Source organism: Bombyx mandarina, chromosome 13, assembly GCF_030267445.1.
Source record: "Bombyx mandarina strain Sakado chromosome 13, ASM3026744v2".
NCBI classification, from domain to species: Eukaryota; Metazoa; Arthropoda; class Insecta; order Lepidoptera; family Bombycidae; genus Bombyx; species Bombyx mandarina.
The window spans coordinates 15,901,232-15,973,320 of record NC_143220.1 but is presented as its reverse complement, the minus strand read 5'-3'; the positions used below and the strand labels follow the sequence as shown (position 1 = coordinate 15,973,320).

Below are 72,089 nucleotides of genomic sequence, written 5' to 3'. Positions count from 1 at the left end.
ATGCATTACGAAAATGTTAAATTACATGTGAAAATGTTGGTAAAGCTAATGTCACGAAATTAATTTCATGCAACTAATTTCGTAATATAAATTCGCCCTTAAAACCAGATGATCGTCTACCTACCAAAGTAATAAAAAAATAAAAAGGTTATTTTAAAAGCATTATTCTCGATCAATTTTTAAAATAATAGTAGGATTATTCGTAATATAGTTTTTATCTCAACGTTTTCGCTAGTCGCTTAAGGAGTTCCAGCTACTTAGATTTCCAGAAAGTTCATAGCTCCTTCCCACTCAGTTTCAATTTCGGCAAATTCATAACGCTAAAGCTATGAAGTAAAAATGCAAAAAAGCGTATATATTCTGTACGCGATTTATATATAAAATACTATGTGTCATAACTGAATTCGATGGTAATTTAAAAAGATAAATATTAAATAAAAACTTTTATATTAACGTCTTTAAACCAAATATTGCCGTTTCAGCATTTCAAGTTTAACAATACAAATGATAATCATAAATAGAGCCGAACAATAACATAGTGGCCACATAAAGTACAATAGAGGTATATGTGTAGAACGTGTTATTGAGTGGTGTATCGGCGCACAATGGATTCGGTATGGATTGAATTATGGAAGACGCAAAACTGGGCCGGCGTTGGGACTAGAGGGAAATGGAAAATGTGTGTCGCCAAGTTACCCTAACAGCTCCTGGACAAAGTACGGCCGCCGATAATGGATTGATCAGATACACTGTTTGTGAACACGGAATAGCCATCGTTCTTAATGGTATACTATGTTGAGATGAGGTTTAATTGTATTAAAAACTTGGACAGTTTACGCTTAATTTATTACTCTCGATAGTTGGCTGTGTCCACTTGTTAGCTAGATTTTAAGGGGTGTGACGTATTATGAACACTTTTTTTAATTTTTTTCCTACCTATTCTAGTAACCTCGAGGGGTTATTCTAGATTCACCGAACTAGTTGGTAAACTCACGGGGCTCACACCGGGAGCGTTGCCAACACTGGCCCTAGCAAGAGTAGTGCTTCGCAGATTCTACCAACGGATCGGAAATGCGACCCGGCAAGAAACTAAAGAACCGGCGAGAAACTCAGTGGGCTATATCTATGAGTTAATTTACTCGTCGAGCCCTTCGTTATTGTGAGCACTTGAGTTATGCAGTGCACTTAAAATATGTATCAACCGTTTCTACAATTGTGACTTTAACCTGATGTTTCAATACGGGTGGTGGTATTCTCGTTGTGATGTTCGTGGGATCCTACTGATTTAACATGAACTGGGCGTTGAGCTTAGTCCTACCACTTACCCATCAGCTATGTAAAAACCATGAACAAAATTTTAAGTTGGGTTAAGTATGGAGTAGAGTTCATCCAAACTACCCGGAGCCACTGCGTTCATCCACAGTGCGCTTCCAGAGATCTTTTTTGCCACGTACTATTCAGCTTTGGAATGAGCTCCCCTCCACGGTGTTTCCCGAGCGCTATAACATGTCCTTCTTCAAACGAGGCTTGTGGAGGGTACTTAACGGTAGGCAGCGGCTTGTCTCTGCCCCTGGCATTGCTAAAATCCATGGGCGACAGTAACCACTCACCATCAGGTGGGCCGCATGCTTGTCTGCCTAAAAGGGCAATAAAAAAAGGTATATTATCTCTTCAAAGTTTGTATTTAAAATAAAATTAAGTTAATAATATTATCTATGTACAATGGTCTGCGATTCAAAGTAAATATTTAGCGCTACATTTCAGCAGATGTTTGGATTAGTTTTAAAAGAACAGCGTGACGGCGGTACAATAAAATTTATGAACTACTAGAGAGCACGACAGACGTCCGCTAGTGTTAGCAACGTCGTCAGGTTAAGCCGCGGTAGCTCACCTACTCGCTCGGTTACGCTGGCATAGCCCCTTAGGTTAATAGCATAGACAGGAAAAAAGCAATCGTCCTGTACACATATCGTAAATCGAAAATTTAAAAATAAAACTTTTTGGAACGAAGTTCCTTGTGGGACGATGCGGAGGGGTACCCTAACCGGGAAAAAACGTCTGTAACGTAAGAATTTTATTAGTAATGCACACAGTGTACGACCGGTCTTTGTAATAACGTACAAAAAATAACATGTTTTTATTATATATTTTTAATAAATCATTGTGAATAAAATAAAGTTGATAACGTTGTAAAGTAGTTTTATTTTATCAATAAAAAGTCATGATAAAAAATGTATACCCGAATAATTATTTTCCTTATACCTCGAATAGAACTTAAAATTAATATTTTATAATAAGGAACTTCGTTCCTATCCGGTGTCCCACGACACCACACTTTTTTTTTTAATTGACCGAATTGTGGATCTAAACCGTTCACGAATACACTAGAATACACACAAAAATGTTAATCAAAATCGGTCCAGTCGTTTAGGAGCCGTTCATTCGCGTACACATGAACAGAAGAATTATAATATAAATAAAGACGAAACTCCATTACTGATGCAATACCATTTACGAATAAAAAAATGAAAAGGTCAAGAAAATACGTAAAAGACAAAAAAAAAACTAATTAAATTAATTATTGAAACGTGGGGATAAATAATTATCGATATTATTTATATCAACGTCTGTACAATAAAAGACCTCAGCGAGGCTACGGTCGCTAGTTCATTATCCAAATGGACTACAGCTATTTGATCCACTTATGTGATTGCCTGCAAGCATTATCTCTACACCGCTGAATGGGAGCCATAAGTCTACCTCGTAACTCTCCCGTTTCTTCTAACAATATTCCTAGTTACTTCACATATAAATATGTATGCACATAAATATTGAACAATACACCAAATTCGCTATCAGCTGATTAGTATACTTTGTTTCGAATATCCGATCAGCCGCATCATTGGTAAACTGTGATGTTAAAAAAAATAACTAACTATAACTATAGAGTAGCGATTATTTCATATGAACGAGTATTACTTATAAGCGGTGAAAATACCTCAATGTTGATTGAATAAAATTCAAATAAAAGGATAGTCTTTTAATTTTATTTTCAATACATTCAAAAACCACAATACCCTTTTTTTTTACATTGTCCGCATTTATCAGGAAGTAACGTGTATCAAAAGTGTTTTAAGTATAAATAATAGTTTAAAAGAACTAACAAAATACGCTTTTGTAGAAAATCTAACTAAATTAGGGATTTGTTTTTTAATAAATTTGAATTAAAAATAGTGTAAGAAAAAATAATTTTATTGTAATAAATAAAGCAAGCTTTTTTTTTTCAATTTTTTTTTGTTGAATTGTCATCTGTCCTTAATAAGTATACCAAATTTCGGGTTAATCAGACATTTTTAAGGGGGTCAAAATCATGTTCAAAGATTCCGTTACAAACACACATACGTCTGAAGCTAATAAAAGCGTATTAAAAATGCACTCAGTGTTACTTACTCCTAAACAAAATTTAATTTCGAAATACAAAGTAGGTATCTTCATAATGGTATTTTCTTTTTCAATAGCAAAACAGATAAATACGACACATTTGTATTCATTGCCTCGACTGAATCAAAAGAGTTGGGCGTGCTCGTAAGAATCAGTACATACAACATAATGAACAGATCCAATCACTTAGCAGGCGTCCGATTCGGACTCCTCTATAGCGATGTTAAGATTCTTGACAGCTCTCTAAATCTTTGTACAAGCACACAAATAATACTCACAAAGGCTTGGTTTCGTTGATAGATAACATTTCAGTTTGCGTTTTAGTCTGTCGAATATGTAATTAAAGAATAATCACATAGAAGTGGTAGTTTACTAGTTCGGTGATTTATCACTTGATTTTCGATTTTTTCGTTAAAAAAATGAGACTCGTCTAATTTATGAATTATTAGGAACTGAGCATGTACGAATATGTGTAAAGATTAAACTAAGAGTATAGACGCAAAAATGCTGACGTAGTGAAATTAAAACATTACTCAGTGGGTACGAGTAGATCGGTTTATCTAACGGATTCTAACGACTAAACGTTACTATGACAAATCACAAAACTAATCTAGTAATAGCACTGATTTGGACAATTCAAAAGCAAGTATCACACACACTGTCTAAAAAGACATCGATAAGATGAATCCGTTAATATTTTTTATTAGGTATTTTTAATGAAGCAACATAAAAATTTCTTAGGTTTTTTGGGACCTGCAGACATCATTCATATCAATCACAGTTTTTATAGAACTTAAATTCATAACATCGAATATAATAAAAGCGAGATTGAGCTTCACAGATATTTTTATCCGACTCCTCCTAAAATTATTCATCGGAAATGAGATTTCGGATTAGACTGTCTAAAGACGCCAAAATCCAAATACGACGTGGAACTACAAACAATTACGAGTGGCAAAACAAACACAAAATATATCATTAATATTTCACTCAATCTTTACGTGTAATTAACAAAGCCATAGTAATATATTCAACAAGATAGTCTAAGAGCGCGGATTTTAAAGAGGATTAAATAAAAATATGCAAAATTATTATTCTATAATCTTTGTAAAAATAGCTCACATGTCATCTATATCTATACTAATATTATAAAGAGGAAAGATTTGTTTGTTTGTTTGTTTCGAATAGGCTCCGAAACTACTGGACCGATTTGAAAAATTCTTTTTCCATTAGAAGCCGACATTGTCCCTGATGAACATAGGCTACTTTTTTTTTTTGCTTTCATGTGTGTTTTATGTTTCCGAAGCGAAGCGAGGGCGGGTCGCTAGTTGTATATAAATAGATGATCCCAGGCGGGTACAAATTTTTCTAATGAAATACGTACTTAACAAATGTTCACGATTGACTTCCACGGTGAAGGAATAACATATGTAATTACTGGTGGTAGGACCTCTTGTGAGTCCGCACGGGTAGGTACCACCGCCCTGCCTATTTCTGCCGTGAAGCAGTAATGCGTTTCGGCTTGAAGGGTGGGGCAGTCGTTGTAACTATACTGAGACCTTAGAACTCATATCTCAAGGTGGGTTGCGGCATTTATGTTGTAGATGTCTATGGGTTCCGGTAACCGCTTAACACCAGGTGGGCTATGAGCTCGTCCACCAGTCTATGCAATAAATTAAAAAAAAACTATGCTAGAGTTAACAATAAGAAATATACAAGCTTCCATTCTATCGATTCAAGGCCTATTTATGACGGCTCTGTAGATAAAGTCAGGATCTTAAATATCGCGTATTCATTCAACATCAAGTATTTTTATGAAAATAGAAAAAAACCCTCTTGCGTGATATTTCACATCAGGAAAAACAAAATTGAAGATTATATAGAAGTGTTTGTGGGTCATGGCCTATGACTTAGAATTTCAATATTTGAAATGAATTACATAATTATGTACCTTGTAATTTCATTTTCTTTAAATAACTAAAATACTTGAACTTGAAATTAGGTGAAATATTGACAATCTTTAGAAAAAGGAATGAATATGAAACAATTAAAATTTTATATTGCACATTATTAAATGATCCAAACACTAAAATATTTCTTAGTGTGATCATTATCCTCCAAAGTGGTGAGTTATATAAAGTGGATCGTGATATTCTCTGCTATGAAATTTATAATATAATAAAAAAATCACAGATTTTTAATTTCTATAAAACTAGTTTACATTTTCGTTACAGATCTTTTCTAATCTTGAGTTACAATTCAATTACATTATTTAGAAGTTATCGAAATTTATACCTGATTGGATCAGTTATCCATTAATATGTGTGATACAGTTACAGAGATTGTGGTTGCTAGTGTCAATCAAAGACTCATGAATAAATAAATGGTTATAATTGGTATTGTACTAAGCAGGTAGACATTTATATCGAGGGGTGAAAGGCTATTTGGTTTAAGCGACATCTAGGGTGATATTGAGTTATATACATATACGGAATCAGCGAATTTTTCTCCGTCGAATGATGCCGGATTTATTAAAATCAGAGCACTTTTTTGGCGTTTGAAACAATACTATTTTTGGGTTGTTTCCAAAGTGGCAGTGTATTATCCAACGTTGATTTTGAATATTTTTTTTAGTAATGTACTTAAACCATACAATGATATTAAGAGACGAGACATAAACCAGTTACCTTTTCTCAGAAAATAATCCAATAAGAGTTAAAGCGTGTTTCCTGTTTCAATTTTTTATTAAGCAGTAACTTAAATCATTTTGACTTCTACCAATTACATGGTGTGATGTCTCTTAAACTATTTGTCCGTCACCCAAATACGACATGGAGTGTCGCTTAAGCTCTTCAGCTGCATCTATTTTCCATGCAGGGTGCTACTTAAATCAAGTAGTTCTTTTTGTTTCAGATATTTTGCTTAGCCGTTAAAACATTTTGGTCCTATTATTTTATTAAATGCATGTCGCTTAATACAGACAATAAAATGAAGTAATGCAATATGAAACATTTTTTCGGTATAAATAAAAATACGGGGTCGGTCTTTCCATCATTAAATTTTAATATGATACATTTCATTCATGTCGCATGATACCATATTTATTTAATCTCCCGGGAGTTAAAAATCGTGATCTTACAACCGGGACTGCCGCGCGCAGGCGCTTCAGTCGAACTCCAGAGTGCATCGAGGAGTGATGTGAAGAAATATGAAACCGAATCCTTGCTTAGAAAAAAAACTGTCCCTACAAGTGTCAAGAATAACCTCAGAAAAAGGAGTGCCATATTTAAACATTTTTGGGAATTATCTCCGGAAAGAAAAAAGCAGTGGATAATATCTATGTCCTCTAAGCAATCCATAAAAAGGAAGAGATCCAAAGACTCTAATTACAGGAATAACACATTCTGTTATTTCATAAATGATGGAGAGGTCGGCGACAAGTTTGTTTAAAGTTCGTCATGAATACTCTTGATGTCACTCAAAGATACATTTATTATACATTAACAACACAGGAACTTGGTATGGCGAAAGAAGATGGAAGAGGAAAATGCATTCCCCCCAACAAAACATCTAACGCAATCAAAGAATCAGTAAAATCTTTTATCAAAAGGTTACCTGCAATACCATCGCACTACTGCCGAAAGGATAGCACAAAACTATATCTGCCTGTTGATTTAAAAATATAAAAAAATTATACCGCTGTTATAAAGAAGACCTCATTTAGTAAAGGAGTCGATGTTGTAAGTGAAAAGTTTTCGTCAAATATTCACTACTGATTTTAACATTGGGTTTCATGTGCCTAAGAAGGATAAATGCATAAAATGCCTACGTTTTGAAGGACAGAAGCCAGAGGATTGTGCCGTATTTCAAGATCATTTAGAGGAAAAGAAGGCATCAAAGAAGCGGTTAGAATGTCATCGACAGTTAGGTAAAGAAAATCCTTCCATTCTATGCACATTCTTTGACCTCCAGAAAGTTCTCAATACGCCTCATGGCAATAACATGTTACTATTTTATTCTAAAAGTATGCTGTTTAATTTATGTTTTTATGAAAGCATCACAAGGAATGGTTTTTGTTTTATCTGGGGAGAATCTGAAGCAAAGAGGGGGCAAATGAAATTGCTACTATTATACAGAAATACATAGAGAATGTGGATTCTCGAGGTACCATTACATCTTTGATCTTGTATTCAGATTCTGCCCTGGACAAAACAAAAATAAAATAGTCCTTGCAACAATACATAATGCTTTGTTGCAATCGAACAATTTACAAGCAATTCAAATGAATTACCTTCTCCCTGGCCACACGAAAATGTCGGTAGACAGCATACACTCTACAATCGAACAATCCGTAGGAAATATTACTGTATGGGCCCCTTCGCAATGGGCTACAATAAGCCAGCTAGCAAGAAAAAACCAGCACCTTATAATGTTGAAAATCTGACACATAAGGATTTCTTAAATTTTGATGATATGTCTGTAAAATATTTTAAGAGTAACCTTGTAGGTAAAATAGTAAAACCCGTACAGCAACATTTAAAAAATCTCATCCAAATCAAATGAAAGTAAAATTTTCAATGAAAGATAATGCATCCGAAGAGATTATACAAATTATTGCGAAACCTAGAGCTATCAATCGTAGATATAATTCAAGTTTGGCCGATTACCAAGCCAAATACATGACCTAAAGAAATTGGGTGACACTGGGGTTATACCCAAGATATTTCATAAAGAATACATAAATCTACACTGCAATTCCAAAGATGTTCTACTGGATACTGATGTAGAAGATACAGTCGAAGAAATGATTATTAAATACGTTCTTTTTTATTGCATTATGATTATTATCAAGCATGGCTGTATTTTATAATTACTACAAGTTTTGTTTATTGATTTGATATTTTTTATTTGTTTTATTAGTTTAAGTTATAATTAAACAATATCGGTTGTGATTAATTATACTCTTAGTAAGTTTTATGACAGCCGATCTCAAGTAATACTGAATAAATAATACCTAATTATAGTTGATTTTCCTACATTCAGACTGAATTTACTTGATTAATATCACATCAGTAAAAGTAATAATACTTTATAATGTACAAAATACTAATACGTATTAATACTTTAACTGATGTGATAATAATCAAGTAAAATCAGTCTGAATGTAGGAAAACCATGTATAATGAATTAATTATAGTTGATTTTCCTACACTCAGATTGATTTTACTTGATTATTATACGAAATATGAATACTTTAACTGATGTTGTTAATTAATATGTTGTAATAATCAAGTAAAATCAGTCTGACTGTAGGAAAATCATCTATAATTTAATAATTAATAAATAATTATAGTTGATTTTCCTACATTCAGACTGATTTTACTTGATTATTATACAAAATATTAATAGTTTAACTGATGTTGTTGATTAAGACTAAAAAATAAATAAATATAATTGATATTCCCACATTGAGACTGATCTACTTAATTATTTTTCTAAATAAATACTTTAACTGTTGTTGTGTTTTGTGTATTTCTTTATTTATTCAATATAAGCACCTGAGATTTTCAGTGATTGCGATATATTTAGGTTGTTTTAACAGCCACTGATAGTATTAGACGTAAAAAAATGTAACATCAAACGGTAAATTTTCAATATTATATGTCACATAAGTAAATTCGCCTGTCAGTCATTTTAATCTAAATTGGTAGTTGAGATAAATAGCTTGCTACTATTAATTTTGGGCTAAGTCACTTCATGCTTTTTGGCTTACTCTGAAAATATATTGCAACGTCGCTTATTTTTTTCCCTGTAGCCAGTTGTGGTTATGAAGTCACTTAAATCTTTATTCCATACTCTGAAAAATAAGGGCTTAAGGCAATTTGTATTAAGCGACGTTTATCTTTGTAATTAAAGGTCCGTTTTATTCGGTATTAGCATCAACAACTTGATGTTTTTAATTGAATTTCAATTAAGTTTACTCCATTCAAATTGCTGAAGAAGTTTTTTTTGTTATGAATTTTTTTCCAAAATTTTAAACTTTAAATGGCTCTCGTGTAAAGTTGCAAAAATGTCGCTTAAAGCAAATAGCCTTTCACCCCTCGATATTATTATCTTAAATTTACGACGAGCTAATAATTATCCGACTTTTCGACCTTTGGGATAATTTCTGTTATTCCTCAGCCGCCTACTCCTGATCTACAAACACCAGCCGAATGAATCCTGACTTCGAGACAAGAACTTATGGACTTCTTAGTCCAGGTGACTATTGCCCAAGGTCTTCATTATTGTCCAAACTAGGCCGTCAGACTCTCATACCAAGCATGCGATGCAAACTTTCTATTGCATAGACGTCAAAACCAGCTCGTAGACATCTGGTGGTAGTTACGGAGCCCGTAGACATTGCAACGTGAATATTACCGACCATCTTGATACATAAAGTTTTCTCATAACGCAATTACACAACAATTGTTTTGCTGATACAAATATACCAGGCGTATATTTATATAAATATATACAAATATACCTTTAAACCACGACGACTTCCTAAAGTTAGCCAGGTTCATTTTACGTAGGTACTTCTCTGTGTCCCCCATGTCGAAATGTCCTGTATCCTTGTTAGACGGTTAAATTTGAGGGGACTGGGTTCTGTAGGTGAGTGGCTATTTAAAAACACTCTGCTTCAAGGTTAATATAATTATATTGCAAATACTTTGTTACCCTATTACACCATTACAATATTTGACTTTTATAAAACTCTAAGATGTTGCACTGTCCATGTCTAGATGAGAAGTCCTTGTCTTCACTGAAGAGAAGACAATCATCTGTTTTAAGCATTTAAATAAGCATTCCAATATTCGAAACTGTAACCTTACATGTGTCAAGTGTTGCCTGCCATTACTTTCATATTCAGACTCCAACAGTCCTGTTCCGACCAAATATGTTAGCTGACTTCTATAAAGCCTCTATATGTTTTAATCTCACTCAGAAACTCTTTGGTACATCTTAATCGCTTGTAATAACTGTTCCATTCCGTTAAGAGAAAATGAATATTTAACAAAGTAATTAAAGTTAATAAATTCTCAACAACAACATAAAATCGACTGGTTACAGTTACTAAATGACCCGTTCTCGGTTTTCTAAATTGCATACAAAATGTTCGGAACAGACTTGCGGGTTCCTGACGGCTATTACTTACAACGCAATATCAAATTGCTTTCAATTTATTTCGCAATTGCCGTCTTTGAGTTTCGCTTTGTAGGGGCCTCTGACGTCGGTCCGAGGCAACAATAAAATGTATTCGTCTCCGGAATGTTTAATATGGGGAAAAGTTTAATAACGCGTCCGGGCGGGCGGGCGCGGCCCAGCGTCCGAGTATTGGGCAGCGGGCGGTCGCGCGGGGTGGTCAGCGCGCCTTACTGGCCTACGACGATAAATCAAATTTCTTACCTCCTCCGTCGCTTACAAAAATCCTTATTACATTCGCAAATACTCCTTACGTTTACAGACAAGTATTGTATAATATGTCATAATCATTTGGATAAAGTATTCCACTGATTTCAATGAAATTACTCCATAAACTGTATTTTTTTCACAGCAAAAGCTTCTAACAAATCAATATTTTGTTACAAATTTAGTAACTATTTGTGTAAAGAGGTATTTGTAGACTTTCCAATGGGAATGTTGTTTTTTTACAACGGCGATAACCCATTTTTGAAGGCGACACGAAATGTATGATCCTAAAGTTCAGAACTGAGTTTCTGACCGGATCTTCTCAGTGGGTCACGATTCCGATGCAATGGTAAACACCACGAAGCACTGCTCTTGTTGGGGCATAATTTAACAAGTTCTGCAAGCTGAGCCCTATGAGCTGGCCCAATCACGGCATAGCCAGAATAATCCTTCGAGACTACGAGTATTGGCGCATAGGTCGGAAAAAAATATGATGTCAAATTCCGATAACAATTAAATACCAGATGGAGCGTGGACTCATTTCTTTTATTACTGATGAGTTTTAAGTCTTTGTTTCATAGTGTACAATCGTTACCCCAGTTCAAACTGGAATGCATTATTTTGTTCGCAGCAGAAATAGTCAGGACGATGTTACCTACCCGTGCGGGCTCACAAGACGCCCTACCACCGGTAAATCACAAATACCGTCATCTATCCAACTAACACAATAAAAGACACTAGCCGACCCTTGCCGCGATATTACAGTCTCATCTGAATATTATATTCGTTTCAATTCATTTAATATCAATTTTGGTATTCATTTTGGTGTAACTTTCTGTGTATTGTCATTTTTTTTGCGTTTATTTAAACTCCCATATCCGTAGTACATCGACTTACCCGGCAGGTATAGCCAGCGAGGCGGCCCTGGAGGCCGACGGTTCCAACACAATAGCTCTCTGACGTTAATTAAATGTTAACAAACGCCCTCGTCGCCTAATTGGAACTGTTGCCTATTATCCTTACCTTTCGACGAGAAGAATAACTTCCAAGCTTTAGAATTGTACTTCAGACTTTTACAGAGAATTCTTCAAGTTGAGTGGGATACAGAGCTTTTGTTTTTAAAGTAACTTACTCCGGCGCTCATTAATTTTTTTACATACTTTTTTTTTTTTTTTTTTTTACCTATGCTGATAGCCTTGAGAGGCTATTTCAGCTTCACCCTAACGTTTGTAGGTGAGCTCGCGGGGCTCAACCGGAGAGTTGCTAACACTGACCCTAGCAAGAGCAGTGCTTCGCAGAATCTACCACCGGATCGGAAACGCGACCCACTGAGAAGATCCGGCGAGAAACTCAGTGGGCTGTGTCTATGGGTTAGTTCGCTCGTCGAGCCCTTCGTCGCAAGCGACGGGTTCGACGAGGACGGTGACCGGTGCTTGTGGTGCCTAAAAGCACCGTTAATGGATCAGGAGGATCCGTAATGACGTGCTTTGGGCGACGTCGACGGTTTACCATTCGGTCTACTGGGTCGGGTATGTAATTTCCAGCGGCTACGATGAGAGGGTTCTCATGTCGTGCCGCCTTCTCAAAATGGCGCAGCGATGCCGACTGTAGATACTTAGTAAATGAGTCGAGCTCCAGGTCATCGTGGAGATCCACATTCCTAAGGAACCATGGCGCTCCAACGGCTATCCTGCAGAATCGTGATTGATTTTTACATACTGTTCTGAAGCTTGATATATAGAAATAATGTAATATAAATCGATAGGTAGATGAACCAAAACGTGAGAATGTTTATTATAATTTTAATTTAGGAAGTAAATAACTGGTGAAGTGCTTAACCTTTTTTTTTATAATAGCTTAAATAATGATTAACTGAAAAATGAATTAAGAATAATACATATGTTTCACTGTTTCACGTTTATTCCATTATAATGAGAATAAGAGACATAATTTCCTTGTGATGTCGATATGGGGAATCGTACCTTAACTAACCCTCGCACCTTACCTATCGCCTAAAAGTAATTGGTAGCTCGTTCTTTGGCCAGCGAATAATACATTCCAATAAAATCTACAGAGCTATTTCCGATTAGAACTTTATCAGCGTTAAAATTAAAAGTATAATGATCACACATAGACATAGTATAACAATTTTATTCGTGGTCGATTAGTCGTAAAGAATTTTGATACTTCTGTCATCATTTCAGATGTTTCTCGAAGAGTGCTTATAATTTCGTTAACGACACCATAATATTCGCCACTGTAGTAGAGTTCATCTCTTTTACTCTAACCATTCTGTTCATCGCAGTACCGTTCCAGAAAACACTTTAACTTCGTTTTATCAAGCTCTAGTATTCCAATATCAGAACTCGTTAATTCTCCTAAGCTGTATTTTTTTTAGTGACGTCCTTCTTTAAAATAAGTTTTAAAAGAATGCCAGATCGTGGCGGTGGCCACCATCCTCGTGAAATTAACCTTCATTTTTCGAGGTTGCCCTGTATTTTTTGGTAAAAATGGGCTGTAATTATAATTTCGTCATTGCGGGTAATTTTCTTTAACGCTTAATAGACTACGAGCTATACATAGGTTATAATAACACAATCTGTAATAAAAAAATGTCAGATAAGACATCATACCTATTAATGTAATTTTTTTTTAGTAAAGTACATTTTTATTGAGAACTAGCGACCCGCCCTCGCTTCGCTTCGGAAACATTAAAAACACACATGAAACAAAAAAAAAAAAAAAAAAAAGTAGCCTATGTTCATCAGGGACAATGTCGGCTTCTAATGGAAAAAGAATTTTTCAAATCGGTCCAGTAGTTTCGGAGCCTATTCGAAACAAACAAACAAACAAATCTTTCCTCTTTATAATATTATATATATTAGTATAGATTTCACACAATCACACACAGTAGGCAGCGGCTTGGCTCTGCCCCTGGCATTGCTGACGTCCATGAGCGACGGTGACCACTTACCGTCATGTGGGCCGTATGCTCGTCTGCCTAGAATGCAAAAAAAAAACATGAATTTCACAGAATCGCCTATTTTTCGAAAATAATCAAATTAAAAAGGTTTAAGATTTAAATTCAGTCTTTCATGTCAAAAAGTAAGCGGAAGAAACATGACTCATGAGGCGTTCCATTTAAGGCTCGAAGTGCAAGCGAGAGCGCGCAACGAGCGATAAAGAGGCACAATCGGCCTCCGCGTTCGGCAGCGTTCGACATCAGTCTCTCTCCTACTTGAGTGAGCGATGCATCCGCGTGGACAGCTGCTATACAATAATACATTTTAATAATAATACATGTTTTCGTTAAGTATGAAATTCAATGAAAAGTGAATGTGGTGTCAATTGTTTAGAGCAACAATAATTGCAATAATTGAAAAATGAAACCATTCCATCAGTATTTTCTTTTATGACGTTGTCACGTTCACCTAGCGTCAGTAAACCATAGACCTATATAGTAGGGACACGACATATTGTTCTATACGTACAATTGCTTGTATAAATAGCACCCATTTGAAGGCACATACATAAACATATATCTATCTCGTTCTTACTCAGCACTTTAACTCGCAGGAAACAATATAACAGTATTTCAGTGCGTACATAAAATGAAACATGAATATACGTAAATGTCTCCGTCTCCGTCTAATGAGGCCGAAAATCCGCCATGTTTAGCGCGCCAAATGTCATTGTCAAGTCAGTTCGGCCGTCTGTTTTGGGTTGTACATTATTTGTTGACTTTGATATCGATTTAATATGATTGCTTATATAAAATTTCTTATTTTATCATGCTTAAAACATACAAAAATAATAATTAAAACATATTTTATAGGATCTCAAGAAAGTCATCGAAACTATTTAAATAAAATAGTTTTAAAACACTATTGTCAACTCGTTAAATATTTAATAATTAAGTGATTTTAGAGAGGAAGTCAAAAGGAATGACGTTTGTAATTTTATTAAGGAATAAATGTTCTGTAGGTGTTTTTTTTATCAGGCGGTCCCTTGATAAGTTTAAAATTTGAATCACTCTCAAGTGAGAGTGATTCAAATGGTGCGGCGTACCTTCCTTGAGGTGCGCGGTAGTGTGTTACGGACTTTAGTCAGCAAAACAATTAAAATAGATTGTAATAGTCTAAGAAAAACACGTACTCAAAATACGATAACATTCAGCATGCTAGAAATGAGCAGATGGCACTGTACTACGCCATATCTTTATGTTTTGCGGCAAACGACAACTTTATAAAATCAGTGTAGCAAATTTTAAAAATTGTCATATCGTTTACTTGGCAAATTTGAAGCACGAACTCGTCTTAGATTTCACATAATATCTAAATCACATCATCTTTGCACAGAACAATATACTTACTTCCTATTAAAGTATAAATTCTACAAATAGATTCACTCAACAATATTTAAAATAAAATGAGCCAAGAACGTTTATCGATAAAACCTACTAACATTAAAATCTTCTGGGCAGCACTAAAACCGCCATGTTTTGTGGCCAGATGACGTCACAGCATAGACCTATATAGTAGGGACACGACATATTGTTCTATACGTACAATTGCTTATATAAATAGCACCCATTTTGAAGGCACATACATAAACATATATCTATCTCGTTCTTACTCAGCACGTTAACTCACAGGAAACATATAACAGTATTTCAGTGCGTACATAAAATGAACATGAATACACGTAAATGTCTCCGTCTCCGTCTAATGAGGCCGAAAATCCGCCATGTTTAGCGCGCAAATGTCACACGTCAGTTCGGCCGTCTGTTTTGAGTTGTACATTATTTATTGACTTATATCGATTTAATATGATTGCTTATATAAAATTTCTTATTTTATCATGCTTAAAATATACAAAAATAATAATTAAAACATATTTTATAGGATCTCAAGAAAGTCGTCGGAACTATTTAAATAAAATAGTTTTATAACACTATTGTCAACTCATTAAATATTTAATAATTAAGTGATTTTAGAGAGGAAGTCACAAGGAATGACGTTTGTAATTTTATTAACGAATAAATGTTCTGTAGGTGTTTTTTTTTATCACGCAGTCCCTTGATAAGCTTAAAATTTGAATCACTCTCAAGTGAAAGTGATTCAAATGGTGCTTCCTTGGGGTGCGTTACGGACTTTAGAGTCAGCAAAACAATTAAAATAGATTGTAATAGTCTAAGAAAAACACGTACTCAAAATACGATAACATTTAGCATGCTAGAAATGGGCAGATGGCTTTGAACTACGCCATATCTTTATGTTTTGCGACAAACGACAACTTTATAAAATCAGTGTACCAGCAAACTTTTAAAAATCATATCGTTTACTTGTAAAATTCGAAGGACACCCATTCTAAATCAATATCATATTTGCACATAACAATATACCTACTTACTTCCCATTAAAGTATAAATTCTACAAATAAATAATCAACAATATTTAAAATAAAATGAGCCAAGAACGTTTATCGAATAAAACCTGATAACATTGAAATCTTTTGTATAAAACGCCATGTTTGTGGCCAGATGACGTCACAGTGGCACGAATTTTTGGTTGACGTTTCATTTCATAGGTTTCCTACTTCAGTGCGTCACAGTGGCACGAATTTTTTGTTGACGTTTCATTCCATAGGTTCCTACTTCAGTGCAGAAACCGACTTTACAGCAACCGATTTTTTTTTTCTCACAAAGTCAATGCTAAAAGCATATAGAAGATTATTAACGGGAAAGGAGCAAAGCTGTCTGAATTGTTTTATTTTATCTACCTATTTAATGTTTCTTCAGGTTTAATGTAATACAGTGGCTTTATTATATTTTGTATCTGTGAAAGTGCACAAATGTGGGAAAATGAAACAAAGCCGCTAGACGTAGCTTCTCGGTATCCTTAAAAAAATCCGCTGAAAAAGTCTTAGTAAATAACCACCATTTTACTGAGATTATATTTCAACCTATATCATCTCATCTCAATTAATTTTTAACTATTTTTTTTATTTAATTTGTTATTTATTATTATTTTAATTAATTTCATTTAATTTCACGCCAATTGATTGATGTTTCAAATTAACAATATTAATTAAACAATAAATTAATCAACTTCATTTCATTTCACATCCTATTAATATTGTTCAATAAAATTATAAAAAATTCAAGTATATGGTATGATACTTTTGCCTTTCCAGTTGGCAAAATAGAAATAATAAACTACTAAAAGCATAGATAATATCCTGTACGTAAAATGGGCGATTACGGACAAATTCCAACTTTATGAGCAATTTTAAGGTAGTTGTTGATGTATATAATGCTATATCAGGATCAAAATGATTGAGTCTTGGGGGCATCTTTGTGTCTAATTTAAAATTATGCAACTAGCATTATTAAGCAAAAAGGTGTAATCCCTATTTACCCGAAAATTGCGGTTAATTGGGACGAAATGAGAAATTTCTAGGGTTGGCACTACTTTTATTTTTATATATAGTTTTAATTAATTTATTTATTTAGTTGCACCAACAAAGTGATCATCAATAAAAAAATTGAAAAACTGACAAAAGTACATGGCAGACATCACCTCAATTATATAATAATGCTGATATTTCTATTTTAAGAGATTAGGTGTGTCGGTTATTCCATGGATTAATCAGATGAATACCCCACTCTGAACAAATATTAAATATTTTATTATGTATTTTAGATTACCTTGAGATTTCATTGATCTTGTTACATGTCTCTGCAAAATCGACTTACTTATATTAAATTGCTTATCTATTTCAAATAAAGACTTATTCCCAATTTCGCTTCGAATAAACCAGATTTTTACCAACAAATTTAAAAAATATTGTTATAACTACATAGACAACCCTACAAACCTGTACCTATTTATACTTAGGTCGTTTCCATTTCACGTATTCTCATCCCAATTGACCCCTTTTTCGTTGTTATTTGTACCTAAGACGTCCCCAATATCCCCAAAAACAACAGATTTTTACATGTATTTTTATTTAATCAAATACATTAAAACCAATAACAACTGAGACTTACCTTTAATATATATGCTGGTTCAAACACTAAATAACGTTTATAAATCATAGTCGTCTTCTATTATTATCAAATAAATAAAAGAGAGCAAAGTTTCTAGCACTAAAATAATGACCACCACAGGAAGTTAATTTGAAACGCGATTTTTTATAAGTTAGCAGCTATTATCATGCATATTCAGAGTTGTTTTGTGAACTTTCAACATTCTACTATTAAACTACAAAAAATGGAAGATTTTGCAACGAATATAAAACTTATATTGAGCGTCGAAAGATTTTCCCGGTTTTTTCCCGATTCGCCTGTTCAATCCCTAATCGCCTCATTTTACCGGTATTTAAATGTCAAAAGCTTTCCTCCATATTTATGTTTATTGTCTAATGTCTATACTCTAAATCTTCTCAATTTAAATCCTAAATGATAGTCTGATAGTATGTTTGATTTGTAAATGAAATTTGTTTTGATTGTGTTTTAAAGTAATATGTAAGATTTTTGCGTCAAATTCAGCTTATCTAAAACAAATAAAAACAATGGCTCAATTCAGACCAGCCGGATTTTCCGATGAGGATTCAGATAGTGATGATTACGGATTTTATGAGAAGCCGGTAATTTACATTATTGCTTTACATTTTGATTTCTTATTCATAAAATAATTGTATTTATATAAATCCCAACAGTAATAATAATCCATATGGAGCACCTTCCTTTGATCCAATAACACTAATGCTCAAGTTCATAGAGTGTATAAAATAATTAGATCTCGATTTGCTTACATACTTTTCATTTCTTATTTTAAACTAAACAGAACAAATTAATAATAATAATTGAGAAACACTTGTACTAATTGTCGAGAGATTACATATGTATATAAATTTATTCTTTCAAATATAATGAAAGAATACACATTTTTTTAATTCATTTACATTGTACGTTTTTGGTAAATGAAGGTTTATATGTAAACTTTTTTTAAATCGCCCTTATAGGTAAACGAGCTTAAGGCTTACTTGATGGTGAGTGGTTACCATTGCTCATGGACACATTTTGTTTTTATCATACAATTGTTTATCAACAAATCTTTACTTATGTCAAAATTACACATTTATTACATTACTTACTACACAATTGATACAAGATTTAAATTTAAAAAAAAAACCAGCCTTCCTCGAATACATCTAAAATAGATAGCTATCAATTTTTAAGTTTCTTCTATTTCATATTGTTCTTTCACATTGTTAATGTCCATGAACAGCAGTGGTCAATGACAAACAGGCATGTTTTATCCTCTTCAATTATTACATTTGTAACCCGGATATGGTGAGATCATTGTAAGTTCCACTTTTACTGCATTGAGTGCACCTTTCCCTTAATACTGTGTGTTGGCATGATCGTCTTAGCCATACAACCCTATTTCTCACTTTTACTCACTAAATCAATGACTTAATTTGTAGCTGAAACAGCTGTGGCAATGCTGTTACTTACTTTTGCAGTGGTTTATAGTTTACAAATAGAAATTTGCATCTGTTTGGGCTAGTATTACTGAATCTAACATCTCCAAACCACTTTTTTCTGTTTTTATGTACTAGCTAAAGTGTCAACAAAATACACAAATATCCAGGTTCACTTGTTATTTTTTTCTTTGTATTTAGAGAATTGACAAACAATGACTATCATGTCATATCATGGTATGACTATCAGTCAACCCGTCAACTGAAATTGAAAAGCACCATATATTATGTATAAGAATGTGATATTGCCAAATTACAATAGGCACTGTGATTGTTAATATGTATTTAAATTATATTTACAGGTTAGAAACTATGACTATTCTAGTCAAATTAGCAGTAAGAAGAAGGTAGAAGTGGCTTTACAGGAAGCTATCATAAATGGAAACATGAAAGATGTAGAGGATCTTATAAATAATGGTATGAAGATAATCTAGGCTAATTCGGCCCGGAAAAAAAAAAAAAGGCTAATGTATGCATGAAGTGTAATGAAGATGTTAGATAAATACAAATATATCAATTTTCCTAACACCAACCATGTAATATTCCAAGGTGGTCAAATTTTAATAAGACAAGTAATTTTGACTGATCTGAGGGCCACAGAACTGAATTTAAAATCAATATCCCACAGCCAAATAACGTAATTTCAATTATTTTCATGAAGTATCAATATTGAGGCAAAATAATTCATTGTGTAAAGAAAGACCACATTTTAACTATAAACTATATGTGTTTTTAGAATTGAAGAACAATGTTAACATAAAATTGGATAGTGGATGGACCCACTAATGCATGCATGTTTCCATGCTCAAGATAAAATTGTTCAATATTTATTGGAGAAAGATGCAGACCCTAATTTACACTCAGGTATATTGAATTTAATTATTGTGTATGAAATGCTATCTAGCTCTCTCTTTCTAACAAGGCAATTTTATATTTAACTTATAGCAAATTAAGCTTTGATTTAAAATTACAGATTCAGTTACACCTATAATGGCTGCATGCTCAAATAGTAGTGCAGATAATGACACAATATACAGTATTGTATGTAACCTCATAGACAGGAATTGCATACTGAATATTGGAGATAGATATGGACAAACCCCACTAATGAGGGCTATAAGCAGCGGTCGTGTGGCAGTGGCTCAAAATTACTAGATATGCAAGTTAATATAGAAATGAGGGATCAACATGGGTGGACAGTATGTAAAATGTACTATATTACTGTTACGCGCTGGGGTTCGGGCTAAATAAAATTTCACCAAGTACAACTGTATTCAACACTTAAACACTTCACAAACAATTTAAAACACCCAACAACACTTTAAAACTCTCAATTCGCTTGTTCCGCTTCGCTTCAGGTGATCCGTTCGCTGTTTCACTTCGAGTAGTTCCGATTACTGACTGACTGCGTGTCATCTCTACAAAGCTTTTACGCCGCCGATTCCTCATCCCTAAAATTATCGAGAATATTCCACACATCTCTAGTAGTAGTTCCCGCTATCTGACAATAGATGGCGTTGTACTTCTCGAGCGTTCTAGGTCCTTCGATATTCGTTCGACTATTCGGCGATAGATGGCGTTACTCTTACCGGCGTAACATTACTATTTTTTTTAATTGTTTAATTTCTGCTATTTTTCTGTGGTATGGTGTTATAGTGAATTAGTTGAAACTACCACAATACCATTGCTTGCTTATACTAACATTGATTCTAATTAAATTCACTAAACCAATTAATAAGGTTGAGTATCTGGTGATAGTAGATTTGAATCTTTTTGATTGCCTTAATAAGTACGAGACATACAGCTCACTTCATAGTGAGCGGCCTCAAATACTCATTGAGATCAGCACCACCTAGACAGTAACTGAACTTCCACTCAGAAATAATTTCAAATCTCATTCAAAGAATCACTTGTCATAATGCTCCGGAAATATCATAGTAGGGCTAATCCCAGAGCTGGTGCTTGAATTTTTTATCTGAAAAGCAACTGGATGAGTGTAGTTTCCTAGTTTGTATTAATGAACTGCTCCGATGACAGGTGATATGATTCATTACAACAATGAGTTATTTTTTGTAAAGTAATTATTGACGTGCCCACTTAATAGAACTTAAAACTACACATACCAACTGTTAAAGCATTGCACAGCTCTCAAAATACTTCTCTGTTAAATGGAGCATATATCTTACATATTTTTAATACCAAAAATCATATTATATTCCAGGCTGTTTTCTGGGCTGTCCACCACAATCAACCAGAAATACTAGAAATGTTAATTGAAAAAGGAGCTCGACTAACTGAAGTTGACAAATCGAACCGAACGCTATTAGAAATTGCCAATTGTCATGATCATCAAGTGATAATTGAAATATTAAAGAAATCACTCAACCTAGACGATGATCATAAACTGATGAAAACTCATACTTAAACCATCAATTAACATCTTGGCAAGATTATTATCCGGGAATTGAGAAAAATGAACGGTAAGTATGTTAAATAACATAGATTAAGACATTGTTCTTAAATAAATATAAAATTATGCCTTGAGATTCTGCACATTCGTTCGTATCGCTTCTAACTTTAGAGGCCTATTTCCCTGTAACCTACCATCATTCGTTTTTGCATGTCCCACTAACCTACAGTTCCCCAAAGCGGTCTAAACATTTCTATTTACTCCCTATAATACTGGACACGATTTTTATTTACATCTCGATTGCTTTATTAAACTACTCGATAATATAGCAATAATGCCACCTATTATAGATATCGTTATCGCTAGTATCGATATATGACGATTGTTAGATGCTCTATGAGCAGCTCAATTGTAATAGTAAGTTTTTTTTCAATTAGTTTATGCTTTAAGAATGATGAGGCTGAATGGTTACATACTATACAATCATCAATACATCAAATGTTCCGTTTATTAACATTTTCTGTTATTAATACGAAAACGACAAATAGTCTATCTACTAATAACAAAGGAATGGTAAATTTAGCAACGGTAGTAATTGCTCTTTAATAAAACCTTGCTCATTCTACTACAGTGTATCAATACCTTGGATCGAAGGGTAGGGTAGCCACTAAGCAACACTCAAACATCACAACAGTCCTTAATGCGAGTTTTAACTCTCGATCGCGTAAAAGTTAACTCCACACTAAGCACCTGATCCGAATTCGTATATAACTAGTCAGGTCATAAGTATTGTCACACAGTAAAACTTTGCTTTTAGAATGCTGCCACAAAAAAGTTTATTGAATCGAATCTCGAATTGTTCATGAAAAAAAATGTATACTTTTAGAATTATACTCATTTTTAAATATGGAGTGGACGCTTAAGAAGACCGTGTTGCAGTTATTGCGTTGCATCGTTGCGGTTACGCGCCAATTAAATTTTAACATACTGAAAAATTTGAATATAACCAAAGATTCGTTTATCGTACCATCAAACGATACAATGAAGACTCTAGTGTAGATGACAGGTCAAGAAGTGGTCGCCCTCGTCTGTTAGGACTCCAGCAGTGATAAAAGCTGTGAAGGCGCGAATTCAAAGAAATCCCAAACGTAAGCAGAAACTGTTGGCCCTTCAGATGGGGTTGAGCAGAACCATGTGAAAAGGGTGTTAAATGAAGACTTAGGGCTTCGGGCATATCGAAGAAAACAGGACATCGTTTGAATGCTCGTCTAATGGACCTGAGACTGAAGAGATGCCGCGCTTTGTTGAAGCGGTACGCGGGAAAAAATATCGGGAAATTCTTTTTTCGGATGAAAAATTTTTACCGTAGAAGAGAGCTACAACAAACAAAATGATAATTTTGACAACGCACGCACACAGTAGTGAAGAGCGAGCAACCGTATTCCGCGTGTCCAATGAGGTCATTTTCCATCCTCGCTCATGGTATGGTTGGGAGTTCTTATTGGGCTTAACAGAGGTACATTTTTGTGAGAAAGGTGTAAAAACGAATGCAGTTGTGTATCAAAATACAGTCCTGACGAACCTTGTGGAACCTGTTTCTCATACCGTGTTCAATAAGAGGCACTGGGTATTCCAACAAGATTCGGCGCCAACTCATAGAGCGAAGAGCACATAAGACTGGCTGGGGCGGCGTGAAATCGACTTCAAGCGGCACGAAGACTGGCCCTCCTCCAGTCCAGATTTGAATCCGTTAGATTACAAGATATGGCAACACTTGGAGGAAAAGGCGTGCTCAAAGCCTCATCCCAATTTGGAGTCACTCAAGACATCCTTGATTAAGGCAGCCGCCGATATTGACATGGACCTCGTTCGTGCTGCGATAGACGACTGGCCGCGCAGATTGAAGGCCTGTATTCAAAATCACGGAGGTCATTTTGAATAAACTTTAGTGTCATAAGAATCTATGTTTTGTTAAGTTCATTTTGGTATATGAATGGTTACATAATGAATAAACTTGTTTCAATTATTTTACATTAAACATGTGACAGAATTTATGACCTGACTAGGTATATAGACGACTAGCGAACCGCCCTCGTTTCGCTCCGGAAACTGTAATTTATTATTGATTTCTCCACTATTTAATGGATGCTATACATATAAACCTTCCCCTTCAATCACTATCTATTAAAAAAACCGCATCAAAATCTGTTGCGTCGTTTTAAAGATTTAAGCATACATAGGGATATAGGGACAGAGAAAGCGACTTTGTTTTATATTATGTAATGAGCTAAAAAATAAATGCTAGTCAAAATTTAGTAGTTTATTTTTAACAGCTGTTCCTGTTTTTAAACTAAAAAACAAATTACAGACCGAACTATAAAAACGAAATTCCGAATCTGCTTTACGGAATGAGCTGTGAACGTTTGACGCCCCTGATCGTAACGTCCGGCGTCGATTTGAGGACGTTCCTACTGCTGGACGCCGAGGAAATGGTTAAATTAGGTATAGAGATGCCATACGAAAGGCACAGACTGAAATACGGATTACGGAATTTTCATTGAGAGGATGGAAATTGAACGCGGTTGCCGGTTTGTATGCTCGGAAAATGGATAACTATTGGTACGTAAAAATGTAATGTGTTTTTAAGCATTTACTGTCTTCATTTTTTTAACAGTAAAATAATCATTAGTGATTTTTTTAATCAAATATAATTCAAATTCAAGAGATAAATTCGTAGCTATCAATGGTTAATGAACTTCCATGATTATATCATCGTTAAATTGAACAGCCAAATCTATATATCGTCTTCTCGCATTACAACTGTATAATCTCAAAACTTACTAATTTTACAGGAGAGTGTTTTATAGGTTTACATGGTGTTGTTGTTACATGGTTACGTGGGGTTTTATAGGTGTGATATTTTTAATATTAATCATCTTTGCAACATTATTTTTTATTTTTTACCAGTTACATTATGTGTATGTCTTTTAAAGTAAGATAAATTATGTATTATTTGTAAATATGTAGTAGTCCAAACATAGGTAAAAATACTGGTAATACCAAATCATTCCGTATATTAACTCAATTTCGAATATTTTGGAAATTGTACACTTTTAATGCGAAAGACGAAATATATTTTCGCTTCATTATTGGAAGTAGGGCGCATTTACACAAGTTGCCCTCACAGATTGTCACCACTTCACCCTATCTTGCGCTCTTCCCGATGCGTCGCCAAGTGTGTATAGAGCGACCTTCTCCTGTCTGGAGAAGACCTAGTTATGTTAAATAGTAACTCGGAAATGTCTCTTAATCAATGACTGTCTAACAAAGTTTTACATCAGCATAATGTTTCTTTAGCGTTTTAGACTGTTTAACTTCATTGGGGAGTCATTTACACCAGATTTATATATTAGAGGCCACGCTACAGTATATTCTACGCGAGTACGCTAAAGTCGAAAATCAAATAAAACACAACCTCCGGACTCGCTTTTACTTAAAAAATTGAAAACATCAACAAAGAAAATGCTGACTAACATAAACAGCATACGAAGAGAAATTAAAAGCATGAAAATTACTTTACAGAAGGTAGGTACAAAAAATCTATAAATTGCACAAATGACTTTTGGCGGGAACGCGAGGAATGAAGTTGTGTGATTTGTTTTATTTTGTCTATTTGGTGTTTCTTCTGGTTTAAATGTGTAATAACGGTGGTTTATTAACTGTTTAATATCTGTGAAAGTGCACAAATGTGGGAAAATTAAACAAAGCCACCGGACGTAACTTCTAGGAATCCTCCAAAAAATCTCACTAAATGACCACCATTTTACTGAGATTATATTTCATCCCATATCATCGCATCTCATTTCATTTCATTTCAGTCCATATTATAATTTTTCATAAAAATAAGAGTATAAATTAAAATAAGATATGACTTAAAGGTCTTAGTTACTAGGTCATAAAATCTTTATAAAAAAATAATTGCACAAATAGGTCAGCGGTGCTCATGTTCCACTTAGTGAGAGATGTTAACTGAAACCCGTAGATATGTCAATATGCACCTATAGATGTCAAGTCAAAGTGTTATATTGTACAGAAACAGAAATAGCATCATGCTATCGAGTGCTAAAAGGCTATTTTTGTTTAAGCTACATTACTAGTGGTAGGACCTCTTGTGAGTTCGCGCGGGTGAGTACCACCAACCTGTCTATTTCTGCCGTGAAGCAGAAATGCGTTTCGGTTTGAAGGGTGGGGCAGCCGTTGTAACTATACTCGAGACCTTAGAACCTATATCTCAAGGTGGGTGGCGCATTTACGTTGTGGATGTCTATGGGCTCCAGTAACCACTTAACACCAGGTGGTCTGTGAGCTCGACCACCCACCTAAGCAATAAAAAAAAAACATTTTTGGAAATTCACAGTAGAGCGATTTAAAGTTTAAAATTTTGACGAAAAATTCATAACAAAAAAAACTTCTTCAGCTATTTGAATTGAGTAAACTTAATTTAAGTTCAGTTAAGAACATCGGAATTTTGATGCTAATTAATACCAACTAAAACACACCGACTAATTACAAAGATAAATGTCGCTTAAACCAAATGGCCTTTCACCCTTCGATATGTATTCGTGTGGTCTTACAATACACCCTACCGCACTCCTATCACCAGTGATGACTGGAGACTATCGCATTGTTCTGGAAAATACACAGAGAACTCTCAATTTATTAGCCTCATTTACGACATTATGGGTGATGATATTCTAGGCCATAAATTATATATGTTACCGGAAATGTATGAAATCAAGGAATTGTATACAAATCCTAGGAAATGTGTACAATTCCGATGCTATTTAGGAAATGTATAAAATATTGTTTGAAAAACTATTTAATGCATAGATATCCTAGGAAATGTATAAATTTCCTCGGAATTGTATATAATTCCAATATCGTATTAGGAAATGTATAAAGTAAATGCTTTCTGTAATAAAATACGTTGTTAGTAATATTTTTTTATTATAACACTTATTGAGACAATCGAGTAACAGTCATACCGTAAAATAATAATAATATATTCATATTATCTTACTAATTAAAACTTCTAAAATCAACTATCTATTAACTTTTAACGTATCACAAAATCAACTTATATTTATTCTTATAAAATCAAATTTTATTTGGCAAGTAATCAGTCTGATAGTTATAATTAATATATAATTATAAATGTCAAAGTATAAAAGTAAATCTTTATATTATAATACTTTGTCAGTCCATATAGCTATTTATTTTCGCAGGGTAAGCTCCAATGGCATTTGGAAGTACATAATACTTTATTTTTAAAACACAGACATGTAGCACAGTTTTTCTTGCAAAGGCACTTCTTAAAACCCTGACCGGTTCCAGTGGATTCCAAGTTGGCAACTGACCGTAGTGCAAGACTCGTCCCGCTGTCCCCGCGTACCCACCAATATCTTAAATGTTTTACATTTCCGATTGCTATTTAGGAAATGTATAGATTTCCTAGGAAATGTGTAATGTGTAAGTATAATATAATTTATTTCACACATTTCCGTGCGATTTTAGGAATTACATACATTTCCTAGGAATTGTATACAATGACGGATTACATACATTTCCGTTAACATATATACAATGTTAAGTCATTGTACTTTCCTAAATGTTTATCATTATACTTCCACTAGTTTCAGGAATATAATGAGCAAACTAAGAGCATACACGAATCTACCCTACCTCTTTTACTTCGGATTATATCAATGCAATTTATCTGAGATGTAGTTACTATTGGTTTATGGTTACACTATTTGCTGTTTTCAGATTGATAGTAATAATCCTCGCCCCGCCGATCTGCTACCAAAGAAGTCAACTCAAGAAATTGCTATCCAATATATCACACAAGCGGTATCGCTTTGCTCTCTAGCCTTTATACTATATCAAGGACGAACCTTGTTGTGCAATTTGTTAAAAAAATAAACGTATTTTTGTTGATTTGTGATACTCTTATTAAAATTGATTCTTTTAAAGTATTGAATTACTCGGTCTAGTCAAAACTGTGCGCCTAGTGTGAGTTTCTTAACGTTCTCGATAGCGTAAAAGTTAACTGAAATATGTATGCAGTTGGAACAGCGCCCCTAGCGGCAAACGTAGGCAAACGTCCCAATTCCATACATTTTTGAGTTAACTTTTACGCTATCGAGAACGTTAAAGAACTCGCACTAAGAACACTGACACCGATATCGACCTACAGTTATTATAATATACCGTAAAATGGGGCGATTAGGGATTGAGAGGCGAATCGGGAAAAAACCGGGAAAATCTTTCGACGCTCAATATTAGTTATATATTCGTTGCAAAATCTTCCATTTTTTGTAGTTTAATAGTAGAATGTTGAAAGTTTACAAAATAACTCTGAATATGCATGATAATAGCTGCTATCTTATAAAAAATTACGTTTCAAATTAACTTCCTGTGGTGGTAATTATTTTAGTGCTAGAAACTTTGCTCTCTTTTATTTATTTGATAATAATAGAAGACGACTGTGATTTATAAACGTTATTTAGTGTTTGAACCATCATATATATTAAAGGTATAGTAACCGGCAAACTTCTTGAGCAAATGACCTTGACTGCGCAGAACCGAATTTTAGATCACTTTGGTGGTGAGGGTGAGGCGCGACGGCAGGGGAAATCGTATTGAGCGCGTTATTGGTAGATCAATCGAACCTTGCGTCCCGCACCGCGCCCTCGTGCCGCTTGCTCCCAAAAGTACGCTTGCGTACAGTGAAAAGTCTGTCGTTATTAATCGTTAAGTTATTTGTTATAATTGCTTGTTGACTTTGTTGCCATTGCTATTTGTTGAGTGTTTGTTGATTTTTTATAAAAAATACACTATGCCGCGACAAACTGGTGTAGTATTCAAAGAAAGGGTAGAAAAATTGTGTACGACGTATATTGCTTCTTTATAAAACAGGGGAAGAATTATATGGGAAAAAGTAAAACAGACTTCGGAAGCAACAAAAACATCCGTGAGTACTGTTAGGTGCATTATTAACGAAGCTAAAGGCTCTGGCTTGCTCGCCGTGTTTCGGACTCCGGGTAAGAAAAGATCAGGGAAGAAGAAAGTTACCGGAATGGATAGTTTCGTTCAATCTGTAATAAAAAGATGTAATCATAATAACTACATAACAAGCAGCGAAACTCCGTACCGTAGAAATGCTTCGAAAAATTTAAAGAAGATATAAACTTTAATGGCTCGGTATGAAGTTTACGACGAATTATGAAAGAGCTAGGCTTCAGATGAAAAAAAACAGTAAATAATCGGAAGCTGATAATTGAAAAAAGTTACATTCGATTACTACGAATCCAATATCTTCAAAAAAATAATTAATTATAGACAAAAAAGTAGACCGAACCGACCGAGTTGTAAACTACACCGATGATCCCTATGTCGACTCATCACGATGATAGCAACTCGGGTGATAAAAACAGTGATGATGATGGTCAAGATTATGATAACGAAAAAAAAAATTACAAATACCAGCTTCGCTTCAACTGAACCAAGACCTGGCAACAGCTCTAGTTTTGACTTAATAGAAGGAATATCTATTTTACCCCAAGATTAAATTATTACAATTATTAACCTATATTTTTTGTTGATGTTCTCATAAATATATAAATAAATACATATGTTGATTTTAATAATTTAATTGCATTATGACGCAGAGTAAATAATGTTTTTGCACGTGAGTGTACCATGCGCAAACTTACCCCCACTACGTCAACAAATGCTCAAGAAGTTTGCCGGCTATTATAAGTCTCAGTTGTTATTGGTTTTAATGTATTTGATAAAATAAAAATACATGTAAAAATCTGTTGTTTTTGGGATATTGGGGACGTCTTAGGTACAAATAACAACGAAAAAAGGGTCAATTGGGATGAGAATACGTGAAATGGAAACGACCTAAGTATAAATAGGTACAGGTTTGTAGGGTTGTCTATGTAGTTATAACAATATTTTTTAAATTTGTTGGTAAATCTGGTTTATTCATGATGTTTTTGGCTAGATTCAAAATTATCAATGTGTTATTTATTGTTTGGTAAATATTTATATTATCAGTTACGTATTGTTTTCTATTTTTAGATATGCCTAGCGTGTTTGTATCAAAGAGTGCAAAGCCTTATGATCCCTTAATATTAAAAACAGCAATAGAAGCCTATAAAATTGGGAATAAGTCTTTAGTTGAAATAGCTAAGCAATTTAATATAAGTAAGTCGATTTTGCACAGACATGTAACAAGAACAATGAAATCTCAAGGTGGACAAAAATGTCTAAGTAATACATAATAAAATATTTAATATTTGTTCAGAGTGGGGGAGAGGTGACATCTCCCATGTACTTTTTTCAGCTTTTCATTATTTTTTATGCAAACTAAATAAATAAATTAAAACCCTACAACCCTAGCAAATTTCTCATTTCGTCCCATTTAACCGCAATTTTCGGGTAAATAGGGATTACACCTATTTTGCTTTTTTTGCTTAAACTGGAATGCTAGTTGCGTAGTTTTAAATTGGACAACAAAGATGTCCCCAAGACTCAATCATTTTGATCCTGATATAGCATTATATACATCAACAACTACCTTAAAATTGGTCATAAAGTTGGAATTTGTCCCTAATCGCCTCATTTTACCGGTACGTCCTGTAGTAAGTACTTCGACAGTGTTCTTATCTATTTACCTCGAACTAGTTTCTTATCCTTCAGCCTCTACATATCTGAAGCATTGGGTGCTAAGGTATTTTGCAAAACTGGTACGGTCCATTGTCATTCGATCATTTTTGCTGCAAAGCAATTCTACGTTGTAGTTTCAAAAGGGACACACTTTCTCAGACTTGTGTCATTTTAGTCGTGATAACATCTTTACAAGACTTTTTTATTGATTACTTGGGTGGACGTGCTCACAGCCCACCTGATGTTAAGTGGTTACTGGAGCCCATAGACATCTACAACATAAATATGCCACCCACCTTGAGATATAAGTTCTAAGGTCTCAAGTAGTTTACAACGGCTGCCCCACCCGTCAAACCGAAACGCATTACTGCTTCACGGCAAAAATAGGCAGGGTGGTGGTAATTTCCCGCGCGTACTCACAAGTGGTCTTACCACAAGTACCTAATTACGTAAATTATAATTTTGCGGGTTTGATTTTTATTACATGATGTTATTATTCCTTCACCGTGAAAGTCAATCGTGAACATTTGTTGACTACGTATTTAATTAGAAAAATTGGTACCCGCCTGAGATTCGAATCTTTTATTATGCTTTAGACCACGACGACATCAAGACTATCTTTACATTACATTTTATATTCATTTCTTAAGTTAAAAAAGCACCGTTTTAGAAAATTTATAGGTATAATATTATTTTGAGAATCTGCAAACTAAAATCTTAATAATAAAATAACCACCTTATTTTTAAATACGCACACCAGCATGCGAGGCTATACTTTAAAATCGTGTAAATAGGAGAAACAAACTGTTAAATCTCGGATTTAATTGCAGCGTCACTTGCCAGATCCCATAATATATTTTGTCTCGAAAACTCATCAACATCGGTCCATTAGGACCATAGACCTATATAGTAGGGACACGACATATTGTTCTATACGTACAATTGCATATATAAATAGCACCCATTTTGAAGGCACATACATAAACATATATCTATCTCTTTCTTACTCAGCACTTTAACTCGCAGGAAAACAATATAACAGTATTTCAGTGCCTACATAAAATGAAACATGAATATACGTAAATATCTCCGTCTCCGTCTAATGAGGCCGAAAATCCGCCATGTTTAGCGCGCCAAATGTCATTGTCACGTCAGTTCGGCCGTCTGTTTTGGGCATAGACCTATATAGTAGGGACACGACATATTGTTCTATACGTACAATTGCATATATAAATAGCACCCATTTTGAAGGCACATACATAAACATATATCTATCTCTTTCTTACTCAGCACTTTAACTCGCAGGAAAACAATATAACAGTATTTCAGTGCCTACATAAAATGAAACATGAATATACGTAAATATCTCCGTCTCCGTCTAATGAGGCCGAAAATCCGCCATGTTTAGCGCGCCAAATGTCATTGTCACGTCAGTTCGGCCGTCTGTTTTGGGTTGTACATTATTTATTGACTTTGATATCGATTTAATATGATTGATTATATAAAATTTCATAATTTATCATGCTTAAAACATACAAAAATAATAATTAAAACGTATTTTATAGGATCTCAAGAAAGTCGATGCCCTAAAACTATTATCTATATGTATTTAAATTCATTATGGAGCCCTCATCCGAAAAATCCATTTTTCGGTCGGAATCTATTGATCATGACACTAATCATAAATACCACTTTAAAATATGTCATCAAAACATTTTGTTTAGATATTTCGGGAAAAAGCTACCGACAAAATCTCTTCGGAACTATTTAAATAAAATAGTTTTATTCCGCAGTGAGTAAAACACTATTGTAAATTTGTTAAATATTTAATAATTAAGTGATTTTAGAGAGGAAGTCACAAGGAATGACGTTTGTAATTAATGAATAAATGTTCTGTAGGTGTTTTTTTTTTTCACGCGGTCCCTTGATAAGTTTAAAATTTGAATCACTCTCAAGCGAAAGTGATTCAAATGGTGCGGCGCACCTTCCTTGGGGTGCGCTGCGGTAGTATGTTACGGACTTTAGAGTCAGCAAAACAATTAAAATAGATTGTAATAGTCTAAGAAAAACACGTACTCAAAATACGATAACATTTAGCATGCTAGAAATGGGCTGATGGCTTTGAACTACGCCATATCTTTATGTTTTGCGACAAACGACAACTTTATAAAATCAGTGTAGCAACTTTTAAAAATCATCATATCGTTTACTTGGCAAATTCGAAGGACTAACTTGTCTTAGATTTCACCCATCTAAATCATATCATATTTGCACATAACAATATACCTACTTACTTCCCATTAAAGTATAAATTCTACAAATAAATAATACTCAACAATATTTAAAATAAAATGAGCCAAGAACGTTTATCGATAAAACCTGATAACATTGAAATCTTTTGTACAGCACTAAAGCCGCCATGTTTTGTGGCCAGATGACGTCACAGTGGCACGAAATTTTGGTTGACGTTTCATTTCCATAGGTTTCCTACTTCATTGATTAGGACCCGGTGGTCGTTAAATTTTATACTAAAATTGTTCGTCCAAAAATAGCTAAATCGCTATTCTCATTTAAAACTTGAGTAATCTGACTACTAAAAAACAAAATTTCAATTTTATTTATGAAAACAAAATATAATCGTTATCAAATTCATTAATAACACGCGAATGTGCAAAATTTATATTTTTAAAAAGATAAGTAAGTCCCTGTGTTATTTTCGCTAGTTCTTCTCAGAACTTTCTGGTAGTTTCGTTTTAACAAAATTATCATACGAACTATTTATCGATTCTTTTGAATTTTCTTCATAATTACACGTTATAATAGACGGCCCGTCAACCTCAAAATATAAGTTGTTTAGTGACTACATTATAATTGCTGTTCATAAACATGTCAACATTAAACTAACGTTCCCACGTTGATCTTGCAGCCAATTTATTAGTATGACTAGCCAAAATGACTGATGCATAGAGTCGACCCAATTCCGTGGCCAATATGTACGGCACTTTTAATCATTACATTTCATACGAACTCGGACAGTAATTCATAAAGTTGACATGCATCACTATGCATTACGTAAGCGCTGTTATTTAAAATTACGATCGCCACTTGCGAATTTTCAATCAGGTCAACCTTCTCATTTATTCTCGAAGAACAACTTTTGCCAATGAACTGAATTAATTCACGTTAATTTACATCGTACTATGCTAACAGTTGATGATACTTTTATTAATACAGTTTGTCTGTTGTTATTCACCATTAAACCGAATTTCACAGTGACTGTACATTTGTTTATCCTTCTTGCGAATAAGCGAATGTTTAATCATTTGTTTTTCTTGTTCTTGTTTTTCACTGGATTACGTTTCTATTTTTGGTTCCGTTTCGCGTGAGTCATTTTCAGTTTTGTATGCTGCGTCTTGAACCTCGTAACCCGAAGTATTTAAATAACAACCTACGTAAGTAATTCGAAAGTATGACTCCATGTATGTATAGGCATGTCCTTGTTAAAGAGATTGCACATTCATAAAACGTAAACTATAGGTACATTACCAATCTAAAAATTTAGAATAAATCAGTTATTAAATTAGTAACTATGTATGAAGATAATAATTTAAAACGGGTGTAATGATTTTTATTTAATTGCGTAAGGGTAGGTACAATGAACGTAATATGGTTGACGAGCTCACGGTCCACGTGTTGTGAAGTGGTAACCGGAGCCTATAGTCATCACAACGTGAACGTTGCCATTAATTTTGAGACATCAGTTTGCTTAGTGCGAGCTTTTTAACGTTCACGATAACGTAAAAGTTAATTCAAATTTGTATGAAGTTGGAACTTTTGCCTAGGTTTTCCGCTCGAGGCGCTGTTCCAACTGAATAAAAATTGGTGTTAACTTTTACGCTATCGAGAACGTTAAAAAACTCGCACTAAACACAGGTCGAAACTTCGATTGTTATTTATCGTGAAATTATTTTGAGTTTCGGTATAAAATACACGATGGCTTTGACTTAAATTTTAGGCGAGTAAACACTAGATACATAACTATAAATACTTACCTACCATATATAATAAGATCATAATACATAGGTATCATTGATAAAAATAAATGAGAAATACATAGATAGGTATTAATACAGAGAAACGAGAGATCACCTTAAAATGTATGTATTGATTTTATTTACAGTACACATGAGTCATGAATCTATTTTAAATATAGAAACTTGAATAATTTACGTCATGTAAGATTTGTTAATGTTGGCTATAAATAATTTTTTTCTTCTTAATATACACTGTTAAACAGAAATATATTTTTAAAACCTGCGTCTACACAACGATTTTTACTGTTTTTCGAACGTAGGTAGTGACCGAATAGAGAGGGTGGAAGTAGGCAATTAAAATACTGAAGGGGTTACGGTTGCGCTTGTGGCAATTACGACTTGCACGAGGCCATCATAATTAATTTCTGGTAAACTTCACGCTTGTAACTGCTAGCAGTCACAATTCGGGTCACAAAACCATGAAAAAGGTAGGTATGTCGGCGCTGCTAACACTATCGTGTTATTATTGCTATCACATATTTGAAATTTCCAAAAGAGGACGCATAACTGTTCCCGATTCCCGATCGTGCGGACAGTTTTTTTTTTTTCTTGTTAGCAACGTCGTCAGGCTTGAGCCCCGTAAACTCACCTACTAGTTAAGGTTACGCTGAAATAGCCTCTCATGGCTATCAGCGTAGATAGGGAAAAAAAACCCGATATTTATTTAACTAATTTACTGATTCCAAAAAAACATTATTACGTGCCTTTCCCCTTCAGCAAAATTTATAATTAAAAGACTTAAGTATATTCTGAGTCGGAAGCGCCGTGCGTGATGACAAGTTACTTCCTTTCAAGAACGATTGATCTAAATTTTTTTCACAATCACAGCCCAACTGTTGATTATTGAGACCGGATCGAAATCTCAGTTATTTTGTAGTAAAAGTTTTCCCAAATTTCAAATAGAAAACAGATATTGTTTTACGACAAAAATAGACACGATCTTCCCTAGCACATCAGCGCTCTGCTAGCATTATTTGAATCATAAAAAGAAGTGTTAATATAAGAAGAAATGGTACACGACCTGAGGACTTCAAAAATCTTTAGATACGAATATTAAACATACAACGGGTGTCTAACGACACTTCTTATAATTTAACACGCCCTTTTTTCATAGTTCAATTAAAGTTTCAAGAATTGCCTTGACATCTCATTCTGCCAGTTAAAAATAATCAGGAATAATTTATCCAATAACTAGTTAAACGTATTAAAAACTTACACACATTTTATTGTTAAAAAACCTTGCTCTCACCTTGGGAATGACAACTAATGCGAATAATTGATATCGCGTGTGTAATTAGATTAATTAATAATTTTATGATTACTTATTATTTAAAACACACAAAATGCAAGTTATACAAATTCCTTTATTGCAACAATTTGAAATTAAACACATTTATGTGTGCATTCTAAACGGAATTATGAAAATGTTACGTAATTGATAATTAAATGTAATTAAATTACGCCCACGAGAAAACTGGATGTGCCAATCTAATATAATATGCATGCAGTGCAATAAATTAAAAATAAAAATATGTTTCAAAATTGATTAAATCATATTGAATGACGAACTTGGCACAAGTAGGTTAATTTGCTTTAATAAAGTGTACTTAAAGAAGATTTCGCCTTTAGAATCAATCACCTTCTCGGATTCTAGTGTAGGTAGTAAGTAAAAAAAAACAAATTCATAAAAATGTCTAAAATACAAAATAGGGTCTTTTTACGTTTAATTTTATTATAAGTCTCTAGTTTTCGCAGTAATAAATACAAACGTAAAAGATATATTTTATTAATATATTATGTACTTGATGGAATTTATCCCTGAAGCAATGCATTTTCTCTACAACAAAAGGAAATCTATACCACGTGGTTCTAGTAAAATTGTTAAGATTTTAAAGATTAAGATTAAGAAGTATAAAAACTAAATTTATTTACTGAAAGTCATTAAAATTGCCGATTAAATTGCTTAAAATTAAATTGCTGAGTATTTTTTTTAATATTAGGTACGAGTCGACAGAAACTTTACTTGAGCCCGAGTACTTATTAATTAAAGTTTGATGTAGTAGGAACAATAGGGAAAGCTACACAAATATAATAAAACTAAAATAGAAGAAAGCTTTTTCTTATTGCCATAGGAGACAAAGGCATAGCTGAGCCGCTAAACCTAAAGTTTAGGACTCTTCAAACCTCGTTGTCATAGCGCTCGAGCGAAGATGATTCCAGAACTGAATAGTATGTGACATGTTAGATTTACTAAACATAACCGGTCTTTTCATTTCTTCTACACGCTTAAATCTAGCAGATATATTTTTATTCTCAAAATCCAAGTGCAACATCAACAATAAACACGAGCCGCATTCATATCTTATTTCCCACAGGCGACCGCAGACATACCTATACAGCTATTAAACGTATGTATATGTGTATTATCATCTTACAGTGGGAACTGAGAACTGATACCTTACTTAAGCAGGATGTAACTTCGTGAGTAAGCTTAAACTCATCGATCTTGCTTTTATTAAGAAATCAGTTTCATTTTAAACGGAATTTCAACGTTATTTCTTCGTGTCGGATCTCTTGTGCAATTGTGGTCAATCATAGAATTACTTCCGTTTTATGCAGGGCACAACCTTAGGCTTATGCAGCCGGAGTAATAACGACCCACAACAATAAATTGTGAAAAAACTATTTAATCTATACCCGTACTTTTTTTACCATTTATTCTGTGAGAGCCGCCGGTCAAACTTTGTAGACTTTGTAGTCGTCGTGGCCTAACGGATGAGACGTCCGGTGTATTCGTGTTGAAGCGATGCACCGGTGTTCGAATCCCGCAGGCGGGTACCAATTTTTCTAATGAAATACGTACTCAACAAATGTTGACGATTGACTTCCACGGTGAAGGAATAACATCGTGTAATAAAAATGAAACCCGCAAAATTATAATTTGCGTAATTACTGGTGGTAGGACCTCTTGTGAGTCCGCGCGGGTGGGTACCACCGCCCTGCCTATTTCTGCCGTGAAGCAGTAATGCGTTTCGGTTTGAAGGGTGGGGCAGCCGTTGTAACTATACTTGAGACCTTAGAACTTGTATCTCAAGGTGGGTGGCGCATTTACGTTGTGGATGTCTATGGGCTCCAGTAACCACTTAACACCAGGTGGGGTGTGAGCTCGTCCACCCATCTAAGCAATAAAAAAAAAATAAAAAAAAATAAAAAACTTCAATGTTAATTGATGAAGAAAAAAAAACGACAACAAAGTTTTTATATTTATGCAATCTGTAAATAAAATTCCGAATCATCAGTAGTCAGGGTATTTTGTTAATTCATTTCCCGCCAAAAGCTTTAACCTCACTGCCTTACCACCACATAATATTTTAGGCACATACTTTTGCCAATACGTATTTTCAAATAATGTTTTGTGCACGATAAATTTAACGATTTACAAAATTTCATAAATTTTAACAAGTGGGTTCCTTTTTTTTTTAACAACCTTCAACTTGTGATGATTCTAAGTTTGTGGAAGTATTTTTTTTATTTTCTGGCCGGGGGCCGACCCTCCTACGAGGTTCTCGCGCCTAGCAATGTGCAGAAGATCTGCAGATCTGCAGATGTTGGAAGCAGACTGCGGGCCCGTTAATATTTTAAGGGCCCTACCGCACTAAACTCCCCTGCACTCTTACATCCGACGTCTGATCTCAGAACCCGGTCAGAGTAGAAGGGTTCCCGCGGTCAACACTACAACCAGACTCACGGCGCCACTCCGAGGACCGTCGGGTTGTCGAGGCGATAGTCCGCGGTACGGCGGCCCTGCCAGACCGCCCGGGGGATGCCGTTGGTGTTCCGGGATACCCCACTGGGTCAGAACCAGCCTGCCAGGTCAGAACGCGATACACCGCAGACGTGCAAATCCTCAACCCTGCATGTTTACAGCCAATGGAATTGAGATTACAACCACACATGGCAATATTCACGTTAAAATGTTTATAGAACACCTAACACCAGGTTATCGGTGAGTTCGCAATATCTAGCGCAATAGAAATAGCCTATAAAACCTAAAAATATATAGCCTAAAATAAAAATAGTCAAAAAACGTTTTTAACCAAACTCCTCGATATTTCCTTGAACCGTTAATTTAATTTTAATATTCTACAACACCTCGATCTACAAATCTAAATTTACATTTACGATAACATCGAAATGACGTTAAATATTTACATAAAACTGGCCCCCATAAATAAATTGCATACGTTGAACCACACTAGTAACATGAAAATGTTTTATATTCCGTAGCGATCGTGTTACCGCTGGTATTAGTCACTTTCCGGCGGGCATGACGTCACGGCGCGGAGTTATGGTTATTTGCAGATGGCATCCGCTGAGCTATTGTTTTCACAATCGTAACACTGTAAAAGCAGTAATTTCTGTTGGTAGTTTACAATACACATTTCCTTGCGTACTTTCTTTTCGACGTTTAATCAGAATGTCTGGATTGCCATGAAATAGACGCTTAACTACACAACTAACTCACTACACAAAACATCTCAATAAAATAATAAGAATAATAGCATTTTTAAATCTTATTAAGAAGCAGAATTGCAGCAATAAGCGGCTTCTGTTTTCGCTTACACAAATACTAAATTTTAGAACCAGCAGAAGTCAACTTTTGGCAATTGTGGTAATATTTTTTTTTTTTTATTCATTCAATTCTAGGTATTTAATATTAGATCAGATTTGTTCTGTAATTATGGCTATTATTGAAGTTCATAATGATAGATCAATTTTTTTCTATCATGTGTTTTCTTTCTTTATTTTCTAATGTAATTATTGTCTAATGGTAGTTAATAAAATAAAAAAGTACGTTTTTATTTATTTTATTTGACATCTAAAACATTCGTAACAACTGTTTGTACTAAAATATAAATGTGTATCAAGTTAAGCTGTTAAATTGGTGTATTTCATTAATATCCTACTTATCGCTGCTATTAGCAGGTGGCATTAAGCAAAATGGACATTTTTATATATAAGACACTTTCCATTCGTCGTTGTCATAGCCGATTATTCTTAAAACAATTCACAGTACTTTCAATACTACATTGAACACGCGTTAGCTCATTTTATAGTTGGAGCTTGATGGCGTAAGAAACTAATAAAATATGAATAAAATTTTCTTCAAACCATCTGAATGGATTGAGAATGGTACATTATAATTCATTTTTGTTACAATCACGACAAATAATTATACCAACTTCAAACTCCACTAGCACAGTGAAAGCGAATGTCACTAAAGCAACATTAACACGCAGACCGTGTCCCACAACGCAAATTGGAATACGCAAAAACATTAATTGACAGATTACAACGAGTATGTGGTGTTAATAAATTTTGAGATTCACTAAAATAAGATTCTAAATAAATAACGCCGATTTTTTTCTTATTTTAATTTATAAACGTAAATTAAAAATAAATTATTAACAGTTATGGAATATCTGCTGCCTCAGTGGACTCGTGGCGAATGATGAGACCGCTCAGTGCTTCTGGATAGGAATGTTCCTGTCCGTGATGGCGAGTTGTGGCAAGGGCGCTTCCACGGTAAGCACACCGTCCCGGGACAGCGAAGACTTAATGGCCTCAGGATTTGTTCCCTTGGGCAACAAAAACTCCCTGTTGTATTCTCTGTACACAGATTTCGTATCAGATTTCTCCTCGTGTTTGGCGTGGACCTGAAATCATCACATAAATCGGTATTTAAAATTCCTGTCTGTTCAAGATGACTGTGTTTCTTGACCCCGATAAAAACGAGAGCTCCGGTGCACAAAACGAATCTATATTGTTGGCAAGTTGCCTGCGCTGTGAATGTTATGCGAGCCAATTTCTATGTTGTGTACATAAATAAAGACTGATTTCAAAAATGTAACGTTTTTTTAAGCAAAACATAAATTATTTTAAAGTATAAAATACACCGCAGTTATGACAAAAACAAATAAAAAATAAACTCTATCATTGGTTGTCCTCAAAATACTGGGTAATAATACCTATACGTTTTGAAAATTTTAACATTTCCTCATAAGAATCTATATCTGCTGAGTGCATCATGCGTAATGTGGCCAATATCAGTCAAATCGCTGAAAGCAAACGGCTTAATACAGTTGACTGCGATTTTATCAGATACGAATGATATTTACCAGTAATTTGTTGTCGACAGTCTTAACAACGATCTCTTCGGGAGTGTACTGGCTGACATCAAAGCGAAGCTTGAGAGTCTTGCCGTCACCCTCGTCTTGAATGAGCGGCGAGTTTAAGCTATCCCAGTGACTGGGCTCAGCAAGCTGTCTGCTGTCACTGTGCTGTGAAGATGTCGTCGTGCTGTAAAAATTCAGAGACAACGCTAAATAAAGATTTTATTGAACATAATATATGACTTAACGTCTTCTCGCATTAAAACTGTATAATCAATCTCAAAACTTACTAATTTTACAGGAGAGTGTTTTAAAGGTTTATTAACATGTGATATTTTTAATATTACTTAATGATCTTTGCAACATTTATTTTTTATTTTTTACCAATTACATTATCTGTCTTTTAAAGTAAGATAAAATTATGTATTAATTTTGTTAATAGAAGTCAAAACAAAGTTAAACTAAAAAAAAACTAAACTACGCTCTTTTGACAGTATTTATGAGAAAAATACTGGTGATACCAAATGATTCCGTATATTAACTCAATTTCGAATATTTTTGGAAATTGTACACTTTTAATGCGAAAAGACGATATATGAAATAATTTTATTCTCATACTTATAAAATATTCTAGAAATGACAAGCATCTAATTAAAAGGAAGTTTCGAGCGCAACAAACAGTAATACTATATTGATCTGCATAAAAGTAGTTCATATTCAGGTAACTGGCCTTCGAGTAACGTTAGTGAAGTGAGCAATCCATTATGTTCGGTGTGGCTCGGTGAATTGTTAAATAATCATAATTGAACTATATAGGTATGTTCGTTGTAACTATTAACGTGGCTTAAAGGTCGCTATGCCCTTGAAAACTTGTGATAAAACAAAACTCGCTTCTACACTGCATTTGAATAATAATACTGTGCATAGCATTTTCGTTGGTTTTCACAAGTCGTCGAAATTAATTTGATTAATTAAAAGAATTTAAATGAAATGGATTTGTTTTAAATTTAAATCTTATTATCTATGAAATACGTGTAAATTAAGATTGGTATACATGGCCTTAATTATAAAAAAAACGTAGATTTATTTAAATTCAACTCATGTATTTTTTAATACGCGTATGGAAATATGAAAGCTATTAAAGTAATTTAAAGTCAGCTTGTAATCTAAGTCTCATGTGGCGTGCAAAACGAAACATTATTCATTTAAGTCCCTCTAACGTACGTTTTATCAAAAACATCACATCGGTGGTACAATATCACTAATTACGTAATGATTAACCAAAATTATATCACGCTACACTACAAAATATTTGGTAAGCACTCTCAAATTTTCATTAAGTATTGAGGTGCTGTATATGATAAAATTAATGATGCTGGTGATCGAACTACTGTTCTGGATTATCTTTACCACATTCGAAGCTTGAAGTAGAAAAGAGACAATGTTAATTGCTCTGGAGTACAGGTGGACCAAATAACTCACTGTTGGGTCCAAGCGCATACAAGTACAGAGGTTGGTCGAGAAAAGGCCTGACGATCAAAGGCTTTATATAATGATAGCGAAAATCGGATCCTGGCCACTCAGACGTACTTTCCCGTCATCTGTGCACAGGGTAGAAATATAACGAAGACGACCCGATTATTTTCAGTCTAAGTTTCACCCAAATTCATATTTTGAGTACTGACTTTGGGCGGTTTTACAAGAGTGGGTTTGTACAGCTTTGCTTTTCTGACGCGGATTAGTCCGATTTTTAAGGAGGTATGCAAAACATTTTTCCTGTGCACTGATATATTACTAAGATTGAACAAACTTACCTCCAACATTTTTAATTATATTCCAAATATGGAAATAAGTTGTAATACATTAGTATGTTTTAGTCAAATTTGTAATTGTCTGACAACATTGAAAAATCTCGCAAAATCTACAAGAATTTAAATAATCTCGGTGGTGACGCGTTGTTGATAGTACCATAAATGATTGGTATTTTTTCTTGATAATAGAATTCAATAATCCACATAGCATTGGATCAACAATTGAAATGGATAATGCTGGATATTTTCAATTGCATTTTAGCTTTTCGTTTTTTTATGTAAGTATAAGTAATTGATTATCAAGCGTGATGTCATGTTCGTGTCATCTGTGTAGCCGCAAGGTCGTGTCAACAAATAATGAGATCATCGATATTAGAGTGAGCAAATAATAAAACCAATGTATTCAGTTATCAACCGTGGGAGACATTCAAACCTGTGATGAACCTGTATGCCTACATACTATTACATAATCATCTCCGGGCATGTTGGAAGTAGCGAATATTCTACGTCGTATTACGAAAGACAAAACTAGAGCATTCGTGTTCTCTCTGGAACAAAACGTGCCGTAAAGTAAAATAAAATAATCTAAAATGTACATAGGTATGTAAGTGTGTGGATGGCTTCAAAAATATTTTATTTACCCAACTATTACTAACCTCCCATATTTCTTTTTATAATTTCATACTATCTCTGTCTGGGAATTTGAAAATGAGAAAATAATGATTTATTATTATTTACTGGAGCACCCGAGCCTTAGATGTAATTAAAAACGCGTATTTTACGATTTCTGTTACTTCGGGTGTCAGTAGCGACTTAAAAATTTATAAAATAGATTCAAGATTAAACCATAACTAGTTTTAATTACATTACATAGCATTGTGGTTTTAATAGTCGTTACATTCTCTGTCATAGCAATCAAGAGAAACAAAAGAATTAATGAGTGCCGTTGCAGCTGTAGACATTTCAAATTAAAACTTCTCATACTTTAACTTATATGCTACATGTTTTATTTTGTAAAATAAGTACTGTCGGATTCTATTTATCTACATATAGATAGAGAATATTTTTAAAAACAATTTCCCTAATCTACATTCCAAAGTAAAATATAAGCTACTAGCGACCCGCTCTCGCTTCGCTTCGAAAACTGTAATTTATTATTGATTTCTCCACTATTTAATGGATGTTATTATACATATAAACCTTACTCTTCAATCACTCTATCTATTAAACCGCATCAAAATCCGTTGCGTAGTTTTAAAGATTTAAGCATACATAGGGACAGATATAGGGACAGAAAAAGCGACTTTATTTTATACTATGTAGTGAAGATACAATTTCAATTACTACAAGCAGAAAAAGAACATCGAGGTGCATGCGTTTATATTAATGTTTTACATATGCATATAATCTAATAATTTATTTACATTTAAGATTATAATAAAATATACATAAAATTAAATAATATACAATTACCTCTCAGACGACTTAGTTACTCCTCCAGAGGAGACAGATTCGAAATTGTAAGACATGCAACAAGCATTATATGCTGTTAGTTTCACTGTATTTATCTTTTCGATTTGATACGAAACGCCGATGGACAACTGATAATGATACAAACGAGTTCAGTGACATTTATGAAAATGCCGTTAGTAGATATGTGATACGTGAGATACTTCAAATGAAAATGTTCCATCCGATCTAATAATTCAATTCCCTTTATTAGCAGTCTTTCTTTTTTATTAACAAAGCAGGGAGTAAAGAAAAATTCCTCGTTTTGTCCATCACAGACGATGGCCATAAATAGACTATAAATTGAATAGGTTTATTGCAAATGTTTTAGTAGAATTTACGAAATTGAATAGTCTTTAATACTTTTTCAGCTAAAAACCTATGTTAAACTGACAGTATAATTGATATTTATAGATATATAATTAATTCACAAAGAAGTAAAGCTAGCGTAAAGTATAGATATGATTATCAAACACGATATCGGTAAAAGGTGTTTAAAATTATTAAACAAAGCGATAATTATTTAACAAATACGATTATAATATTTAAATTTTACAAAGTTTGTATAAAGCATAACGGTCCTTCGGGTGTAAATAGATATTTAATAAAAATACCTACATAAATAACATATTAGCCATTATACCATACTCCAATTAAAGCAAACAAACGTAGCGAGCTTTCTACCAACTTTTACCAAAACGTTGTTCTAACTCCGTTGCCATGGAACGAGGTAGCACACAATCGTGTCAACGTAATTTAATTATTCAGGATCTTTATCGTAAGCAACTGTCACTATAGCCAAATAAGACAAACAGTTCACCTTTTAAGACAACTACCCACGCAGTATTACAATCATCTACTCGATCAAGACGGCATGGGCGGACTTGTTCAAATGCAATACCCACACTTAAAAAATTACTAAGTATCTTTCCAATGAAACCGTGAATGTAAAATTTTAGCTACGCATTCAAAGAGATCATAAATCAATGTTAACACGTAATGCTTGTTTTCCATTTAGATTTACGCGAATTTCTCAAGTTTTCCGCGGTCATCTATACTTTGGGTAGTGCAACGTTGAGTGAAGGTTGGTATTGCATCACAAAACTACAGCTGAAACAGCCCCGACTTGCTCCAAGTGGGTCATGTGGTCAAGCTATTAACATAACTTCAATATACTCCTGCAAACAACTTTGGTCATGCCCACACTCGGCGTTAAAATTATTCGTATCGAACGGACTTTCACGTTAAAAACCCGAATAACTGGCGATTAAATTTGAACCTTAACAAAACATAATAGTTCAACATTGATCTGTTTTAGTGAAAAGATAAAGTAATCGTAAATTTAACAATATTCGAACATTTTAGTCATAACTACCTACTGAATAAATAAGTAAATGGTCAGCTCTGAAAGAGTGAATAGCGGCAGCTGAGTAAAAAGGTCACTTTTCAATATATTGATACTTTTTTACTATCACGATTCTACATTAAAACCATTATCAGTGTGGATGCTTGATCTCTGCTACTTACCGGTATCTGTAATTTTATTGATAATGTTAAATGGATTAGATATCAGTTAAAAAATTATGATCTAACAACAAGTTACTTGAAATTGTTTATCTCGGAACAATCGAGAGCCGTAGGTACGTGTTATGTGCGGCGTCTTGTTTGTCCTTTCGTGCATTTCTTAGTTTTAGCAACAAAATTTTACGTGTTGTAAGCCGCCGCAGCCGGCGCTATTTCTATTTATGACATCATCCCGCGTCGGGCTTACGTATCGCTGCACGCTTTAAATGGAGGCGAATAAGATGTCTGCAGTTGATGCCGTTCCGGACCACGGTTGCGGATAATGCCCTTAGGGCAAAGTAAACTTTCTTAAACGAAGATAGGCGGTGGTTATCGAATAACCCAAGTACCCAACTTATTAAATTAAAAAGATACCGTGTCAGGAGTTCAAGGCTGGCGTGCTAAAGTTATAATAAAAAGATGAAATTGTCAATGTTCGACGTAGCAACACATTATTTTAATGTTATTTTTATTTTTCCTGCTAATTGTGGGTAACTTTGTCACTGTAAAATATTGAAAACTAAATTATGTTTTATAAAATATTCATGTATTATTTTAAAATATATACCTAGTTGTGCTCTTGAAGAAATTGTTGCTTTCTCTGTTCATGAGTTCTGATCTGAATTTGCTCATTTCTTCTTCCATCTTCCTCATTTCGGCATCGAAGCGCTCTCTGATGCTTGAGAATTCTGTATCGATAACCGAAAAATCACCAAGCTTGATGGGGATATTTCTCTTGAGACCACTGTCAGCCATTTTTCACGTTATTTGCCGCGTGGAAATTGTAGAAACTAAACAAACACTGAAACGTTCTCGCGTAAACACGTTTCACTGGAATAATACGCACTCGACGGCTGACAAGACAGTACTGATCATTAGTCGTCCACTGTAGACTCGACGCCAGGGGGCTTGCGCACTGTTTTAAATAGCCTCACGTTCGAACGCCGTCGCGGAGTTGCTCCGCGTCACTCGGCATTCGGCCCACACTATGCCTTCTCGCTCATTCCACGTCTCCTCATACCTCACCTCGGATACCCATCCATCCATGATGATGCAGACTGCAGAGACGCAAAGATGCGATGGCGGTATCCACCGCGTAATGGATTTGATGAATCATAGTTTCATTTCGATTCATGTGTCCACTTAAGGCAAAACGAAACCACAAGAGATACACTTATTCATTGTGATATTTTTAATGACTGATCATATCATTCACAAATGGAGCAGTCATGCAAATTCCTAATCGAATATGTCTTCATACTCCATTCTGCTTGATACCTAATTAAATAAAGGCTTAAAATTATTATTTGTATTGTTTTTAATTACAGATCAAGATAATATACAACTAGTAAGTAAACTTTATCGAACGTCTAATAAGACCGTTTTTTATTAAAAAAAATTATATATGTAGGTACGTTTACTTTCACATCACAAGATATTGAAACAAAAATTTTTTTGACATCTATGGCACATTCATACTCAGTTCATGTAGGTAGTGTGTAAGGGGTGCTTGTAGAAAATCCTTGAAGGAATCCCATTATTTCCCTTTTCATCAATCGCGCCCAAAGATTAATTTTGCGACGTGCTATCCGCGTATACAAAGACCTTTCCTAAATTATGCTTCCTCGGTTTTTTCCCATGAGGTTAAATAAGAGCCCTTCATGTCCACGAGATATAGTGTCATTTAATGGGACCCTATGCTAAGCCTTAAACCACAAAAAATAAATAGTAATGAAAAGAGTAAATAAACCTAAATAATGGAAACATTTTGAATATTCTTTCTGATTTTTACGTGTAGTAATTTATAAATAAAAAACCGCAATACCTACTCTAAAACAAAAATTAAACTACTTACCCACTTTCTTCATCATCATTACAATTTTTTACTTTATTAATACTCATTGTAGTACATTTTACAAAAATTACAAAAAAGATTGAAATGAAAACCCATAAATATCACTTCTTAATAAAATGTGCTTTGTTATCTTTAACAGCGATTTCGGCCTGTCGCATTTGATATGAGTGTCTGATGGGCATTGTTCCGTTGGTTAGTGACCATACCAAACTTTAAGCGCGGTCGTTATCCTAGTCAGAGAAATTTGGTCTTCAACGTTGAATGTTCTTCTTTTTGTCTCCTGTATTTTCGGACATTGTAGGACAAAAGTTCTAGCTTGGAACGTTGAATGTGGAAAATTATTTATCAAAGTTAACATAATAATATTGCATAACATATCATGACGTGGTTGTCTGAAATTTGGTCTAAAATAACAACTGTTAACTATTTAACTAGCAGCCTTGAATGATTCACTACGTAGTCATGCGCTGAAGACAAAAAGTTCCAATTATGTCAACAGCTACCAGAGTATTTAACTACAACAGTGTGGGTGTAGCTGGCTTTAAAATTCTGACCTTCACTGTTAATAATACTAACTTATACTTTATTATTTATACTTATAGAATAAAATACATTAACGTATTATATTTACATGAAACTCATTAATACATAATATACACATATATACAGAACAATTCTTTTCCGTATATACAATACACCCACACATTCAGAAAACAATTTTACCCAGACTCCAAATTTAGTATTATTAGGCATATTTTTAATAAATGTTATCTTTCACAATGACGCTGACTTCTACTGAAGCTCCGTATAAGATGTGAGGGTATGTCATATGTCATAGTTGGACGCGGCTAGGCTGAAGGTGCATACACGTATTATTAAGGTTAATAGACCGGAAAGACCGGACCGGAATTTTTATGGTCTATTATTTTTATATTTTGCGCGATATTTTCACAGGCGACGACTTGTTTGTCAATTTAATTTGATAATTCGTATAAATTAGATGCTGAAGTTTCTTCTAATTCAAATGCCGTTTCGATTTTTTGCTCATATAATTAATTTGTTAATGGTTTTTAGGAGGTTGACATTAGCTTTCCTATTTTGGCCACATAAGAGCAGATGTGGGTTGTTATTTTTTATAGGTAGGCGGTTGTTCTTGAAGCCACGCAATGCCTAACGCAATTATTTAATGTGGCTTGTACGCCTAGTCTGAATTTAAAGCTTTATTACGATTTATAATCATGAATATTGAGATCAATGAGAAAAATATTAGTTGAAAAATACAAACTTTTTTACGCAGTAATATTTAGTTATTGTTATGTTAGCAAAGAACGTGCTTGGTCACGTAGGGACTGATTGGAAAGTTCGTGAGTGCGATAAGACGTGGGTTCATTAACACTTGACTTTAATTATTAGGAAGTATATACATACATAGTTGCAATCAAAACGAGGATTGCAATTCTACGCAATATGCAAAGAAAAATTCCATTCACGATATAACCAGCGACTATTTTGGAATGGAAAACGTGGCTTACGTTTCAATAAGGACGGGTGAACGACCACTACCAATTAGGATTCAAACGAGTTTATGACGTAATCAAACTATATAATAAAATCATAGAAGCACACAAGTGGACGCGTTGTGGAAAATGTAGGATAGGAATTTGAAAGAATACGGTAATATTTTAGTATAGTCGATCCTACTGCTTCTAGAGCCCTTTTCAATAGGAGTGTGGTGCCCAAATTGGTGTCAGTGAACCTCAGATGAAGTTTGATCGTCAACGAATTAAACAGTTATGTATAGCGTCAAGAAAATCATTTCTTTCGTTCAAAATGCGAAATCACAGACATATTTACCGATGCAATTAAATATAATATTATATTGTATATGTGGGCGCAAACGCCACAATTGGCAATAAATAACATAATAAATATATAGTTTAGTTTATTTACTTATGGATAACGACTTTAGTAATATTAAGACATTGTTATGATTGTTATTCTAAATGATAAAATGTTGTTTTGATAAATATCACAATAATGTAGGGTAGACACCGTAACGCCACAGTATAAAACGGCGGTGCGTGAACAGTGTCGTCTCAGTCTGTCTCAGGCAGTCAAGTCGGTCGGTCGCTCTGTCGGTCTGCCGGTTTTATTGACTTTTATTACAATTATTACAATACACTGGGTTCAACGGAATAAGAGTGATGACGGAACGGCCGCTCAGCCATTCTTGGCGCCGTCATCAGAAGTGGGATCAGAACGCTACTCTCACTGGCGTGCCATGTTCAAATTTTAGAAAAGCTACCGACGCGGAGATGTGATTATCGGCTGCAGTACCAAAGTGGGACAGGGATGCAAAGGCATTGGGAGGATGATGTTCCCCACCTGCCATTAAAATAAAGCAGATTGAAAATGGTCCGCTGAATGATGAATTAAGAGAAGTTGAATCAGTTGGTAAGAAATGGATGGACGAGCGGTCTCTGCAATCCAATGTGTTTTGATAAAGGTAAAGGTAAAGGTTTGGTAATGGTAAAGGTTTGGTAATGGTGAATCAGTCCTCTAAATGTTAGAGGATCCTGATAACTGACAAATTGACCATATGGGCAGAGCGATTTGCTCTGCTGTAAAATGACTTAAGTGTCTACTTTTATTTTCCTATCCAATTATCCTTCCTAAAACGCTGGCGGGCCACCATGCGAATCCTTAATCCTGGTCTTGTGTGTTGGCTAGATCCCGTATGGGTGATGCCTTGTGTGTTGGCTAGATCCCGTATGGGTGATGCCTTGCGTGTTGGCTAGATCCCGTATGGGCGATGCCTTGTGTGTTGGCTAGATCCCGTATGGGTGATGCCTTGCGTGTTGGCTAGATCCCGTATGGGTGATGCCTTGCGTGTTGGCTAGATCCCGTATTGGTGATGCCTTGTGTGTTGGCTAGATCCCGTATTGGTGATGCCTTGTGTGTTGGCTAGATCCCGTATGGGTGATGCCTTGCGTGTTGGCTAGATCCCGTATGGGTGATGCCTTGTGTGTTGGCTAGATCCCGTATGGGTGATGCCTTGCGTGTTGGCTAGATCCCGTATGGGTGATGCCTTGTGTGTTGGCTAGATCCCGTATGGGTGATGCCTTGTGTGTTGGCTATATCTCGGTCGGGTGATGCCTTGTGTGTTGGCTAGATCCCGTACGGGTGATGCCTTTTGTGTTAGCTATATCTCGGTCGGGGCTATATCTTTTGTGTTGGCTATATCTCAGTCGGGGCTATGTCTTGTGTGTTGGCTATATCTCAGTCGGGGCTATGTCTTGTGTGTTGGCTATATCTCAGTCGGGGCTATGTCTTGTGTGTTGGCTATATCTCAGTCGGGGCTATGTCTTGTGTGTTGGCTTTAACTCAGTCGGGGCTATATCTTATGTAAAATAAAACAGCGCAAGGGACGCGCTGGAGTCAGTATGGCCGTGTGGGCGCAAACGCCACAATTGGCAATAAATAACATAATAAATATATAGTTTAGTTTATTTACTTATGGATAACGACTTTAGTAATATTAAGACATTGTTATGATTGTTATTCTAAATGATAAAATGTTGTTTTGATAAATATCACAATAATGTAGGGTAGACACCGTAACGCCACAGTATAAAACGGCGGTGCGTGAACAGTGTCGTCTCAGTCTGTCTCAGGCAGTCAAGTCGGTCGGTCGCTCTGTCGGTCTGCCGGTTTTATTGACTTTTATTACAATTATTACAATACACTGGGTTCAACGGAATAAGAGTGATGACGGAACGGCCGCTCAGCCATTCTTGGCGCCGTCATATACTTACTAGTAACGGTTTACGTGTTAGTTACTTAGTTTTAATTTTAATTAAAAAATATCAAAAACGAGCGTGTGCTCAATTGATTAAGCCATTGTAGAGATAAGAGTGTACAAACTCAGAAATGACGTCGCCACCTTGAGAACGAATTTAACGTAAGATTTTAATACATTTTTTATTATCATTAATTTTATTTTAAATTGTTTACTTGAGTACGGTCTCCATAGGGTGTCTTTGGAGAGAACACAACGCGAATATCCTTTGAGATATGAGGCTGAAGTCCCTATTTGTTGTATTGTAAATAGCGCTCTCCTACTCTTCAAGCCGGAACACATTACTACTTCGCAGTAAAAACGGGCGGTAACGGAAGAATATGTGGTACATTTCCGTCCGGATTTAAGTTCCTCGGGTCGGTATTATTATAATATATTTTTTCTGGTGGAAGGATTACTTGCGGCCCGGAGGCCTTTCTAGTTTCACCAGGACAGGTGGGCGAGCACAGGCTCAGCCAGGAGGGATGGGATTTACTAACGTCTGCCCGATCTCCTCCAGAGGAGCCCTAACAACTCAGGGGCAGCTGCTTCGAGAATGAATCTACTACCGTTGAGAAGGTATATTGTATTATAATTATTGTATTATAATACAATAATACAATAATTATAATTATTTATATATTATAATACAATAATTATAATACAACCTTGTTATTCTGTCATAGTGGAACTCATTCTGGAACATGTTTCATCATTTTTTCTAAGCAAACTGCTTGCGGAATTTGATTTTTTTATATTTTTTACTGCAAAGATGGGTGGACGAGCTCACAGCCCACCTGGTATTACGCGGTTACCGAATCCCATAGACATCTACAACGTAAATACCGCCACCCACGTTGAGATATGAGTTCTAAGGTCTCAGTATAGTTACAACGGCTGCCCCACCCTTCAAATCGAAACGCATCACCGCTTCACGGCAGAAATAGGCAAACGGTGGTACTTACCTACTTACTTACATAGGGAGCGGACTCACAAGAGATTCTACCACCAGTAAAGAATACCATTGAATTGAATACCAGCATAATCGCATGGGTTGATACGTACACCGAGCCTCACATCCTTTAGGCCACGACGACTTCTCGCTAATCACAAATACCTAAGCACTTGTTAGATAGGTTATGCTATACAATTTTGCTCACGAAAATACATAAGTCATAATCCGAGCAGCGGTAGTTGCATCACCCGATGTCATCACACTGTGTGCTTTATCTAGTAGGCCATGAACATCTATGGGCTCCATTACTTCTTAATGCTTGAACTGATCAGTCCTCCGTCGCTAGTAAAAAATCGCCACAAGTAGCTAATAGTGGTGGCGTGCTGGTGCTTAGGAATAATGTGCTAGTATCGGTGATATAGATCGTAAGCTTCATCAATTCATGAGTTATTCAGATTTTTCTTAAAAAAAAATTTTTTTTATTTTTTATGGCTCTTGTAGACAGACGAGCATACGACCCACTTGATGGTGAGTGGTTACCGTCGCCCATGGACTTCAGCAACGCCAGGGGCAGAGCCAAGCAGCTGCCTACTTTGTTTATTACTATATCACTAAAAATCCGAATAGTAAAAAGCCCTGCTAAAATCTTATACTAAAATCAAGGACAGGTTTTTAAAAATCGTAGCAGCGTCTTTCGCCTGTGGGTTGTCTCTGGTCTGTTTACTTCCGCAATTACATTCAAGCTTGTTTTAAACATATTATAATTATTATTGTAGGCGACTATGCTGTCATATCCTCAGGGTCATAATGTTTTGTTTTACTTCGATATTGTATTCTTAGAGATCATAAAACGAGCAAAAACTGATCAATTTGATTGATAAACAAAAAGTTTTTTGTTTGGGTTCTTCAGTCTGTGGTCTCTGTATTTATTTAGTCGTAAAAAAAATTAAACAGAGCGACATTCACGTCGCCACCTCCGCAAATCTTTTACATTTTACACGTTCCTACGTGACCGCCCACTCTTTAAATATGCACTTCAAATGACGTCATCAAATACTTACATTAGGAATGTAAATGTAAAAATGTGAGGCAATTGAGTCTTGTTCTTGAAATAAAATTTCTGAAGTCCCGTTTTAAAGGCTTAGGTATATGGACAGATTAAGATCACGGCTCGTCTCATTGTTGTTACAGGAGTTCGAAGACATCTTGTGACAACAAGTTGAAATCTCAAGAATAACATTATTATTTATACGTGTACGTATATTTATACATACTCACTTATGGTACTCCCATCACTGGAAACGAATGGTCAATCTGAAATGTCCGCCTATAAGGCCGAGAATGTCACGTTACTTAAAGGAACTATTATCTCAGTTCACTTACACGGCCCGCACACACCACATACACACCCTAAAAGTCATTCCATCCCTTCAATGCCGTTTTTGCAGGATAGCCGTGGCAGCACCGTGGTACGTGAGGAATGTAGATCTTCACGACGATCTATAATTAGTATCGAACCATAAATATCTGAAGACAGCGTCAGAACGGTTCTTAGAAAAAGCGTCGCAATACGATAACCCCCTTATTATATTATATGGTCGCCGCAAATTACATACCCGTATCAGATGATAGAACGACATAGAGTCGACGTCGCCCTAAACACGTCATTGCGGTTCCTCCCAATTACGGCTCGGTGCTTTTCACCTTTTTGTTCTGTGTGCTTAGTGTGAGTTTTTTAACGTACCGTTTACAGGTTTTACGCTATCGAGAACGTTAAGAAACTCGTACTAAGCACACTGGTCCTTTTCACTCGATGAAATACACCGGTCACCGCTTATCGAACCCGTCGAATGCGAATGCTTCGTGAGTTTCTGACGGAGTTTCACGCCGGAGCTCTGCTCTGAGCAGAACAGAGTTACCTAAGTTTCCCCGGTTGAGCCCCTTGAACTTCGCCTACACATTCAGTAAAGCTAACCCCTTGAAGTTACTAGCAGTAGGTAGGCAAACAAAAAAAGAGGTTGTTATACTTATCTACATTTCAAGCTCGTGTTTCACGATAAATTCCAATTTAAATTCAAATGGTACCTAGCATGTTTTCACCAACAATTTCCACGATGAAGAAATACCATTCTCTAATAAAAATTAAGGACGCAACAATTATTAATTAAAGTAATTAATGATGGTAACCCCACGGGAAGGTACTACCGTCGTGTCTATCTCTGTGAATCAGTTATGATCTCCTGTTTGAAAGGTGGTACGCTCGTCGCACATTAACATTACACTCGAGGCTTTGATCTCATTGGTAGAACGGATATGGACAAAATGGGTAGCGGCATTCACTTAGTTATTAATGTGGACGCTGGTGACTTAACACAGTGTAGGGCGCGAGCTCATTCACCCATGGAACCAAAAGTATATTAAGAATCACAGATAAGAAGACAGGCAGTAAAGAAATATAAAAAGGTCACTTAATTTAAAAAACGCTGTAAGTAAGATCATGGAACAGGTGGTCATTGGGGCCAAAAAGTTCTAGTGACGTCGCATACCGGAAGCCGTAGATTGGGAGACCTCTCTCACAAGACCGACCGATGACCTGTTCAAACTCGCGAAAATCTGCTAGATGCAAGCAACGCAAGCCCAGTCGTTTCGGAGAAGTTTGGGAGAGGCCTGCGTCCAACAGTGTTCGTGAGTGAGTTCATGAGGGGGTCTGACTTATTTAAAAATATGCCATTCTTCTTTTTTAAGTTAAAGATATCGACTTCTTGTTGTCTATTCAATAGTGATAGTAACGATATAATTTCTCTAAACGAGCTATGGTAACTACAGCGCTTAAGCTCCTTAACGTAAATGCACTCTACATTCTTACGACAAGGTCGAAGTTTCTGTAATAGGCAGGACTGTAGTACCGACCCACCCTTGGTCTTACAATATCAGTAAATAAGGAGTAGAGAAAGCTCGATAGGAAGATTGATGAAGACTTCACTTCCAAAGATGGAAGATGGTAGAAGAAACTCAGGAATATCCTAACCCATACCCGCATCTTCTGATTAATAGAATTACAAGATATTAGATGTACTTCGAGACCATCTTTTATGTTATATGACACAAAATATGCACACTGAGTAGGCTAATTTAAATTAGAACTTATAGATATAGAGATAGATACCTATATTTTAACTACCAATTAAAACGATGTGGGCGTCTTCGTAAAAAATGTATGTCTCATACACATAGTACCTTTAAGCTATACATTTCGAGTATATTTGGTCATCATCCCGAAAACATGTCCGTTTCTATTTTTAGTAGGTAAATGCTTGCTCATAGTCGACACTGTCGGTGGCGTCAGTACAATGTAGGGGAGACCGGGGCAAGATGAAGTTCGGGGCAGGACGGGAAATAAGCTTTTGTCCATGAATGGTAATCGTGTTCGGACCGGTAACGGTGCCATTTGCACGAAATTCAGACTGCGCAAGTGCGTCCGAGCAAAGCGAACGTATTGGATCTTGTTTTTGCGTTGTATAGGAAAAAAACTGATTTTGCAAGTGTTTTTATCCGGTTTTTGGTTAAGAAACTGATGTGCAGACATGTAAGTACTTGAATTAATATAATGTTTTAATCCTCAGCGTGTTGTAGTACTATAACACTTTAAATTCAGATTAGATTTTTGCGCCGGTAAGATTTAAGATTAGAATTGCTTCAACTTATTTGAATACATGTGGGTCGGGGCACAATGATCGGGGCATAACGGAATACTATCCCGTTTTGCCCCTTCCTTGTGGTTTAAATAATTTCTTCTGTGTACCCACTTACCTATCGATAGTATTGCAACCTGGTTAAGCAAGCGTCCATAGGCTACGGTAACCGCTTTCCATCAGGCGAACTGTAAGCTTCTTTGCTGACTTATTGGTATAAAAAAGTATAAGTACATATTGTTGTAGCTTCTACATAAGCAAGATATATCGTTGCTTTTCTCAGAAAGTTTTTTTCTCAGATACAATGGTTTGGAACTATAAACGAAAAACAGATCGTGGCAAATGGGACCCTGAAGTTCTGGGTCTTATGGGTTCTTAATAACAGGATGGGGCTTCCTCGAGCCTCTGCTACATATGATGTTCCGCCGCCGTGTAAGAAAAGCTCGTGATAGTGTGGATGACGACACTGATTCCGGTAACTACTAAGTATGCAGGAAGCACGGTTAACCGGAAAATAACTTCGTGTAATAGCTTATCAGTTGGGTCAGCGAAATCATATAGATAGCCCACTTAATGAAGAAACCGACATGGCAGGAGAAGATTGGCGTAAAAAACGAATACACAAATTTGGAAATAAGAAGATAAAAAGAACTGAAAACAAGCATCAAGCTAAAAGACTCGCCAAAAAAATCGAATCGGAATATAGTTCATCTTAATTGGAGGACGGTGACTGGGCCTGCATCTATTGTGGTTACTTATACTAAGAGTCAACCGAGGGTTGGGCTATCTGCAGTATTTGCCATGGTTGAGCACACGATTCTTGTGCCGAAGTAGATGAAGAAGACGACGAGGCACACATTTGTGAACGCTGTCTGCCCGATTGAAATACGTACTCCTTTTGCCCCGTAGCATTTCCCATCTTACCCCGTCCTTGGGGCAAGACGGGAAATTCGCCACCTTATCGTTAATCATTATTTGTAAAAAAACTTCTGTGATTTTGCTTGATAAAAGTATTAATTTTAAGAAACAAATGTATAAGTGTTACTTATTTTCTTAAAGAATTTAATTAAAGAGTATAATTGTCTTTGTACAGCGAGTTTTGTCTTAGCTATCTCATCTTGCCCCGGTCTCCCCTAATCTTTGAGTTAGCCAACTCTTTTAATAAAAAAAACCTCTCGTGTATTGACAGTAGCTTCTGATTATGTATCTTTTTTTGAAAATTTTGACAAACACTGAATTAGCTCCCTACATGTAAAAGGCGCGCTGATGTCCGAAATATAACCGCGAAGGTACATCGCATATAAGTAATCGTCGTATCCATGGAAGGCTCCGCTAATGGTCCTCACTCGCTGGGTTTCAAGCGTTCAGCAATGGTTCATCGTTTGACCTCGCATAGAGAATTATTTAGTCATATCTCTGGGCCTGGGCTAACAATTAACAGCTACACACTTACATTTTACTTCAAACAAAACACTTGAATTGTCGTCTACGGAGAGACCGGTGCTCTCTGCATTTTGCATAAACATATGCTACGGTTCTTTGGAGTGTCTAAGAAATTGTTTGATATGATCAAGTCATCTCCTTTTTACCATCGTCCAATAAGGCACAGGAACTGAGTTCATCTCTGCCATGGGCGAGTCGGAAATATTCAAGTCGATTCTTTCACTTGTAAAAACATCTCGATGGCACTCTTCCTATTCCTTGAGATTCTGCTCTTGTTAGGGGTAGGTAGTATAGTAAATTCTCTCAGGTTGAGCCCGTGAGTTCACGTACCCTTCCGCGCGTAGTTCGAACATAGACCTATATAATAGGGACACGACATATTGTTCTATACGTACAATTGCCATAAATAGCACCCATTTTGAAGGCACACACACATATATCTATCTCTTTCTTACTCAGCACTGTAACTCGCAGGAAAACAATATAACAGTATTTCAGTGCGTACATAAAATGAAACAAGAATATACGTAAATGTCTAATGAGGCCGAAAATCCGCCATGCTTAGCGCACCAAATGTCATTGTCACGTCAGTTCGGCCGTCTGTTTTGGGCATAGACCTATATAGTAGGGACACGACATATTGTTCTATACGTACAATTGCTTATATAAATAGCACCCATTTTGAAGGCACACACATAAACATATATCTATCTCGTTCTTACTCAGCACTTTAACTCGCAGAAAAACAATATAACAGTATTTCAGTGCGTACATAAAATGAAACATGAATATACGTAAATGTCTCCGTCTCCGTCTAATGAGGCCGAAAATCCGCCATGTTTAGCGCGCCAAATGTCATTGTCACGTCAGTTCGGCCGTCTGGTTTGGGTTGTACATTATTTAATGACTTTGATATCGATTTAATATGATTGCTTATATAAAATTTCTAATTTTATCATGCTTAAAACATACAAAAATAATAATTAAAACATATTTTATAGGATCTCAAGAAAGTCGATGCCCCAAAACTATTATCTATATATATTTAAATTCATTATGGAGCCCTCATCCGAAACATAGATTATACACTTAATATATTTGAATCAGAAATATCGGACACCATTTTTCGGTCGGAATCTATTCATCATGACACTAATCATAAATACCTCTTTAAAATATGTCATCAAAACATATTTACACATTCTGTTTAGATATTTCGGGAAAGAGGCTACCGACAAAATCTCTTCGGAACAATTTAAATAAAATAGTTTTATTCCGCAGTGAGTAAAACACTATTGTAAATTCGTTAAATATTTATTAATTAAGTGATTTTAGAGAGGAAGTCACAAGGAATGACGTTTGTAATTTCATTAACGAATAAATGTTCTATAGGTGCTTTTTTTATCATGCGGTCCCTTGATAAGTTTAAAATTTGCGTGCGGTGCGGTAGTGCGGTGCACCTTCCTTGAGATGCGCTGCGGTAGTGTGTTACGGACTTTAGAGTCAGCAAAACAATTAAAATAGATTGTAATAGTCTAAGAACAACACGTACTCAAAATACGATAAAATTCAGCATGCTAGAAATGGGCTGATGGCACTGTACTATGCCATATCTTTATGTTTTGCGGCAAACGACAACTTTATAAAATCAGTGTAGCAAATTTTAAAAATCGTCATATCGTTTACTTGGAAAATTTGAAGCACGAACTCGTCTTAGATTTCACATAATATCTAAATCACATCATCTTTGCACATAACAATATACTTACTTCCTATTAAAGTATGAATTCTACAAATACATTCATACTCAACAATATTTAAAATAAAATAAGCCAAGAACGTTTATCGATAAAACCTACTAACATTAAAATCTTCTGGGCAGCACTAAAACCGCCATGTTTTGTGGCCAGATGACGTCACAGTGGCACGAATTTTTTGTTGACGTTTCACTTCCATAGGTTTCCTACTTCAGTGGTTTTGGGTTGTACATTATTTATTGACTATGATATCGATTTAATATGATTGATTATATAAAATTTCATAATTTATCATGCTTAAAACATACAAAAATAATAATTAAAACGTATTTTATAGGATCTCAAGAAAGTCGATGTCCTAAAACTATTATCTATATGTATTTAAATTCATTATGGAGCCCTCATCCGAAAAATCCATTTTTCGGTCGGAATCTATTGATCATGACACTAATCATAAATACCACTTTAAAATATGTCATCAAAACATATTTAGACATTCTGTTTAGATATTTCGGGAAAAAGGCTACCGACAAAATCTCTTCGGAACTATTTAAATAAAATAGTTTTATTCCGCAGTGAGTAAAACACTATGTAAATTTGTTAAATTTTTAATAATTAAGTGATTTTAGAGAGGAAGTCACAAGGAATGACGTTTGTAATTAATGAATAAATGTTCTGTAGGTGTTTTTTTTTTCATGCGGTCCCTTGATAAGCTTAAAATTTTAATCACTCTCAAGTGAGAGTGATTCAAATGGTGCGGCGCACCTTCCTTGAGATGCGCTGCGGTAATGTGTTACGGACTTTAGAGTCAGCAACAGAATTAAAATAGATTGTAATAGTCTAAGAAAAACACGTACTCAAAATACCATAACATTTAGCATGCTAGAAATAGGCAGATGGCACTGCACTACGCCATATCTTTATGTTTTGCGGCAAACGACAACTATGTAAAATCAGTGTAACAAATTTTAAAAATCATCATATCGTTTACTTGGCAAATTTGAAGTACGAACTCGTCTTAGATTTTACATAATATCTAAATCACATCATCTTTGCACATAACAATATACTTACTTCCTATTAAAGTATAAATTCTACAAATAATTCATACTAAACAATATTTAAAATAAAATGAGCTAAGAACGTTTATCGATAAAACATACTAACATTAAAATCTTCTGGGCAGCACTAAAACCGCCATGATTTGTGGCCAGATGACGTCACAGTGGCACGAATTTTTTGTTGACGTTTCATTTCCATAGGTTTCATACTTCAGTGTTAGTGAGTTCGAATAATCCCTTAGGCTACCAACAAATAGGTAGGGGGAAACAAGATCAAGATCTTTTTAGACTTCAATGTGTCATTCTCTTATCTCGATTCTCAAGGCACATGATCTCGTGTTGCATGTGATCATTGTTTACCTAAATATATTATATTATTTTGTATGAATTTTCTAACATACTGCTTACTTGTAGATCAATTAATCATAACATTTATATGGACATCCATGCAGGACTAAAAATATGAGTGTGTTAAAAGTAGCACTATACAGAATTTCAAACTATGTGACTAGTTTATTTCTGGTAGTTACCATCCATTATTCTGTTAAACAATGAAAATTAACTCTCATTATTTTAATACCATACATTACATATCTTGATTGAAATGTATGAATAAAATATATCTAGATGTTTCTTTAATCAATATTGAATTAAGAAGTGCAATGAACTAGTTGTTTCAATCTGACAGCAATGTGTGCCAAATGTGATTGTTCTGTAAAACAGAAATAATAAAGCAATTGAAGAATACACATTTTATTACATCTATAATACAAAACAACTAGGATAAGTGTTACACATATATTGATTTAGTATAATACAACATTAACATTTTTCACTGTCATACAATGATAATGGACTTCACTATAATTAACAAACTGATTCATCAGTTGCTTTGAGAAGTTTCCAGACTTTTAATAACATTAAAATTCAAATATGGCTTAGAGACAATTGATAATATATCATTAACCCCGTTAATTGGTCCCAACAAGAGTTACTGTTAGTAGATTACATGGTTATACCAAAGTTTGTGATTGGATAATGTGCAACACAATGAATGTGCAATTTCTTAAAAAGTAGCATAGCAATAATTCAATAAATGGTAAAAGTACACATCTTTATCTTTATCCTTGCAGCACCTGTGTTCTGTGTTATTTAAACACCTCAGAATTTATTGTGCAACATTGTTTTATGTTAATATTTTTTTGTAAATTTTTATTATAGACAAATGGGACAATTTGCCTTTATATTTTATTCCTGAACTTACAAAATGGGACAAACCCTTCTCAACATCAAATATTGATATCATTTATTTTTTGAACAACCACTTTACAGTTATTATAGTTCGTAAGTTTTATTTACCTCCATATTTCTAGGTGAAAATTTTGTATCTCAGTTAATTTGTAAAGAATTTACCATCACAAATTCACAACTTATTGGAACTGACAAGTCTACTAGTGAATTGTTCAGTGTAAAAAGTGCTTTTTATTTTGCTTTGGAGAGAAATATTTAATCGCTTCCGTGCCATATGAATCATGGTAGACACAGTCATATTTATTGCACTGAATTTAAATATTTATAACAAATGTAATTCTGTAAAATGTGATTCTTACATGAACATGTTTACTTAGTATGTTTTGTAAAAATATATCAATCTTTAGTCCAAATATCAAATGGAGTGAATGACAAGTCAGGCAAGGATACTTGGCACGGAATGTGTTAAGTGAGTTTAAATAATCAATCTGTGTGATACATACACTCTATTCGTAATTTATTACTACCTATCACAAGATATTTATAAAAATATTGTTGGCCACTGTTAAATATGAAAGCTAGCTATGAAGAGAAATCACAATTTTTCATAATAATAATCTTAATGTATTAACTTTTATAAAATTGTATAGTATTTTGTTTGGGACTTTTGTAAACAGTATAAATTTTTCAATATTTTTAAGGCTAAATGTAAAACTCATGTAGAAATATAGTGTGCGTCTATTACAAGTTTCCTTTGTCCAGTCGCGCTTGGTCGTTTCTGAACCCCAATCCCAGTCACAATAAATACTTTTTGGAATATATGTTTAAATTGGCTAACTATCGGCCAACATCTTTAGGCGCTTCAGTTACTGGAGGCGCGGCAGGGGATGACGAACCGGACGTTGCCCACACAATAATGATAATAAGCAACACTGCACCAATAGCACCTATAATTAACATCATCTTCAAATTCTGCCACCAATACTTGCGCTTAAGTTTTCCAGCTTGCTGTTCAAACTGTGCAGCCCCATGTTGCAGCGCATCTGCGCGATTATCTAGTTCCGACAATTTTTGGTCTCTTTCCAAAACTTTCTCGACATTGACACGCATAATGCCAACAACTTCATCTACTTTGGCTTGTGTTTGTGCCAAGCGTTTGTCGCTTACTCTTGGTGCGGAACTTCCTCCTTGTTCTTCCATTTTTACTGTATATTATGAACTGTTTTTATTAAATTTCAATGTGAATGTAATTAGATTAATGCAGAATATTATTATTCGGTCACTGGTGACGGGCGTAGAATGTAAATATGGCGTCACCACAGACTAAATAGAAATATTAGGATTAGGGATGGCGGATGGCGATCTAAGATTGATTACATAACCAAAATGAAACGATTTTTAATCGATAAATAGATTTCAAATAGTAAAATTTCGAGATTTTTGTATTTCATTTATAACGTTTTAAAGCTGGTAACTTGGTGAAATTTAACGATTTGATGCAGTGGTATTCAACTTTATTTTAAGGCAGTGTATAAGGTATATACGGATGAACTTTAGTACGATTTTGTAACAAAAGCCACAGCCATTTATTCAATTTTATTCGCCATCGTTGAAATATGTTTATAACCATCGCTCATGATCATCATCAACAGCACAACCAGGTCACATAGTATTCAAAAAATGCAATGGAGGAGAGTTTATTCCAAAACTAAATTGTATGTAGCAAGAAATCTTTTTGAAAACGCAGTGGTTTTAGGTTCGGCTATGGCGACAGAAATGTGACGATAAAAAAAAAGAGATCATAAACAAAGTTCAGCGATTTTATTGACTTCAATTCTCCCTGTCAAAGCTGCCCTAATTAATAAATTACTATGAACACGCGTTTTAATCTGAGGAGACAATTCACTAATAAAATAAATGAATTCGCATAACTTCGGTCAATCAATTAGCATTTCCACCAAAGATTCATTCTTCGATTTCATTTGTAAAATCACTTCCATTTCAATATTCATACGAGGCTTTGATTTTTGTAATACAAAATTTCATTACGTGAGTTTCGTTCCCTTTGCTTTTCCAATAGACAAGTTTAGTTTAGCAAAAAACCAAAAAACAGAGAGCAAATACATAAAGCATAGATAATACATGACATAGAGTATACATTATTAGTGATCAAAGTGGTCGTTCGGTCGTTCCTTTTTCTCTTTGTGCATTGTAGCCGATAAAAGCGTAAAGAAAAATAATTAATTAGGTCCTTCATCCAAAATGGTTAGTAAAATCTTTAATTTAATCTAACGTATCTTCATTGTTACTGATACTTATAAGTAAAAACGACGTATTCAGTGAAAACTAAGTGAAAATAGAACCCGGTGCCGTATAACCTCACGCACGTGTACATGTAATTCTAAATTAAAATTAATTTAATACAGGTATCATTAAATCCAATTCGTATCCTTAAAAATGAAGCAGAAGAGGAGAAAGCTGAAGTTGCCCGGATGTCCAGTTTCATCGGTGCCATTGCCATAGGAGATTTGGTAAAGAGTACTTTAGGTCCCAAAGGAATGGATAAGATCTTAGTTTCCTGCGGGAGGAACTCTGGTCAGGTAAAATTACTGTCTTTTTATTAAACATTAATAATGTATGCTGTGTTTTGAAATGTTTTATGCATAAAGAATTTTCGCTTCAGGTCGAAGTAACAAATGATGGTGCTACGATATTGAAATCTATTGGTGTGGATAATCCTGCTGCTAAAATCCTAGTAGATATGTCTAAGGTACAAGATGAAGAAGTCGGAGATGGCACCACATCTGTTACAGTTTTGGGTTAGTTTAAACTTTAGTGACAATAATTTTGTCTTTAATTTCATTTTTTTTATTGCCCTTGTAAGCAGACGAGCATACGGCCCACCTGATGGTAAGTGGTTACCGTCGCCCATGGACTTCAGCAATGCCAGGGGCAGAGCTAATCCACTGCCCACTGTTGAGTACTCTCCACAAGCCTCGTTTGAAAAAGAACAAGCAAGCAAGGCGCTAGGGAAGCACCTCGGCCAACACATTGACTCTGTACATTGTTATAAATTGAAATAAAACTTACCAAATAGTTGAAATATGTTTGTAAATATACTATTTTTAACATATAATCAGATTTTTTTTTGCAATTCATGTAAACGCATCTCATAATGATAAAAGTTCTATTTAAATTCAGCTGCTGAATTACTTCGAGAGGCTGAAAAATTAATTGAACAAAAACTGCACCCTCAAACAATCATTGCTGGTTGGAGAATTGCTTCTGATGCAGCCAAACAAGCTCTTGCAGAAGCTAGCTTTGATCATCAGAAGAACTTAAATGAGGCTTCATTAAGAGTGGATTTAGAAAACATCGCACGGACTACACTGAGCTCAAAGATCCTTTCAAATCACAAAGAGTGAGTAGTGAAAACCAGTATACTGTGAAATTACATTATTTTCAATATAAATCAATTGAAAAATATCTTTATTTATTAGCTATATCTGTGACATACTAGTATATGAATTTATATATATTTTAATTCATTAGGTCTTTTATTTTCCAAGAGTTATTGCTGTATTGCTAATGTTACCATTTGTATTTTTTTTTTGTAGGGCAACTCAATTTTATCTACCATAGTGTTTCCAATCAGGGTCTTCATTAGAATGTCTAAGTTCTGATTTTTTTAGAGTTTTGCAGAGCTGATCACCAAAGATTTAGGGGACAACTTTATATCAATGAGATGAGCTTAAATAAAGTATAAGTCATGAGAATCTGCTTTAAAAATAATGTAAATTTACCAGTAATGGCTGAATAATTATAACTTTTGGCTAAGAATCATAATTTCTTTTGTCATTAGCTGTAGCTTAATAGCAGATATCAAAAAACTGTAGTTTGTCTATGTGTCAGCTTATCTAGAAAATATTGGCATTAGATTATCTAAGCCCAAAAAGCAGAGGTTAATTAAAGTCATTTCTCATATTTTTTAACAAAAACTGTACAAATGGGGTAAAATGTTTTATGAGATTTTTATTTATTTATTTATTTATTTATTTATTTATTACACTTCATGTAAAATTTACATTGGCGGACTTAATGCCTAAGGCATTCTCTATCAGTCTAGCAAAGGTAGTGCCGAGATTTATATTTTTATCCAAATTACTAAAGCTTAAGGTATTTTTTTAATTAGCCTCAATAGTCCACTTAGTGTCAAGTGCTATCTAGAGCCAATAGGCATTACGATATACATACAACATTGTTGCATAAGTATTCAGGCCAAAGACAGTATAAACTGTATAATATTCTTTCAGGCATTTCACAAAATTAGCAGTTGATGCAGTTTTGCGTTTGAAAGGATCTGGTAATTTAAAAGCTATCCAAATTATCAAAATATCTGGAGGTCTTCTTGAAGAGTCATTCTTGGATGAAGGGTTCTTGCTAAACAAAAAAGTAAGTTTTAAAATAACCTTTGAATGATTGAGTTTTAGTGCTCTTTAGTTTTTCTATTTAATCATTACTTACAATAATAAAGAAAAACAGTACCTATAGATACGAAAATTTTAATGGGCATATTATTTCTTAAAGGTTGGTGTACATCAACCAAAGAAAGTAGAAAATGCTAACATCCTCATTGCAAACACACCAATGGACACTGACAAGATTAAAGTGTTTGGTTCCACAATTAAAGTGGATTCAATGGCCAAGATTGCTGAATTGGAAGTAGCTGAGAAAGAGAAAATGAAGGACAAAGTGAACAAGATTTTAGCACACAAATGTAATGTCTTCATTAACAGGTGAGATTGTTTTACTATAAAGATTTGTATTGCTCTATTTTTGGATACTCAGAAAATATTATTATAGATATAAATTACTTATTCTTATACAAAACTGATTGCTGTTGCAATGATTGGTTCTTAATTATTATTTCTGAGTCAGTGAGTCATAAGTTGTTTATATTTTGTATTTGCTTAGTTGGTCAAGTGAGCTCTGATCTGATGTTGACCAATTACAAGAGCTTATAGATTTCAAAATGTAAACAGAGGTGCCCATATTAATACCTTACCTCACTGTTTTTATTTTAAATTAGGCTGACCGAACCTAATTTAAGTAACTTATTTTTTTTACTCAAGAGTAGAACATAACATTAAACTGTTTTTTACAAACCTGATTATTTTTCTATTTATGTAGTGTATTAGTGAGGGTAATTGTTCTCCTTTTAATAAAATAATTGCTAAGGGGGGGTTGCATAAAGACACACACAATGAACTGATTTGTTACCCAACACATGTGCTAATTCATTATTAAATAACAAATCATAATAGTTTATTTCTTTCAAAAAAAGATCTCGTGACCCAGAGTATATAATCCAACGTATTTAAATGTTTATTGACTAAACTATAACATGACTTTGCTTGTTTCTTCAATAGGTGAAGTCAAACTAATGACCCCAGCGCTTTGTTGATACATAATAAAAATGCAGATATGACTAAAACAATATTTAAGTAAAATAAAACCAATTAACTGTGATAGCATCTGAAATAAGCATATATATTATAATACATAATATTATTATTAAATTAATCTCTTGAAATTTTTGTGTTTGGAAGCCTAAGAGGGTATCTTATTATGGTAATTTAAATTTTCAGACAACTTATATACAACTACCCAGAGCAGTTGTTTGCTGATGCTGGAGTAATGGCAATTGAGCATGCTGATTTCGAAGGTATCGAAAGGCTTGGCTTGGTCACTGGAGGGGAAATTGTGTCAACATTTGACTCACCAGACAAAGTGAAACTTGGTCACTGCAAATTGATCGAAGAGGTAAAATGACATATTTTAAATCATAAGAAAACCTCTTCTCAATAAGAGATTTGCCGTCAATGCAGAAAATTTGTCTTTTGATCTGTTGCTATACCAATGTTCCTCAAGCATGGTTTTTTTATCAATCTTCTGGTGCATAACTTGCTTATCAATATCAATTGAAGCACATACTCAAAGTAGACATTTTAAATATCTACTAAAAAGTGCATTTGTGGTTTCACTGTTCTGTTTGAGTTTTTTTACAAACTATTCAAATACATGAGTCGTCTATTATCAAAGGCGGCAATCTGACTTTTGGACAATGATTGGTAAATCAGAAAAACGAATTATTGACTTTGTATTCCATTGGCAGTCACAAAACTCTTCGGAACGACATCTTAGATAAATAACAGGTTAACTATTAACCTTTATTTAATGCAGGTTTTGAACCGTATTCTTTGAAGGAGACGATGATATTCAAATAAATCTGTATTGACATATCAATAAAATCTTTTTGTCCAAATGTACAGATTGCCGCCTTTGATAATAGACGACTCACATATCCCAATCTTTTAAGGATAAAGTTTTTTTGTTTGGTTCAACTGAGTTTTTGCTGTAGTAACTACTTAATTGGCAACGTTTGTGGTGTGATGTTGTTTTCTGTCACCCAAAACATTTCAAGAATAAATCACAATATAAGGCAGCTATTTATAAAGTAACAGATTTATAATCAGTGACCACTCACAGGTTCTGATCGGTGATGAGAGCTTGATCCGCTTCTCTGGTGTAGCGTTGGGCTCGGCTTGCACGATCGTAATCCGTGGTGCCACACAACAAGTTATCGACGAAGCTGAGCGTTCACTCCATGATGCGCTTTGCGTGCTTGCTGCTACTGTAAAAGAACCGAAGGTCATATGTGGAGGAGGTATGAATTATTAAATAAAATAATTAAATAAAACTATGTTTAATATATTTTAATTTTGTATTTTACATCACATTTACACAAATGAATATATCGCACCTTTAGAATTATAGAGACCCATTTTGAAATTTTTTATTTCGACTTTAATTAAAAAATTGACCTAGAACGACCCTCTTCAGCTGCTCCTTTTAATCTATTTTTTTTTTTTTTCTACCTATGCTGATAGCCTTGAGAGGCTATTTCAGCTTCGCCTTAACGTTTGTAGGTGAGCTCACGGGGCTCAAACCTGACGACGATGCTAACACGAACCCTAGCAAGAGCCGTGCTTCGCAGAATCTACCACCGGATCGGAAACGCGACCCACTGAGAAGATCCGGCGAGAAACTCAGTGGGCTGTGTCTGAGAGTTAATTTGCTCGTCGAGCCCTTCGTCGCAAGCGACGGGTTCGACGAGAACGGTGACCGGTGCTTGAAGTACCTAAAAGCACCGTTAGTGGATCGGGAGGATCCGAGATGACGTGTTTTGGGCGACGTCGACTGCTTTCCATTCTGTCCGCAGGATCGGGAATGTAGTTACCGGCGGCCACGATCAGAGGGTTCTCGTGTCGTGCCGCTTTATCGAAGTGGTTTTAATCAAATGACCGAAAGTAGCTTATAAAGGGACAAATTTATCCATGGGTCTCTTTCACACCATCCCCTTCCGCTTATGTCTATTCCGTTTGAAAACTTTATTCGACGTTTTACAAAAAACACATTTTTTGAGTTAGGTCTCTATAATTCTAAAGGTGCGATGTGTGATTAATTAAAACATAATAATGTGTACCTAGTGTGATGGTGGGGTATGGTGAGGCGCATCAAATTTGCATCCTCCATTGCTATATGTCAAGAGTGTAACGACTAAGAAGACAGTATATAACTGTAATATTTGTTATAGCAAAATGATGCGTTAATCTCTTTTAGTTGGGATAAAGGGTGTCATAAATTTACAAATATTTTTTTTTTATAAAGGCTCGCAGATGCCTGTCACACTCACTGTCACAGTCACTGATCAACTTCGACTGTCTGGACTGAACACCCTATTATCTATATCCATATGTCAAAGTATTTGTTGCTTGTAGGGGCTGGTGAAATGCTAATGGCAGAAGCAGCTTCCCGCGCCGGCGCTCGCACAGCCGGGAAGGAAGCCGCGGCAGCCGAAGCCTTTGCAGTTGCGCTCCGGAGACTGCCGTCCGCTGTCGCCGACAATGCTGGCTACGACAGTGCTGATCTCATCGCTCGACTCAGAGCTCATCATTCTCGAGGAGAAAACACTATGGGATTAGGTACTCTAATTTCATATTGTACTAGGTGTACCCGTCCGCTTCGCTGAGCATTTAATATTATTATAAATATTTTTTTTAATGGCAATCTGCCGATACTTTCAGCAATTTCTGCCAGTGTTGTGTTATGTATAACACACTTTTTATTATGAAAAGTATCAAATTTTGGCAATTATAATGGTGCCTGGGACTAACACAAAATTAATGTTACTATAAACTTACATATTATAATAAAGATTATCTACAGAGAATAATGCACTACATATAATTATAACTGTATAGAGTTAGTAGTTAAAAACTTAATAAAAGCACTTATAATACGGGGGTCTGGGAACAGTGACCGGCCGTTGAATTTTCAGTTCGCTAATAAATTGGTCTCATATGAATGAGTTGTTCAAGCGACAATTGAGGAAAATGTGATCTATACTGCCGTCGTCCAAACCACATTCACATAACGAATTGTCACGTATTCTAATTTTATATAGAAATACCATTTAAAATGAACAGTATTATTTCTCACCCTCACAAAGATTCTCATCATTAACGCCCCCGCAACTGGTGTAGGGAGTCCAACACTCATATATATATTAGCCTATCCATTAAGTACATGTATTTTCTACGGGGATACCAAGTTTCAAGTCATTCGGATCCATGGTTCAGTAGTTATAACGGAACATCCGTAAAAACCACTAATATTAGTATAGATATTGATTCTAAAGCAATTATTAAAAAAAACATTAATTTTTATTCTTTAAAGGTTTTAAAGGTAATTCGAAGTCGTGGCCTAAAGGATAAGAAGACCGGTGCATTCGTATCGAGCGATGCACCGGTGTTCGAATCCCGCAGGCGGGTACCAATTGTTCTAATGAAATACGTACTTAACAAATGTTCACGATTGACTTCCACGGTGAAGGAATAACATCGTGCAATAAAAATCAAACCCGCAAAATTATAATTTGCGTAATTACTGGTGGTAGGACCTCTTGTGAGTCCGCACGGGTAGGTACCACCGCCCCGCCTATTTCTGCCATGAAGCAGTAATGCGTTTCCGTGAGACTATACTGAGACCTTAGAACTATATCTCAAGGTGTGTGGCGCATTTACGTTGTAGATGTCTATGGGCTCCAGTAACCACTTAACACCAGGTGGGCTGTGAGCTCGTCCACACATCTAAGCAATAAAAAAAAAATTGTACATATAGTATTGATGATCTAATTGTATTATCATACATTTTCATATGCAGCAGGCTTTTGTGGGTCACAGCCATAGTTAAAACATCAATTATAACAAAAATACATATATTTTTAATATGGTCATCACAAGGGAAAGCTTACAACCAAGAGTTGTTCATTTCATTCCATATTATGTTATATCACATTCTATGTTATATGGAATATTCTTTATAACACCACCACTTCATCCTCTAATTGTAGTTCTAACACTCATCACAAACAATCACATGAGAATTGTATGTATGTGGTACTTTATTCAGTTCTTAGTTAATGAGCAGATTTGTTGCGTTATACTTGTCGTGCAGAGCAGATAATCTACTTGAGACTAATGCCATAGCTTTAAGCATATGGCTATGTCAATAAAGTATAAGTATGTTAGGGAGGGACAGGGCAGGGTCAAGTGGAGACAACTTGTGAGGACCCTATGTACCAGCAGGGTACCCTAGGAATACAACAACAACAAGATGTTAGGGAGGGAATCTTTTTAGTTTAATTCAGATTCACTTCAGAATATTCTTTAGATTTAGATTTTGAAGTCACTTGCAGATTCCCACAAGTGGCGTCCATTAGTACAGGCGCTTGTATGTAGTGCATAGTTAAATTATAGTTATTGTGACTAAAATGGGATGGTAAAAAATACATAGAATGCGCGATTTGGATTAAACATTATATAGAAATATAACGGATAGAAAACAATCAATCAAACAAATATATTTATGTGCATCTTAAAAATTACAATATATGTATATTTGGTCCCGTTTATTTGGATCAGGGTTTTAACTTTCCATTAAAATTAATTATCAAACTGAAAAACATACCCCCACATTTAAAAATTGTAAGCACAATTTGAATGGTTTTTTTTTGTTCATAGATATGCAAAACGGCACTGTTGGTGATATGAAGAAGTTGGGTGTGACCGAGTCGTATGTCGTAAAGAGACAGGTCCTGTTGTCTGCGGCTGAAGCGGCCGAGATGATTCTTCGTGTCGATAACATTCTGAAGGCAGCACCCAGACGCCGTGGGCCCGACCGTCGCCCATGTTAAACTTTTCTGCACTGAAAACCATCATCCCAAATAAAACAGTAATATTAGGGTAAACCATACAACCGCGGGCACTCCAACGTTCTAATACAATTGGCGCCGTAGAATAATATTAACATTATATATGGGCATTAAAGTACTCTGTAGTTTCCGGGTATGTTCAGCCTAAAACTTGCTTGCCGA

The 72,089-nt window shown here is 34.9% G+C and overlaps 4 protein-coding genes, 1 long non-coding RNA gene and 1 pseudogene across 6 annotated transcripts in view; 4 read left to right on the top strand and 2 right to left on the bottom strand.

Moving 5' to 3' along the window:
• The first annotated feature begins 6,649 nt into the window (after window positions 1-6,649).
• On the top strand, window positions 6,650-8,311 carry LOC149501687 (uncharacterized; annotated as a pseudogene).
• A 10,001-nt stretch (window positions 8,312-18,312) lies between these two features.
• Window positions 18,313-27,850, top strand: Gasz (ankyrin repeat, SAM and basic leucine zipper domain-containing protein 1). The gene is given in 13 exon segments (XM_028177023.2): window positions 18,313-18,543; window positions 19,746-19,860; window positions 20,180-20,221; window positions 20,224-20,307; window positions 20,417-20,587; window positions 20,590-20,642; window positions 21,665-21,842; window positions 21,845-21,923; window positions 24,222-24,409; window positions 24,412-24,472; window positions 25,211-25,320; window positions 25,323-25,438; window positions 27,680-27,850. Coding segments are annotated over 13 exon segments (1,428 nt in total). The 5' UTR covers window positions 18,313-18,468; the 3' UTR covers window positions 27,836-27,850.
• Window positions 27,851-39,535: 11,685 nt separating this feature from the next.
• On the bottom strand, window positions 39,536-46,836 carry Hsp21.4 (heat shock protein hsp21.4). 2 transcript variants are annotated; one of them, XM_089732388.1, is made up of 4 exons: window positions 46,308-46,703; window positions 44,141-44,194; window positions 40,863-41,043; window positions 39,536-40,400 (listed from the first exon to the last, which is right to left on the bottom strand). In XM_089732388.1, exons 1-4 carry the CDS (start codon window positions 46,493-46,495, stop codon window positions 40,206-40,208), a joined length of 618 nt encoding a protein of 205 aa, XP_089588514.1. In that variant the 5' UTR covers window positions 46,496-46,703; the 3' UTR covers window positions 39,536-40,205. The 2 variants fall into 2 exon arrangements, with proteins under 2 accessions (XP_089588514.1, XP_028032837.1); XM_028177036.2 differs by lacking the exon at window positions 44,141-44,194 and having other exon boundaries at window positions 46,308-46,836.
• An 8,902-nt stretch (window positions 46,837-55,738) lies between these two features.
• LOC149501686 (uncharacterized) lies at window positions 55,739-57,169 on the top strand. Its single transcript, XR_016324110.1, has 2 exons — window positions 55,739-55,973; window positions 56,379-57,169. It is a non-coding gene; the product is annotated as an uncharacterized LOC149501686 (long non-coding RNA).
• A 3,908-nt stretch (window positions 57,170-61,077) lies between these two features.
• Window positions 61,078-62,931, bottom strand: LOC114245034 (synaptobrevin-1). The gene has a single exon (XM_028177038.2). The coding sequence runs from the start codon at window positions 62,789-62,791 to the stop codon at window positions 62,429-62,431; it is 363 nt and encodes a 120-aa protein (XP_028032839.1). The 5' UTR covers window positions 62,792-62,931; the 3' UTR covers window positions 61,078-62,428.
• A 771-nt stretch (window positions 62,932-63,702) lies between these two features.
• Window positions 63,703-72,089, top strand: part of CCT2 (chaperonin containing TCP1 subunit 2) — a 9,116-nt gene continuing 729 nt past the window's right edge. Inside the window, exons 1-10 of the mRNA XM_028177019.2 lie at window positions 63,703-63,856; window positions 64,018-64,191; window positions 64,275-64,410; window positions 64,793-65,012; window positions 65,905-66,043; window positions 66,179-66,387; window positions 67,240-67,414; window positions 68,141-68,318; window positions 69,433-69,636; window positions 71,737-72,089. The exon at window positions 71,737-72,089 is cut by the window's right edge and continues 729 nt beyond it. Coding sequence (XP_028032820.1) covers window positions 63,854-63,856; window positions 64,018-64,191; window positions 64,275-64,410; window positions 64,793-65,012; window positions 65,905-66,043; window positions 66,179-66,387; window positions 67,240-67,414; window positions 68,141-68,318; window positions 69,433-69,636; window positions 71,737-71,909 — 1,611 coding nt within the window. The 5' untranslated portion in view covers window positions 63,703-63,853 and the 3' untranslated portion in view covers window positions 71,910-72,089. The remainder of the gene's footprint in view (window positions 63,857-64,017; window positions 64,192-64,274; window positions 64,411-64,792; window positions 65,013-65,904; window positions 66,044-66,178; window positions 66,388-67,239; window positions 67,415-68,140; window positions 68,319-69,432; window positions 69,637-71,736) is intronic.

Bases quoted from the DNA above. Each gene is read 5' to 3' on its own strand.
- Hsp21.4 (XM_089732388.1), bottom strand. From the start codon at position 46,495: ATGGCTGACAGTGGTCTCAAGAGAAATATCCCCATCAAGCTTGGTGAT. The intron at 44,195-46,307 runs GTATATATTTTA...TGCTTGTTGCAT, and splicing joins TTCTTCAAGAGCACAACTAG to GTCTTACAATTTCGAATCTG. The intron at 40,401-40,862 runs GTAAATATCATT...TGATGATTTCAG, and splicing joins CTGTCGACAACAAATTACTG to GTCCACGCCAAACACGAGGA.
- LOC114245034 (XM_028177038.2), bottom strand. From the start codon at position 62,791: ATGGAAGAACAAGGAGGAAGTTCCGCACCAAGAGTAAGCGACAAACGC.